The sequence below is a fragment of the Rutidosis leptorrhynchoides genome, chromosome 5 (assembly GCF_046630445.1).
Source record: "Rutidosis leptorrhynchoides isolate AG116_Rl617_1_P2 chromosome 5, CSIRO_AGI_Rlap_v1, whole genome shotgun sequence".
In the NCBI taxonomy this organism is placed as follows: domain Eukaryota; kingdom Viridiplantae; phylum Streptophyta; class Magnoliopsida; order Asterales; family Asteraceae; genus Rutidosis; species Rutidosis leptorrhynchoides.
Genome location: NC_092337.1, coordinates 58,487,217 through 58,559,305, shown reverse-complemented (window position 1 = coordinate 58,559,305; position 72,089 = coordinate 58,487,217). Strand labels below are relative to the sequence as shown.

At 34.6% G+C, this 72,089-nt stretch overlaps 2 protein-coding genes, 1 long non-coding RNA gene and 2 pseudogenes across 4 annotated transcripts; 2 read left to right on the top strand and 3 right to left on the bottom strand.

The window, feature by feature from the left end:
- Positions 1 to 10,265: 10,265 nt before the first annotated feature.
- On the top strand, positions 10,266 to 11,077 carry LOC139850383 (uncharacterized; annotated as a pseudogene).
- Positions 11,078 to 17,834: 6,757 nt separating this feature from the next.
- On the bottom strand, positions 17,835 to 23,337 carry LOC139848651 (coronatine-insensitive protein 1-like). The gene is made up of 3 exons (XM_071838367.1): positions 23,307 to 23,337; positions 22,119 to 22,230; positions 17,835 to 19,415 (listed from the first exon to the last, which is right to left on the bottom strand). Exon 3 carries the CDS (start codon positions 19,320 to 19,322, stop codon positions 17,835 to 17,837), a length of 1,488 nt encoding a protein of 495 aa, XP_071694468.1. The 5' UTR covers positions 19,323 to 19,415; positions 22,119 to 22,230; positions 23,307 to 23,337.
- Positions 23,338 to 54,567: 31,230 nt separating this feature from the next.
- LOC139850399 (uncharacterized) lies at positions 54,568 to 55,379 on the top strand (annotated as a pseudogene).
- Positions 55,380 to 56,517: 1,138 nt separating this feature from the next.
- LOC139848650 (coronatine-insensitive protein 1-like) lies at positions 56,518 to 57,333 on the bottom strand. The gene has a single exon (XM_071838366.1). It carries the CDS (start codon positions 57,331 to 57,333, stop codon positions 56,518 to 56,520), a length of 816 nt encoding a protein of 271 aa, XP_071694467.1.
- On the bottom strand, positions 57,334 to 62,260 carry LOC139850283 (uncharacterized). Of its 2 annotated transcripts, none has more exons than XR_011759983.1 (3): positions 62,108 to 62,260; positions 60,832 to 60,943; positions 57,334 to 58,147 (listed from the first exon to the last, which is right to left on the bottom strand). It is a non-coding gene; the product is annotated as an uncharacterized lncRNA (long non-coding RNA). The 2 variants fall into 2 exon arrangements; XR_011759982.1 differs by lacking the exon at positions 62,108 to 62,260 and adding an exon at positions 62,024 to 62,054.
- Between the last annotated feature and the right edge of the window lie 9,829 nt (positions 62,261 to 72,089).

Sequence of the window (72,089 nt, the reverse complement as noted above, 5' to 3'; positions counted from 1 at the left end):
TTTGAATGATTGGTGGTTCCGGAGGAAAGATTAATGGCTCAGGATCGCGGAATCGTCCCTGAATATTCTCCGGATTCTCAATTGTGAGGTCGGGTTCAAAAAATGGATTATCGGAAATTTGAATTGGAGTACTTGGTCGACTGGATGACGATTCTAAAGAAAAATCAACGGTGACAATATTTGCTAGATGTCTTGATCGAGTTAAAAGGTGGTGAACGTTTTGCTCGGCGCATTCACTGAATATCCTATTAGTTATAAAAATAAGAAAAATTATATAAGTTATCAAATTAATAGACTTTTCTGAATTTGCTCACGTTTCGAATAGCCAAAAGATGCAGCAGAGGGGCAGGATTCATTTGGTCTCAATATAATTGAGTACTGTTTGGCTCCAATAACCCGGTCCACGTACAAATCCAACTATTACTACGAACCAGAAAATTTTGATGTCTATCAATTTAACCACTTAAAAATAATTTTTCGTTGAATTTTAAAGAAATTTAGAGAAGAAATAGAAAATAAATCTAAGTCCTAAAAACTAGATTGGCGAGAAATAAGAAAGAAAAAGAGTGCGTCGAAAAACGTCGAAAAATAAAAATAAGAAAGTAGCGCGTCGGAACTTAAAAAGGAACTAAAAACTAAGAATTAAAAGTTGCGTCTAAAAATATTAAAGCTTAAAAAGAATACTATATCCCAAATGACAATAACTTAAAAAGGTACTAAAATCTTAGAACAGCGTCGCAAAATTCTAAAGCACCTAAATCTTAGTTTAAAGAAAAAGCACTTAAGGAATTTTACGGCAAAGCCTAAAAATCTAGAAATAAAAATAACTATGGCAAAAACTATGAATTAAAACTAAATACGAGCGAAAAATACAAATATTACGAATAAACGAATAAAAAGATACAAAATATAAAAATAAACTTAAAGTTGTAAAAAGTACAATTTTTATAAAAATATTATTTTTATATTATTTATTTTATAAAACTATTAATTTTGTAATTTAAATAAACTAATTAAACTTAATAAAACAAATTAAATAAAAACTAAACTAAATAATTAAATAATCTAAACCCTAATTAGGGTTATAATTAATAATAATTAATAATTATACTCCGTAATGATTGCTGTACGAGAATCAATTAGGGCGTGTCAGACAGGGCCATGCGATCGCATGGTCCTCACGTTCAAAATCCATGCGATCGCATGGAGTATGGTTTTGGGCCAGGTTCTAGGCTGCAACAGTACCGGGCCTCGAGTTTTTTTTTTTTTCTGTTTTATGATTTATATTTAATAAAATATAAATAACTTAAATAAAAATTTAATTTTAAAAACTAAAAAAAATACTTTTATAAATTTTTAACAACTCTTAACAACAAAAATATAGATTTTGTTTTTTTTTATTTTCGAATATTTAAAACGTATTTTTACAAAAGAGTATTTTTATAAAAGTAAACTAAAAATTAATAAAAATCCTTTTTTTTATAGCGTTGCGCTTCCGGCGTTTAAGCAAGAATGTCTCCGGCAGCGGCGCCAAAAATATTTGATGTGTGCTAGGTGTACTAGGAAATAGTATTATTTTTACAACGAAATAATATTAAATACGATACAATTTTACACAAGATATTTATTTATTTATAGAATGGATATACCTAAACCTTGCTACAACACTTATAGGCAGTGTACCTAATCGTACAGTAGTGTAGTTTTTAGTAAGTCCGGTTCGTTCCACAGGGAAAATTAAACAAGCTTAACGCTATATTAGTTTTAACTTATAAAAATACAAATATATATAAGTAATATTATTATTATAAAAGGGGGGTTTTACCGTTTAATGACCGGTTTGTCGATTTTAAAACTTTAGTCGCAGTTAAAACCTAATGTAAAATATTAATTATATAAAAGACTTAATTTAAAACGTAAATTAAATAACGATAATGAAATTGCGATAATAAAAGTGCGAGAAAAGAAAATTGCGATAATTAAAAAGTACGATAATTAAAAGTGCAATTAAATACAATGACAATAAATAAAAGTGGAACCACTTTGATTGTATTTTGTACTTTTGAGCTTTTTGGTCGTTTGCATCTTCAATTCGTCGAATCTGTCTTTTGTCTTCACCTTTTATTATTTAAACGAATATCACTTGTAAATAGAACAATTGCAACTAAAATCTTGTCTTTCTTGAGGGATAATGCTATGAAATATATGTTCGTTTTTAGCATTATCACTACGCAACCCCAAACAAAGGAGGATTGAAAGCTACACAAAGCAAACACACCACTTAACGCTAAACAAACACCACAACGGAAAGTAAATTTGTTTAAGTTTAATTCATTCTCAATTTTCATGAAGTTTGGTTACATAGCAACATTATTTGCCAAATAATTGAACTTGATTGAACTTTTACTTCATGGGCCGTGCATCATGCACGACGATATATATATATATATATATATATATATATATATATATATATATATATATATATATATATATATATATATATATATATATTCAACTTCACCATTTGACATGTGTTAAGTTTTTAGTGGATAACTAGCAACTAAGCTCATTTGTTACTCTTCGTTTTTGTCTTTAGTGTATTCATTTGAACTTTAGTTTTTTTTAACTTGGGCTTTTTGACTTTATGGGCTTCATTTTAACTGGTAATAAGATTTCTATTAATTCATTACATTACATGAGGTTAGTTTATTGAATATTAAAGTTTACAGGGATCCAATAAGAACTTTTTCCTGAGAGAGAAACCTGAGAACTAGTCAAATTCGAGCAAAAAAACGACATGATCGAACAAAAATTGTTGCATTAGAACAAAAAAAAGGCGGGCGAACATTTTTTTTGTATTAGAAGAAAAATTGTTGCATTAGAAGAAAAAAAATGCGGGCGAACATTTTTTTTTGTATTAGAACAAAAATTGTTGCATTAGAACAAAAAAAAGGCGGTCGAACAAAAATTGTTGCATTAAAACAAAAAAAAAAAGAAGGGAGAACAAGTATCAGCTTTGTTCTACATTTTATGTAGAACATGAGAATGTAGAAAATGATGTTCTACACTAGTTATAGATCAATTTTTAACAAATTGAGTTTAGGGTTTAGATTTAGAATTTAGATTTTAGGTTTAGGGTTTATATTTTAGGGTTTAGGGTTTAGATTTTGGGGTTTAGGGTTTAGATATAGGGTTTAGAATGAGTTTTTTATACGAACGGTTTAGTGTAAGACCCGAAACATCCAAGGTGTTTATCGTATAAACTTTATGTTTAAATGTCGTGTATAATATATATACATATATATATGTGTGTGTGTGTGTGTGTATGTATAACGTACATGGTATATGTAGATTTCGGTTAACACATAAAGATCATGTGCATGACATATATATATATATATATATATATATATATATATATATATATATATATATAGTATTTAGTACGTATATATAGTGTATAAATATATGATGAAGGTCGTGCATGGAGTTGATAGGTGGTATGTAACGTACGTGTAACATATGCGTCGTATGCATGGCGTGTTTATAGTGTATATGTTTATATATAAGTGTATGTAAGTCGTACGTGACCTCGAGTGGACGTTAGCTGAAAGGACCCGTCCTAATCCATCCGGACGAAGTCCATATCGATTACAAACGATTCACAACAGTTGATTACATCGCGAGGTAATTAACCTCTATATGATAAATTTTACAAACATTGCATTCGTTTTTAAAAGACAAACTTTCGTTACATCGACAGTTGACAGGCATGTAAAGCATTTCATAATATATCCAAATATAATTGACTTAATAATAATCTTGATGAACTCAACGACTCGAATGCAACATCTTTTGAAATATGTCATGAATGACTCCAAGTAATATCTCTAATATGAGCAAATGCACAGCGGAAGATTTCTTTCGTACCTGAGAATAAACATGCTTTAAAGTGTCAACCAAAAGGTTGGTGAGTTCATTAGTTTATCATAAAGAATCATTTCATAATTTTAATAGACCACAAGATTTCATACTTTCATTTCCCATAATCATACGTCCCATGCATAGAGACAAAAATATCATTCATATGGATTGAACACCTGGTAACCGACATTCACAATATGCATATAAGAATATCCCCATCATTCCGGGATCCTCCTTCGGACATGATATAAATTTCGAAGTACTAAAGCATCCGGTACTTTGGATGGGGCTTGTTGGGCCCGATAGATCTATCTTTAGAGTTCGCGTCAATTAGGGTGTCTGTTCCCAAATTCTTAGATTACCAGACTTAATAAAAAGGGGCATATTCAGTTTCGATCATTCAACCATAGAACGTAATTTCGATTACTTGTGTCTATTTCGTAAAACAGTTATAAAAGTTGCGCATGTATTCTCAGCCCAAAAATATAAAGGGTAAAAATGTAAATGAAACTCACCATACTGTATTTTGTAGTAAAAATACATATAACATCATTGAACAAGTGTAAGGTTGGTCTCGGATTCACGAACCTAAATTAATTATATATATTTATGTGTTGGTCAATATTTGTCTAACAAATTAAGTCAAGTCATAGTGTACCACAATCCTAATGCTCGAGACTAATATGCAATAGTCAACAAAAGTTTATTTGTCTCAAAAAAAAGATTTCCAAAATGATTATTATATAGATTAAATGTCATCGTTTTATATTTTAAAGATTTTTAAAAGATTTATTAGCGTAGATAATAAATACAATTTTATATTAGAATTAATATAATCCAATGTACTTTTATATATTTAAGTAATAAAATTTATAGAGTTTATTTAATATCATAAAGATAATATGTTGGGTATTGTTAATGTAAATTTATTACATGTAGTAAAATACGTTTGTATCACATATTTAATTGATAAAATAATGTTGGTAAAAAAAATAATAAGTAAAAGTCGTATTATTTTGTAATAGTAAATCAATATTTATATTTATTAAATTGATATTATGATAAAGTGATAATTCTAATTATAATTTCTTTAATATTTACGACACTTTTTAATATTAATAATAATTTTTATTTAAAAAAAATAATAATAATGCTATTTTATAATAACAATAACATTTCTTATTAAAATGATAATTTTGGTAAAATGCTATTTTTAATATTAACGATACCTTTAATAATATTAGTGGTGATAAAAAATAATAAGAACGATAATTTTATCAAAATCACCATCGTACAATAATTAAATTTCATCATGATACTCATACTCATTATTTCCTAATCAATTTGTTAATAGTTTTTAAATCGTCTTTTATATCATGTTCATTTTAATGATAATAATAGTAATTATAATAATTAAGGATTACTAATATTAGTTTTTAATTATAATAATACTAATAATAATAAATATTATGATGATAATACTAATAACTATTTTAAATGATAAAAATACTAATAATAATTATAACATTAACAATAATAACAATAGTAAAAATAACAATCTTTAATGATAATACATTTTATTGATAATAATAATAATAATAATAATAATAATAATAATAATAATAATAATAATAATAATAATAATAATAATAATAATAATAATAATAATAATAATAATAATAATAATAATAATAATAATAATAATAATAATAATAATAATGATAATTATAATTATGATCATATTTAGATGAAAACTAGAACGACGATAATAACGACAATAATACTAACCATTTTTAATAATAATGCGAAAATTCATTTGACGATAACTTCTAATCCATCCTTCAAAACCATTCGGTATCTAAAGAAAAAGTTCATAATTTTTCGATAGCTTTCTAAGGACATGCATATCTTATATCTTATTTCATCCCTAGTAATACAACCTTTAAGATTTAACATAACCTATCTACGGGCAATATCAAATATACAAGCATGCATAATCCTATTTTCTCGAGCACTAGTCAAGGATACACTATTAATAAATAAAAGTTAAGTTATGAGTGCTCACGTATCAATATTGGGATTCAATATTGCAGGAAAGGTACGTAAACGCAACGGAGATGATAAACACTAGTTTGACCTTACGAGCATACCCCCGAACATTACCCATAACCTCCTTAGCTATAACCCATAATTTCCTTATCCCCATCCTGCTCCCAAAACGTGTTTTAAATAACTCGCGCGTACCCTTGTCGTAGTATTTTATGTAATATACTACTAATAATAATACCACTCATAATATTAATAATAATAATATTAATCTTTATTATTAATAATAATAATAATAATAATAATAATAATAATAATAATAATAATAATAATAATAATAATAATAATAATAATAATAATAATAATAATATAAATATGTAATACCTACGGAGTAATATTTTTGTGTTGTAAAAATGCAGAGTGCTCGAGCCTTTTGTAGCCAGTTTCTGAAACGGGGCCTCTGCGACTTGCGGCACCTCCCCCTTTGTTTCACCGCGACTCGCGGAGAGTGGCTTCCAGCCCACTCTTTGGCTCTATCTTGCTGACACAATTCTTTTATTTATTTATTTATTTAATTTAAATAATTAATTAAATATTATATTATATTTACGTTAATGGTAAAAATATAATTTTTACAAAAATTACTTTTACGTCGTCACTCAGCTAATGTCCCGGTTCCGGTTTTCTAACCCAAGTTTCGTACGTTAAGAAAACTAACACTTTACGTTTTGTGACTCGTACCTTTATTAAAAATTAAACTTAAACTAATGGAAAACTAACCCACTCAAAATGTAACTTAATCTTTTGAGCATTGTGGTCATTTATTTTTATAAATCAAAGTCCCGTTGTCTGTCCAAGTATATTTTAAATCAAAACGTTTTATAACTAAGTTATATATTTAGAATTATAAATTTATATACAATATATATGTTTGAAATATTTATCTCATAAAATAATATTTATCTTTTCAAAACTAAATATATTTCAAAGTATAATTCAAGATCGTTTACATAATCGAAATATTATATCATGTAACGTTTTATACTGTAAACTTAATTTGATAAAATCCTTTTATGCACCAACGTTCATTTTAATTTCCTTAAACTTTCTAACTAATATAACTTAATATCAATTGAATCAATTAACAAGTGTTACTATCGTTTACATATCAAATTTGCAATCATATATACCTAAACACATTTTAATTACACGTTGCACGTTATTTATATATAACAACCAATAATCCAACTTACGTTAATTAAATAAAGACATTTTGATAACCAAGTTATGTTATATCGAAAATCGTTTTCGTACGTTTGAAAATAGATCAATCCAGTATTATGATATTCAATTATCCATTAACCTTTGTCTAATCTTCAATGATAACACTTTTGTCCTTATATGTAATTCACTTTACTAAATTTCCGAATACCGTTAAAAGAAATAATTTCTCAAACCAACGTGGGTCTCATAACAGAGACTCATAATCATAACTCAATGTATCTGATAAATCAATCATTTGATATTATCTTTTAATCTCGTTGATAAACTTACATCGAACAAATACGTTTAAGTAAAGTATTATTCATTCGATACCTTGATAGCATTTCTATGTTTATAAAATAGATCTCATAGCTTATATTCATATCAACTAATCCGTTCAAAGTTTTCAAGTCACCTAATAATCTCATAACTTATTTTTTTTTTTGTATCACCAAACTCCTAAATGTTTTATCAATATTTCTTAGATTAATAATTACACATATGTACATACACATACATTTCTATTTACACAATTTTTTTCGTGAATCGTCAGACATGGTCAAAGGGTAATTGATTACATGAATATAGTTTTCGAACTTTTCGAGACTCATCATTACAGATTTTGCTTATTGTGTTGGAACATATAAAGATTAAGTTTTAATTTGGTCGGAAATTTCCGGGTCGTCACATTAGCGAACTAGAACACGAAATCCCACAAAACTAGTTATACATCGCGCCATGAGGGGTAGGAATCACGACACGATGTTGCTCATGAATTGAGATCAGCGAACTCGTTATCTTGGACTTTTGATGGCCGAAAATTGTGCACAAACCCGCGGCGCGGGTGGGTTGATCGCGGTGCAGCATTTGCCGTGAGCTGGCAAATTTTCAGCAACTTTAAAAGGTTTTAATGAAGGGCATATTTGTCTTTTCGCATGGTGACGGGTTTTTGGACTTATAACTGATCAAACCCTATCTCTTAACCTCATTTCTTTCTTTTCTTCACACACACACGGTATCAAACCCTAGTGAGAGGAAATGGGTTATAGAGTGAGAAAGAGCCAAATTGTGAAGAAGGAGGTTGAATCGATCAAAGTCACGAGTGTTAACGTTGTTCTTCTCGTTCACGGCTACATTTTGGTTGTAATGATAAGCTTTGAATCCGAATTTCGTTTGTTTGATTTGTTGTTCATGATTAGGGTTTTGAACTAGTTAGTGTTATAAACCCCACTAGTTGATGGATTTGGGGGTTTTGGGTGTTGTATGTATAGACCAAATTAATGTGGGTTAGATGACGAAATTGGAAGTATTTGTCATGATTTGGGTGTTTAATCACTAGATGGTAAGTGTGTTAGTGATTTGGAAGTTCATAAGAACATGTGTACTAGTTAAAATGTGTGTTGACTTTGATTGTTGTCAAATTATGTTTTGGGTCAAGATTTGATGAACCGAGTGTTTAAATGTTTGATTTAAGTGTTAAAATATGTTTTGAAAAGTTAATCACTAGTCGTTGATGATTAATGGTGTTTTTGGGACTTATGTCAAAATGGGTGAATTGAAATAGGTCAAAATTGGCAATGACGCGAGTTTAGGTCAAATGAATATTTAAACACTAGTGTCGTGTGTTAAATGACGTATTTAGAGGTAATAAATCGTTGGAAGTGATTTCGGGTTAAAATTGATATTTTTAACAATGAGTCAAACTTGGTCAACCACGAAACTTTTTGGTTCCGATTTTTTCAAATGAGAAATCCACTAATCCACTCAACCGCTTGCCACAATTTACCTCCCAATTCGGAACAATTTGGAGGAACATTACCACAAAGGAGATTGTCAAAAGATAGATTAGCCGAATCAAAACCCCACCAATCACGAACTTTTCCCCAAATTTCACGAACATGTACACACGAAAAGAGAGAATGTTTCACCATTTCAACATCGCTATCGCAAAGAGGGCAAAGTGAGAATGTAACCTGATGCCAGTTAGTAAATTGGATTCCTACAGTATGTGCAGTGTATAATAATTCAAGTTAGATGCTTGATGAAGACATTAATTGTTTAAAACTGAGGAGTTTAAATGGAGGTAATAATAGTTCTGCCGAAAATAATTTAGATAGCAGGTTGTTTTGAATATACTACTATATGATACGGTATATGATTATATACGCATTTGATAGGACCTCGTGGTTCCGTCGGGAAATCGAGAATTTGCATCCTTTTAGGTCAATACTTGTTAAGAAGTTGACACTATTTTTTCATGTGTGTACCCTGTAAATCTGTAATTTTGAGTTGCAGGTTACTTTCATATTTTTGCAAAATGCAAATGGTCTATTGGTTAAAGGTAACATGATGCCTGTAACTTCAAACTATTAGTAGATGTATTTAATACTAGCCTCAAGAGGTAGATAAAACTTAAAAACAAACATTACTTCTGTTGTAAAAATGTTTTATTTCATCAACTTTGTGGTGGCCTGTTCAAAGTTTTAAATATGTGTTCTTAGAAACATGTTACAACATGTACTAGCAGACTTATTGTTCTTCTTGGCCGCTGCATGTGTAGCCGGGCACTTATGAAGTAGAGGATGTCTTTTTTTTTTTTTTTTTTGACCAACTGAGCTGCCATGTTATGTCTTCAGTTTTTGCATACATACACTTTTATGATGAATTGGTATTTAATAATTGTGCTCATGTGAACACTAGCAATTGCTATCTTTGAACAAATTTAGTCTAATTAGTTTTTTTCCTTTATATCAATTGGTTTATTACTAGTAACTTACAATGAATGTGTGTTGTGCTTGGAAAGAAAAAAAGAAATTGACTCATGAAGAGGAGTTGGAAGTGTTTGACGATTTCATCAAAGATGGTTATGTTTATAACGGTTTGACTAGAGCTGATCTATCCTGTTGATGTACATATCATACCTATTTTATTCCTTATTTATAACTTCAATTTATGTTGATATATGCTATTCTATTGACGACCGTACTGATTAGTGATTAATTTAGATATATTGACCAATTCATTGTAGATTATTGTACTGTTATTATATTAATTATTGATTATTGATTGATATTAATTAGTGTAAATTAATTGTTTATTTGTGTAATCTAATAGATGATCAAGGATGCAATTGTTACGTTGAAGGAGAAGACCGGATCTAGTCAGTATGCGATCACGAAGTTTATTGAAGAGAAGCAAAAGAATCTTCGGGCGAATTTCAAGAAAGTTTTGTTGACTCAATTGAAAAAATTCGTTGCTGGTGGTAAATTAGTTAAAGTCAAGGCATCCTACAAGCTACCGGCCGCAAAAGCTCCGGCTACATCTGCTCCGGCGAAGAAGAAATAAGCCAAAAAAAGCCACCAAGCCAAAGACAGTGGCTAAAAAGGCTCCTGCTAAGAAAGCGGTCGCCAAGCCTAAGTCTGCTCCAAAAGCCAAAGCTGTAGCCAAGACAAAAGCTGCTGCTAAACCTAAGCCAGATGTGAAAGCCAAGCCGAAGAAAGCTGTAGCTAAGCCAGCTGCAAAGCCGAAAGCTGCAGCTGCAAAGGCTAAGCCAAAGCCTAAGACGCCAACGAAACCGGCTAAAGTTGCACGGACGTCTACAAGATCTACACCTGGGAAGAAAGTAGCGGCTGCAAAGCCTGCACCGAAGAAAGCGCCGGTGAAGAAGGCGGCTGTTAAGAGTTTGAAACCTAAAGCTGTTAAACCTAAAGCTGAGATGAGGGTGAGGGATATTAGTACATTGTTATGTTTTTCTAGGGTTAATCTTGTGTAAAATGTGGTTATCCTTGTATGGCTAGTAATGGTTTATAGAATTTTCTAGTTTTTCAATCAGTTTTTTACTTTAGTGCCTTATATATTTCTTTTATCTTCAATCAATTGTTCTTACTTATGATATTGTGTTCTTCATCTTCATTGTGATTGAATATTTTTTGTAACTTTTGTTGGTTAATGGTGGCTTAAGTTACATAGGTGAATGATGTACTAATGGATTAGGGGCTCTAACATCCACATAACTTGTTTATATTCTGCAGGAGAGTGCTACCTAAGAGAATCTGAAATAATATTGAGCTATTGGCTGGTAAATTTGTCACTTTTATCAATTAAAAGTTTGACACTAGATACTGATAATAAATTGCATAATCTGAATCTGAATGTAACTAATCTGGTTTTTTTAGACAAAGACCATTGGCTACCATGTTATGTCTTCAGTTTTTGCATACTTACATTTTTATGAAGGATGTACTAATGGATTGTTTATACATTATATATACCAATTTACTGATTTTTATTTTATGGTTTCAAAACTAAGTTGAGCTCTAACATCTGCATAACTTGTATGTATTCTGCAAGTGTGTGCAACCTAAGAGAATCTGAAATAGTACAGTTGTGTGAACCGATTTATGTTTAACCATCGATCCTTATCCATTACCTTCGAGTATAAATATTTAGCTATTAGTTAACTTGTTGTCATATACAGTACAAGTTATCAGAATCAAAGATTGATTTACATTAATGCTCATACACGTATATGTGTTTAATATTGTTTGAATAAGTTTAAACTGAAGATTAAATGCAATTTATATCAACAGATGACAAATGATTAATTGGGCAGCAGCTCATATGTTACAATTTGGGTGACTTTTGGATCCATTTCTTTTGAAAGTTATATTTTGGCCAGTTTTAACCTATTTATTTATATATATATTTGACAGTTATCCTAAATACTGAGTCAAGATTTAAGCTGTAACTGGAAATAAAAACAATTATATATTGCAATATTTGTCTTAGCATGCACACAATCAATTTGGAATTAACAATATTCGAGCTCAATAAGAGGAAAAAAAAAAAAAAAAACAAAGTTAAAACCATTGAGAATATGAAAAGTTAATTAAAACCACAAGGTAAACATGAAAAAACCAATAGTTTTTTTAGGCGATATAACAATTGTTCACCGAAGATAAAAGAACGGCCTATTAATTAAAAAATCATGGCAAACATATCTTCAATATTCCAAAAAGCAGAGGCCATGGTGCCGTCTACACTCAAGTACCTCAATGAGGTTACATTAGACCTAAAGATATCAAACTGTCACGGACTTATCTCGATAAGCTCACGTGCGGCACTTAGTCTCTACTAAGTCAGCCTTTCTCGGACCTTATAACGATTCAAGTAACCAAAAGAGAAAATATTATAGAAAAAGTGGAATTGAAGAAAATACTTATATTGCTTGAGAATGCTTTACAAGAGAGAATGTTTGAGATTTGAGGTGTGGTGTGCCAAATGAGACCACCCCTATTTATACTACTCATATCACAAAATGGATGGCTAGGATTAAATACAATGGATAGCTAAGATCTAAGAACTAGAAGCTTCATGTATCTAGATATTTCCATGGACATTCTATACCATTCCATGGAAGAACTCATGGGAAAGTTCTAGTGAACTTCCATGAGGTTCTTGGGCCTTCTTTGATTTTCACATATTGGGCCATAAACTTAGTGGGTTGGGCCATAAAATTGTTGGATTGTGACATTCTCCCCCACCTAAGCTCACGACGTCCTCGTCGTGTGATCCTCGTGATACTTCTTGATTTTGTCTGTGAACTGCCACAATAGGTCTTCGGCCTCCCAGCTTGCTTCACTATCGGGTAAGTTACGCCACTTAACTAGGTATTCTCTATAGCTCGGCACACCTCGTCTTCGTACCGTTCGATGTAACAAGATATCTTCCACCTCACGATCAAACGAAGTCGCAACTGCCATTGGTGCTCGTTTGGAAACTCCTCGTTCTGGTTCTTCCTCGTCCCCATGATAAGGTTTTAGAAAACTTACGTGGAAGACTGGATGAATCTTTAACTTGGGCGGTAGTTGGACTCGATAAGATACGTTCCCAACACGTCCAATTACTGGGAATGGGCCTTCATATCTCCGGATCAATCCTTTGTGCACCTTCCTAAATGTTTTGAATTGTTGAGGTAAAAGCTTCACCATCACTTGGTCCCCAACTTTGAACTCAACATGTCGCCTTTTCTCATCCGCCCATTTCTTCATTTTCTTGGCCGCCTTATCTAGTGATGCTCGGGCCAAGTCGGCTTGTTCGTGCCACTCCTTCATCGTTCTATAAGCGGATGGGCTGCTTCCATCATATGAAGCGGCCAAAGCATTTGGGGTCAAAGGTTGGCGTCCTGTCACCAACTCAAAAGGACTCTTCCCCGTGGACTCACTCCTTTGCATGTTATAAGAGAACTGAGCAATATCAAGGAGCTTAGCCCAATCATGTTGATTTGCACTTACATAGTGTCGAAGATAGAGCTCCAATAGTGCATTCACCCTTTCTGTTTGTCCGTCCGTTTGGGGATGAAAACTCGTGGAGAAATTCAAGTCCGTCCCCATGATCTTGAACAACTCTGTCCAAAAACGCCCTGTGAACCTCGGATCTCGATCACTTACTATCACATGTGGTATCCCCCAATACTTCACCACATTCTTGAAAAATAGTTTTGCGGTTTCATCCGCGGTAACTTCGGATGATGCGGCTATGAAGGTACCATACTTAGAAAACCGGTCTACCACGACTATAATACTCCCACACCCTTCCGACTTGGGTAAGCAAGTAATGAAGTCCATGGAAACACTCTCCCATGGTCCTTTCGGTGTAGGTAGCGGCTGTAATAGTCCTCCTGGTTGGCGTTGCTCTATCTTGTCTTGTTGGCATATTAGGCATGTCCGCACGTACGTCTCTACGTCGTCTTCCATCCTTGGCCAATAATAAGTGCCTTCTACTAATGCCAGTGTCCTCTTGATACCTGGATGACCAGCCCACTTTGAATCATGACACTCCTTCAAGATTGTCCGTCTAAGATCACCCCACCTAGGCACATATAACCGGTCTCCTTTGGTGAATAATAGATCACCCTTGAGCCAAAACCTTCGCGTTTTCCCATCTCGAGCCAATCCAACAAGGTTTTTGGCTATAGAATCATGCTCTAATCCCTCCTTTATACGATCTTGAAGGAAGAATTGTGGTTTTGTGATCGCTGCAAACTCCGCCTTACGACTTAGGGCATCAGCTACCACATTGGCTTTCCCAGGCTTATACTCCAACACATAGTCAAATTCGGCTAAGAAGTCTTGCCAACGAGCTTGTTTGGGACTCAACTTCTTTTGGGTTTGAAAATAACTCGTTGCCACATTATCCGTCTTGATCACGAACCTTGATCCCAAAAGATAATGCCTCCATGTCCTCAAACAATGAATAATCGCTGTCATCTCTTTCTCTTGCACAGTGTACTTCCTTTCCGCCTCGTTAAGTTTTCGACTTTCGAACGCGATTGGGTGACCTTCTTGCATTAGAACTCCTCCAATAGCAAAGTCCGATGCGTCTGTGTGTAACTCGAACGGAATGGTCACATCCGGAAGTCTCAACACCGGTTCTTCCATGACAGCTCCTTTTAACTCCTCGAATGCTGCTTGACATTTCTCATCCCACAACCAAGCTTTATTCTTCTTTAACAATTCTGTCAATGGAGCCGCTTTCGCCGAGTATCCCTTGATAAAACGACGATAGTAGTTTACTAAACCAAGGAAAGATCGTAAATCAGTCACCTTCGTTGGTGCCTCCCACTCTTGAATTGCCTTGACCTTAGCCCCATCCATGAGTAACTTCCCATTTTTAATTCTATGTCCAAGAAAATCCACCTCCTCTAATCCGAATGAACATTTCTCTAGCTTCACATACAACTCGTTGTCCCTTAGTACTTGAAATACTTGCTTCAAGTGCCTCACATGACCTTCCATGGTGTCGCTATACATGACTATGTCATCCAAGTACACCACGACAAACTTGTCGAGGAACGGGTGGAATAATTTGTTCATCAAAGTACAAAATGTGGCAGGGGCATTGGTTAAACCAAAGGGCATGACTAGAAATTCATAAGCGCCATACCTCGTCACGCATGTGGTCTTAGCCTCATCTCCTTCGGCAATTCGGACTTGATAATATCCCGATCTCAAGTCTAACTTGGAGAAGTATCTCGCCTTCCCAAGTTGATCGAACAAATCAGCAATAAGTGGGATTGGGTATTTGTTCTTGATAGTTACCTTGTTGAGTGCCCGGTAATCTATACACATCCGCAAGGACCCATCCTTCTTTCTTTGAAATAGCACCGGAGCACCATACGGGGATTTTGACGGTCGGATGTATCCCGCATCCAGCAACTCCTTGAGTTGTCTTCGCAACTCCTCTAACTCGGGTGGTGGCATTCGGTATGGGACTTTGGAAGGTGGTTTTGATCCCGGCTCCAACTCAATCACATGGTCAACCTCCCTTCTAGGTGGTAACTTCTTTGGTAACTCCTTGGGCATGACATCCTTGAACTCATCAAGGACCTTCTCAATTTCCTTGGGTACCTCTAGTTTTCCCTTATCTTCAACCGTCTCTTGCTTTGCTACCGCTAAATAGCATGTCTCATTCTTGTTGTACCCCTTCTTGAATTGCATGGCCGAAAGTGACTTGGATGCACTCTTGCTTCCACGTTCGGTTGACACCATACAAGTCTTCTCACCATCCAAGATACACAGTGAATTAGCAAACGGCATAGGAAAACCGCGTACCTTATCTAGGAACTCCATCCCAAGTACCAACTTGAAGTCGTCCATAGGCACGACTGAGAGATCAATCATTCCTTCCCATTCTCCAATCTTCACATATACGTCTTTAGCCACCCCACTAATCGGCCTGGCACTCGTGTTCACCGTCTTCATCATGCCACTCTCTTTTGTTTCCTTAAGTCCTAGCCTTTTGGCTTCATTGGTGGAGATAAAGTTATGAGTTGCTCCTGTATCCACCAAAGCTCGTACCCGATCTCCACAAATGTTAATATCTACGAATTGGAGTCCTTTAGCCACTACCTTGGGTATCTCCGTCTTGGCCTTGATTGCGTTGAGGATATGCATTGATCCTATGCACCGCTCCTCATCCTGACAACCCGCCTTTTGAGCTTCCATAGCATGAAGGCTAGCTTTCTTCGGACAATCTCGGGCTCTATGCGGTCCATCACATATGAAACATCCATCATTCTTGTAAGAAGTTTTTATGCTCTTGTTATTCCCGGTTGGTGGCTTACGTGTATTATCATTCCTTGATTGGGCGGGCTTATCTCCCCCACCTTTCTCATGGCTCACCTTCTTATCTTTTGACTTGAACGAATCTTTCCTATTAGCATGGTCGACTAATGCCTCCGCTTGAGCAATTGCGGTGGCAAGGTCTTGGACTCCTCGTCTCTCCAACTCCGTTTTAGCCCAAGGTTGCAAACCATCGAGAAAATAGAAGAGAAGAATATCATCGGGAATATCTGGGACCTCCAGGCTAAGGTTCGTGAATTCTTTAATATACTCCCGAATCGTCCCGGAATGATGTAATTTACGTAGACGACTCATCGCATCCTTTTGAGCATTCTTGGGGTAGAATTGATTCTTAAGTTCAGTAAGGAAATCATCCCAAGTATCAATAGTAACCGTACCTTTCTCGATATCTCCATATCGACGACGCCACCATAATGCTGCGGTATCCTTCAGGTAACGAGTTGCCGTCTTGATCTTCATTGCATCATCCACTATGTTGACTCCCTCCAAGTATTGTTCCATCTCCCATATAAAATCATCAACCGCTCGGGCTTCCCGCTTCCCCACGAACGGTGACGGCTTGGGAATGTCCACCTTCAGAGCATTGCATCCAGTGTTGCCACCCCCACTAGCCATGAATCTCAAACAAGAGTTCATGTTGGTTTGTAAATCCACGAGGCGTTGGTGAATAGTGGAGACCTCCCCCTCCATTTCGCCTCGCAACTTCGTAATCTCACCCATGAGCATACCCCTTAAGTCATGGATCTCACGTCGCATGTCAACGCCTAGCACGTTGATTGCACTCTTGCAATCATCTTTCAATTCGTCAAAGTCCCCGTCCAAACCATCCAAACGTTGGTGGACGTCTTCGACCTTTGCTTTCACGTCGTCCATGGATGTCTCTACATCCATGATCCTCTTATCCAAGTTTGCGACAAAGTCTTTGGACGTACCTCGGTTCTTCTTGGCTCCTTGGCGAGTCTCTACCCGACCACGAGTCTCATCACCCATCACACCACTTGTTGCGCTCACATTCTTCTCGGTCTCGGTTGCCATCTCCTTGAATCGACCTTGCTCTGATACCAAATGTCACGGACTTATCTCGATAAGCTCACGTGCGGCACTTAGTCTCTACTAAGTCAGCCTTTCTCGGACCTTATAACGATTCAAGTAACCAAAAGAGAAAATATTATAGAAAAAGTGGAATTGAAGAAAATACTTATATTGCTTGAGAATGCTTTACAAGAGAGAATGTTTGAGATTTGAGGTGTGGTGTGCCAAATGAGACCACCCCTATTTATACTACTCATATCACAAAATGGATGGCTAGGATTAAATACAATGGATGGCTAAGATCTAAGAACTAGAAGCTTCATGTATCTAGATATTTCCATGGACATTCTATACCATTCCATGGAAGAACTCATGGGAAAGTTCTAGTGAACTTCCATGAGGTTCTTGGGCCTTCTTTGATTTTCACATATTGGGCCATAAACTTAGTGGGTTGGGCCATAAAATTGTTGGATTGTGACAAAACGCTTCCTTGCTAAAATCACAACCTACGGTCTCAAAATATTGCAATTTTGGGCACCCCTTTGCTAGCTCCACAAGTCCTTCATCTGATTCTCCCACATTAAGGCCAAGTGTAAGATGCCTCAAATTACAACCGTACTTCCCGATATACCCCAATCCCTCGTTACTCAACCCTACTCCACGCGTCTCAAAATATACATCCAACTTTTCAAGTTTATCGCAACCAATAAATAAAGAACGGAACCCAATGTCTAGTGGGAAATCATCCGTATATAGCAAAAGCATTTTAAATTCTTTAAGCTTTTTCATATGCTTTCCAATATTGCTCAAGACCTCATTCGTCATCTCAACGGTATCAGTATGTAAACATTCTAATTCAACACATTGTTCCGCAAGATAATTAACCCCAACATGTGACACCATGCCACCTGGTTTACCAACGTAAAGTTTGCGCAACTTCTTGCAATAAATACTTATGTCTCGCAATCCTTGATCCATGATTTGAGCAGTTGTATATAGTACTTTTAAGTTACAACAACTCTTAATCAACTCACGAAAGTCGTCACTTCCAATAAGAAATCCATCTTCACAATTCAATTCGGTTATCAAATGTGCAAACGGAACAACAATTTTTACATCACAACGAGGACTGATCCTCATCATCAAATGCTTCAAACTATCAGGAAGCTTGAAACTATAATTATATTCATCCTTATGATCATCACTAAATTCACCACCACCAAATTCTTCTAAATTAACCGCGTACCAAAAAAATTCCACAAGATGGATAAAATCACAGCAGTCTATCTTAACAGAAACCAACCGACTGCAATTTTTTGCAACATTAACAAGATCTTTTATATCAAAGTTTACACCTTGAAAATTTAACTTTTCAATTACCGTGTTACGTGAACCCAATTCACGTAACCAATTTTCACCATTCTCGTCGATTTTGTTATGAAACAAACACAAATCTCTCAAATTATTACAATATTTTCCTATATGAAATAACCCTAACGTGGAAAAACCAGCACACTGCGATAGCTCAATTACGCGAAGCTGTTTGCCACGTGTTTGAGCCAATAACTGAATATCAGAATCACTTAGAAACAAAGTTTGGAAACATACCGAATTTAAGAGATATAAAGATGAAGTGATTTGTTGAACCCATGGAGTGATGAACACGACATGATGATCATCCACCTCGGGTGTTCCATGCAGGGTTAGTGATCGAATTAGAGGAAAACGTTGACAAAAGCGTGATGGTGACGTGGCATAATGAGTATCGACGGTGACATGCTGGCGTGTCTTGCCCTCTATATCACAGGATTTTCGACAGATTAAAGATAAACTGTTGCGGTCGTTTATGAAGGGTATAACACAGTCGAAAACTACGTGGATATTACGATTATAAATCTCTTCCATGGCCATATCAATTAGGATGATGAAGCTGATGATTTTCTTTGACGAAGCAGATTCTTAACGATGGTTAGGGTTTTGTTATATGTTGTACTCCCTCCGTATCTGCTTATATTTATAGAGTTGTCAAAAGATTAATTCTAAATAAATAAATATACGGAATAAATAAATATTAGAAAAAATATCATGATTGGTTCCCAAAGTTTGTACTAAAAATCAAGATGAGACCTAAACTTTAAATTGATCATAGTTGGTCCCAAAATTTTAACATTGTACACGGTTGGTCCCACGATTTGACAAACGTTAATACCATCCAGTTAAATGAAATATGTGCCAAACATGTGATGTGCCTTTTCGTTTTTTTACATGTTGATTTTTGGTACAAACTTTGAGGACTAACCATGATTTTTTTTTATTTTTATTTTTGATAAAAACATCGTGATTCAATTTGCAACCCTACAAAGAGCTACAATTTCTAACAAAACCACAACTGCCATTAATTTAATCATGTATGTTCATCTTAATGTTTTCTTTTTCCCTAATGTCAGATAAATTCCATTGCCCCTAGTCATCTTTAATTATGATCCACTATCCTCAGCTTTAATAAATCAAATCATCAAAAGTTACTTTAGTATAATACACATACATACCACTTTTTTTTTTCTTTTTTTCTTTTTTTGGCAAATAAACAAAAACTTTATTAACAACTAGTCTCTAACTAGGAGACAAGGAAATCGAGAAACATAAGGAAACGCCACAACAAAAGGCTCGATGACACTAAACAACTAACCAAGACGCTAACTAAAATCGAGCTTAATCGTGGGCAATGGAATGGCAAAATGACCCGTACCCGATGGAAAAACCCGAAACCCGACAGTTTTGGGCCGGATTCGGGTCGGATTTCCAGGTCCACGGGCCGGGTATGGGAATAGTTTTTAAAATTTATCCGGGTTCGGGTATGGTTTTAGACACAAACCCGGTTACCCGGCCCGTATACCCGAAAAGGGACCGAATCCATATACCCGACCCGTTTAAATTTCAATATCTATTCCTTATAAGATATTATATATATATATATATATATATATATATATATATATATATATATATATATATATATATATATATATATATTATGACTTTGTTTATTTACGAGTTAGTAATAGTGGACAATCACTTCACTTTAATGGTATACAAATACAAATGGATCCAAGACAGTGCCTTCGAATATGTGATGGATCACTTGTTGTATTACTGTATCTTTTTTAGTTGCAAGTGATGATTAATTTGTTACTACATTTATTATTACGAATTTATAATGCTGGACTATGAGACTCATTGACTCAAAATATCCCCGCTTAAGGTTAATGTTTTGTTTAACCAACTCGAGTATATTATATATATTAGACTAAAACTTCAAATTTTCATATAATACCAAGAATCCCAAAGAGTTAGTGTAACTATATATGGGACCCGAATACCCGTGGGGAAACCCGAAACCCGATAGTTAGTAAGTAAATGGGGACCCGCCGGGTTTGGGACTGGGTTTTCTAATCGAGTTTGGGACTGGGATTACCTAGACCCGGCCCGATGTCATCGCTACGTGGGCAACACCAAAACAAAGAAAAGACAACCACCTAATCCTGACACAAACTAAACCAAACCAAGAACAAGCAATAATCAAATCAAGATCCGCCCTAATTTGCCTCGAACGTGAATGTAAACTCGATTCCAACCCCGTCCGAATTGGGACCTCCACTCCTAAATTCGTCAAAGAACCCAACATCCTCTAACACTTCACCCGCACCCACACCAATATGCGTTCCTTTTACACTCACGAAAGGATGATCACCTTTTTCCCTCCCGACATCCTCTTCGTCGCTAGAATCACGCAAACAAAAACGTCCACCCTTTAACCTCTTATCCTTAACTTTACCTTTCATATTTAACTTACTTTTCGAATCAAGCTTTTTCACCCCATTAATCCACAACTTGCTAGAGTGCACGTACCACCCCCCTACAGTGACCTTTGCACAATTTATTCGCACAAATACAAAATTTACGACCTTTACTATTCCCCGTAGCAACTTTAGCCAAGTTATCAAGAAGTTTAATATTAACCTTGTCACCCACCACCGGTTTCATAACCTCCACACGTCTTATTTTAGTTGATAAAAGACCCGCACTAAACTCATCAAGCTTTATATCAACCATCTCGAGCAAATACGAACAACTCTTAGCCACGACTTTATCACGAGACAAATTGTCCTTAACAACCCCCGACATCTTAACCACGCCACTTCCCGAACCCAATCCCTCCCTATTCTTCTCGTTTCCAATACCCGAATCCATACTCTTATTCCCAACGACAGCCTCCTCATTGCCATCGAAACAACCCGACGCAAACATACAAACCACTTACTGGCGATTGAGACAAACTAGAAATTAATCGATTAAGTAAATTAGATATGTGTACCGTAATAGCTTCCGATTATACCTCCACCACCATTTAATTGTTAACGAATCCTCTTAACAAGAAAATCAACATGTAAAAAGACGGAAAAGCCCATCACATGTTTGGCACGTATTTCCTTAAATGGATGATATTAACGTTTGTTAGATCGTGGGACCAACCGTGTACAATATTAAGAACTTGGGATCAATCATGATCGATCTAAATTTTATGTCCCATCATGATTGTTGGTACAAACTTTGAGGACCAACCGTGATATTTTTTCTAAAGATTATCTAGAATCTAGAATAAGTATAAGAAAATATGTAGAGTTTTAAAAAAGTTAACGAACGTACGTTACTCCGCATATTTAGAAACTAGTGTTGTAGCCCGCGCTTCGCGACGAATATTTGTAGGCGTTCGTGCTCTAAAAGCCTACACTTCGGTTGAAAATTTGGTTGTACCATTCTGCAGGAAGACAACAAAGTAAGGAGTCAGTTTATATGCATGAAAAGGTTGGTTGGTTTAGATAGTATGATTTCACAATTATTATATATTTAACAAATGAATCCAAAATACATTAATACAATTTCTCAAATTGTATAGGAAAATACCAAATAACAGTTAGGTTGTAGCATGTAAATGCTACGGTACTAAGTACTAACATCGTCAGTTTTACAATAACTGAAAGTCGTATTTTCAGTTAAAATAATGTGAAAATGTAAAAAAACCACAATAATTGGATCCTTAACCCAAACTAACATAATTGATCACATTAACAACTATATTTATAATCCAATTGATATGATATTTTTCAAGACCCAATTGACCCGAAAGCTTGACCCATTTGACCCAAGTTTGAGAGTTTGGGTCTCAATTGCCAGGTATAACATAAAGTAGAACATGATTAGGATAAACCAAATAACATTAGTTGTGGCATGCTGAATGCTACCAACATCAGTAATTTTGAAAATTTTGGAAGTCGTATCTTCATTCAAATAATGTCAATTTAAAAAACTGAAACATTGAGTTGTAGCTCGGCGGGTAGTGGCATGCCTCTCTTAGCGAGAGGTCAGGAGTTCGACTCCGCTGAGGTGCAACATTGCACTCAATGTTATCCCTTGACCTGAAGTATCCACCTAGGTCGCCTTTCGCTTCGTGCGGGGGCAGCAGGGGAGGGGGGTTTTACTTGGCCGTGCCCTTGGATCGGTTTCAAGGTTTCCTCCCGGGCAGCGATGGGGGCAGGGTTTATCGCTGCATCGGCATAATCGAAACGGGAGATGATCGCAACGGGTGGTTAAATCCCCCTCGGGTGATCCCAATCACTGTTAAAAAAAAAAAAAAAAAAAAATTAAAAAACTGAAATCACAACCTCCTGTAAGACATGTTCGTGTAACTCATGGGACCTATACGGCAAATCGAAAATCGCACGGAACTGAAAGGCACAAAATTAAGAAAATCATATCTATAGATTCACCAACTTTCAAAACTAAAATAAAATTCCTAAAATCAATAGGAGATTTGAAGTGAGATGCTTAAACAACCTTAAAAGAAAGAAAGCACATCAACGAAAACAATTGCTACCAATTAAGAAAAATAAAAAATAAAAAAATAGAAAATGTAAATACCTGCGAGTGCCAAAAACCTAATGCAATTTTTGAACGTGGTGACGGTACTGGCGAGCGATTGCACCGACAATCTGGCGATGGTGGATGGTGACGGAAGGTGAGCGCGTGGAGGTAGGGGTGCCGTACTTAAAGTCCAAATGAAGATGCAAACTGTTTTTAGGTTGAATGGATAATCGAAAGCATAGTACACCAGTCGGTTAAAATTTGTTTAATGGGTCGGGTCACAACCTAAACGGTTTCTACACCATTCACCTCCTTTTTATCCGATCAAATGAGATTTTAACGTACTTAAATTTAAAATTAAAATTACCTTCCTTACGATCCAATCAAATGAGATTTTAACGTACTTAAATTAAAGGTGCCGTTTGTTTGTCTCTTAATAGAATGATTTAACGTTGAATGCTTTACCATTCAGCAGCATTCAGTGCGTTTATTTCTAGCCTCCGACAGTGGTGATTCTCTGATCCGGGGTCCCAAAATATTGAATATGTCGGGTCAAATCGGGTCGAGTCGGGTCGCACCCAAAACAGAAACATAAAATTGAAAAAGACTCGCAAAATATAAGATGGTAGTGTTCCATGTTCGGACGCTCTCCCAGATAAGTCGGAAGTTCATTCAAATCAATTTTTGTATTAATTTCTAAAAGGCGTTTAATGTTCATCCTCTTCAAGTACTATTTCACGAACATATGGCTGTTTTTTGGTGTTTACCGAAAATCTACTAGACTCTGAATTTTTGAAGTATCTTAACATTTTGTTAATATCTGTCAAATTTAAAGCAAAAGTTAATTTTATCGATATACCAATACCAAAAATTACAGTACTAAAAGGCAATTTTATTGATACAACGATATAAAAAAAATAATCAATCATTTTAGTAAACTGATTATAAACATATATACATGATATATCAATAAAATTAAAATATATATATGATACATCAGTACCAAAAAACTATAATTATAAACCTACTCACTTAAATGAAAGATCAATCATTTATATATATATATATATATATATATATATATATATATATATATAAATATATATATAGTAGAGGGATCAAATGAGAACTTTTTTGTGTGAGAACCCTGAAAACTCTAAAATACACTGAAATTCGAGCAAAAAAATTGGCGGGCGAGCAAAAACAACGAATTCGAGCAAAAATTGTGAAATTCGAGCAAAAAAAAAGGCAGACGAGCAAAAAAACAACGAATTCGAGCAAAAATGGGGAAATTCGAGCAAAAAAAAAGGCGGGCGAGCAAAAAAAATTGTAGTCGAACAAAAATGTGTTCTACATTTTTGGTAGTCGAGCAAAAAAAATGTAGATTCGAGCAAAAAAGTTGGTAGTCGAGCAAAAATGTGTTCTACATTTTAAAAAAAAAAATTTTTTTTTTGCTCGACTATGAATTTTTGTTCGTCTGTGTTTTTTATTTTTGCTCGAATTCTCTTTTTTTTGCTCGAATTCCCCTTTTTTGCTCGAATTTCAGTGTATTTGGGAGTATTTTGGAGTTCTTAAAGTTCTCACACTAAAAAAGTTATCTCTGGATCCTCTCCATATATATATATATATATATATATATATATATATATATATATATATATATATATATATATATATATATATATATATATACTATTGATATGGCCGAAACGGACGGTTTTATTTGCGCGGTGTCGTCAGGCCGCGGCTCGCCAGGATCAGCCACTCGTGGGAGAGGGTACTGTTTTAAATTTATATTTAGCGGGGCCTAAATCTTACTACTCCTTATAAGTAAGGGAAGTATGACCTAGAGTCGTATTTTTGAGATATCAGTAACATCGAACCTATATTTTAGCCTAAGATAGTTAGGGAGTAGTGAATGTTTATTTTGTGATTTTCTAGTTTATAAGATAGATAAAGTAAATACGATAAAATTTGCAATTCAGATAAGGTTAAAGTAAGTGCATACTATGACTTCATCAGTTATTCTGCCGAGATTATGGAATGCTGGCTCATGAATAGGCAGAGGCTTTGTATTCATTACACTGGTCCTAAACGCCCCTGTCATAAGACATGTCACTGGGTACTGCGTTAGGCTTGAAGATTCTGAATAGACAGCAACGTCCCTTACCCCCGACGCCCGTGCAGTCTGACTACAGGCATACAAGTTCAGACGGCTCATCTAATTGAGCGACTCGGTTGGGTGACGTATTAACATTCCAAAATGGTCTAAACTTTCTTAAGCATAATAGAATACTTGGTTTACCATATCCGAGAGACGTGATGTGTTTCAATGCTTTCGTTAATGATTGGTAAAAGATAGTTAGACCTTAAAAAGAGTTCAACCATAAAGAACACCATGGTTAAGTCAAGTCTGACTTCCATGAACACGTTCTGTTATCCTAACGGTCCAATCCTTTATGTGTCTAAACAAACAGTTCCTTAATTAACTAAGAATTCCTCAAGCTGGGTGCAATGCTTGAGACCGCGTTATGGTGCAGTGTACTGGTCAACACTAACTGTGTTCTATGGCCTTACTTAGCAGAGGTACAGCTTACAACAACCGCTGTGCTTCAGCGTGTACGTACGAATTTTATATGCTGGGTGACTACACTAGCATGGTCTGGGACCGACAATGTACTAGGGGTCTAGTCAGATGTTTCACTACGAAAGAGTCCTCAGTCGGAATCCAAAGCTTGATAGACTTACTACAACCGGTGTGCCTCAGTCGATCTTACGTTGTATCTGATAGACTTCTCTTACCAAGGGATGACACAGATAGTGTACTCTGAATCAGGGCTCGCGACTTCCCAATAACAGAGCCTATAACTACGTTCTATTAGTTGAAAAAGCGATTGAGTTTAAAGCATAATCGGAAAGCATTTCAACAACATACACAAGCCATAATATTATTTCGGCATTATAACTGCTTACATCATAGCATACACTAAAGATAACTACTCGCTAATCATGGCAACAATATCATAAAACATTATATAAGATAAAGGATAGAAGTACCAGTTGATTAAACGAGTTCTGAATACAAAAGTGACAACTTCAAGACTCCAGACCGCTCCTAATACAATCTTCAGCGTTCTTCTCCGGGCACTAGGTTTCCTGCACGGAGTCGAAGGCCTTGAGAGTATGACTAATATTGTACAAGAGAGAGAAAGAAGTGAATTGAAGTGTGTTGGAATGAATGACAAAGACCCATTAAATAGACTTGAAATTTGCCCGCATACGCCTGACAGGGCGTATGGCAGGCCGTTTTTGGCAGGCCGTATGGCTGGCAGGCCGTGTGGTGGCACGTTTCTGGCAGGCCGTTTCCATACAGGCAGGCCGTATGGCTTGCTGGTCAGCCTGGATTCCCTGGATCTTAACTTGATTTCTTGTCTTTCACCGTTTTTGCTCTAGAATCTTCGTTTTAGCTCCGATACTCTAGATTCTTTTTGCACCGCCTTCGTAATTACTTGTTCTTCAATTCTAACCGACGAAGTGGGTATTTTGCTGACAAAGTTCGAATCTTTCTTGTTTTTGGGCCTTAATACCGGGGTGAAAACGTGACTTTTTAGCCGATATCAAATATCCCACACTTTGACTTTGCTTGTCCTCAAGCAAACTCTTATTCTTAAGAATCTTTTCGGCGTTTCTTTTCTAATAGCCTAAGCGTTTTGCTTTTATTATAAGAGCAAAAGATAAGGTGAGTTATCTATGTTAGGATTGAAATTATCTCCGCAAGCATGCGAGGAGGTTACATGACATAGGCTAGCTTTCACGGGTCACTCAAATCACTCAAGTGTTTAGGGTTCCCTATAGATCTAAGAAATGAGTACGCTCATAGCCAGTCATGCTGCACCCATCGTCATAGGCTTGATAAAGACTCAAATCCTTGCTGCTAACGTGAGAACGGTAGTAATCTCAGCTTTATAGGTCATTTGTCAATGATGGAGAAGGAATTTTGAAGTTATTTTTGAGGGGTGAGATAAAAGGGTAGTGTAGTCTTTATACAGACTTTTATTCGGATAGATAGGAGTGCTGAAGTATTTCGAGAAGCACTTTTGAACTTTTCTTCATTTGATAATCATTTTCGGTCGAGTTCTCTTCGGCATTTCTCTTTAGTTCTGCTTCTTTTCTCAGAACTCTGTAAATTTTTTTTTTTTTTTGAGACTTCATCTCGAGAAACTTTTAGCCGGTAAACTTTTTCAAGACCTTTGCCATGATACTTGAGAGGTTTATAACATCGGGTCTTCGGAAGAAATCTCTTTTTCTGATTTTTCGGATAAATAGTAAAGGTAATGTGGATGTGGTGGTGGAGTAGAAGTGGAGGTGCGGAAGGCTTATGTATGACAAATGGGTAGCTATTTTGATTACAACCGAATCACGCTTTGCTGCTTGGAGATATAGATCTAAAGCAAGTTCTGATTCTGAGCACAGACATCGGCACTCTCAACGAAAAATAGTGAAGCATTAAGGATGAATGCTGGTCTTTTTGGGGTACCTCACCATAATCAATTTAGGTCGATCATGCCTTAGTCATGCAATGCTCTATTAGAGATTTCAATCTAACAAGAATTTCACCTTACTTAAGCCTTATTTTTATTGACAAACGTTTTAGGTTTTCAAAAATACTTTTTCGAAAAGGGTTTCTTGTGAAGAATTTTGAAATTTAGCTTAAGGACTTGGAATCTTTGTAATGGTTCATTATGATACAGCATAAAAAGTACCAACATCCCACACTTAGACGAACATTGTCCTCAATGTTCCTAGTTTATCCCACACTTAGAAATTTTAGTTGAAGATTTGGGAGTATTTGTCTAGTGTTTTGTTTTGGGTGTTATCCCACACTTAGTGATAAGCTAGGATGTGGCATAGTTTGAATCTTGAGCTAGTAGCGAAAAGAAAGAAATACCCTTAGCAGATGCGGCTGGTTTCCTTGCTTCTTTATCGGCTCATTTGTCATCCTTTATTCTTCTACTCTACTTTATTGCACGGGTTGCCTCCCGAGAAGCGCTTTTGTTTAAGGTCGTTGGCTCGACCTTAGTGATGCTTCAAAAAGCAAACATTCCCCACTGGTGGTTGTGATCTTGGTCTTCTCGAGGGAATGTGAGTCTTGGCGGATAAATTCTGAGAAAGTGTCGGACCAATAGTGGTAGAAGATCCGGTACTTTCCGTGAAGATCTTCTGAACGATAAGTAGTGTGCAGTTTCGGCTCTTGATAAGTCTTGAAGTCCGATGAGAATTTGGTCCACAGCTCTGCTGGTTGACCCATGAATGTCAATCATAGAAGCAGTGCTGGTATTGATGATTTCTCTGATGGGGTGCTCATTTCGGAGATCTTCAAATAATGTCAGAAATTGTATCTTTAAAATCTCGAAGTCTTCGGAACGGTGGTCTCCACAGTAAGAGTCAGTAGCTTTGCACAGATTTACTAAGAGGCGAAGCTGAAAAGAAGAGAAGAGCAATCTCGATCCAAGCATTAATGTCACCGTCTTTGAGTATATCTCCCGACATCCAGCTTTAAATGTGAAACTAGGATCTATGGATTCTTGGAAGATACGTGTTATCTGCTTAGTAACGTAGGTGGCAATGTTGACTCGATCTGGTTCCAGATGAGAGAACGGATTGTTTCTCCTTGCTTCTTCTATAACACGTCTTGTAGCTCTTTGATAATCAGATCAGCGTGGTGATCAATTGTTACGTAAATCACTAGTCTGTCTGGTGTGCTTTCGAAATTATCTCTATCCAAAAGAGCGAAAAAACTGTGAATATCCTCGATCATTTGCAAATCAGAGTGATAAGTCGGGCGCCCGGTGGAATGATCCATATGCTTCCGGATGAGAGTCAGTAGTGCTCGTTGGTTTCGTGAGAACGGAAGTGCAGATCCGGCTAAGCCTTTATACACCCTAAAGTAAATGATCTTCTGATCTCGACAGAATCTTGTTTCGAGAATTGTGCGAACTACTGAATTGTGCTCTCGTTGCCTTTCTTCGTGATAGATATGATCGTGAAGAGAATTGATAAAGTCTTGAATGCGTTCTTCTAGGATTTCAACATCATCGTCTTCTCTTCTGAGATAGAGGTGGTGCTCTTCTCTGATAGCCATGATTCGTTCTGTTAAGCGTGGTAAAAAATCAATGGTTGACTTTCGGATGGCTTCGAGAATGTCTTCAAATTCATCAGTATCATTGATAAAGGTTATCATGTCTGCATGTGTGGATATAACCGGAATTCGACCTGAAGAAGAGTTCGGCTCCCTTTGATCTGGTTCGGTTGGAGAGTGTGAGTTAGTCAGAATGTCTTCATGTTGCTCTTCCTCGTCATCATCGGTATCTGGCGCGTCTGATGAACGGGTTTCTTCAGTATTCTGATTCTCCACTTTGATACTTACGGGATCAATTTCTATATCCTTCACCTCAGCCTTGTCGGTCTTCTTCTTGAAGCGAATAATTAAACTGTGATCTGTCGTCTCAAGCCTCATTATTTCTTCATGACGCTCAGTGGTTGGAACGGGTGTTGTCGTAGTTTCTTTTACATCTTCCATTTCCTCTCCCTCTTCAGATTCCTCTTCTTCCTCTACTTCTTCGATGGGACCCTCTTCTTCCATTTCTGGGTCATCTACAAACTCTGATTCGACACCCATCTCGATATCATTTACTGGTGGTGAAGACTCGTCATCGGAAGTGATCCGTCTGGTGGAAATAGCAAACATCTCTGCCTGTCCAGAAAGATCGGTTGGTCGGTCAATTTTGAAGGTAACGCTCTCCCCATGTGATCACAAGATCATGGTTTGATTGTACACATCAATGACAGTCCTAGCCGTATTCATGAAAGGTCTTCCTAACACTACTGGGGTGTGTAGGTCTTCCTTAATATCCATTACTACGAAATCCGTGGGATACAAGAATTTGTCAACTTTCACCAAGACGTTCTCAACTATGCCCTTAGGATATCGAATTGTATGATCGGCAAGTTGGATTGTCATTTTGGTTGGTGACAAGTCTCCTAACTCTAATCTCTTGTAGAGAGAGTGGGGGATTAGGTTGATACTTGCTCCTAAATCTGCTAGCGCATGAATGGTTCCAGATTGGTAGATTGAACACGGGAATACGAATCGGCCCGTATCTCCTAGATTTGGTGGTAGAGAGTTTCTGAGTAATGCAGAGCATTCTTCACTTAGTGAAATTTTGTTAGAGTATGGTATCCTCTCCTTTGTAGAAAGAAGCCTTCGGATGTATCTCCTCTGGTTGGGAACTTTGGACATGGTCCAGGAATCTTCCATCAAGTTTGAAAGAATCAAGCTTGGATGGTTCTTCTTGTAACCTTCCAGGATAGGGTATGCGAACTGGAGTTTCAGGGGTCAGCTTCTGAGTATATGTTGATTTGTTCTTGAGCCTAGCTGACCTTCTCCTTGGTTCTTCCTCTGAGATTACGGAATCCATTTGCTTTGCTTCTTCTATGTGGGGATTTTGGATAGTATTACTTGGCAATCTTCCCGGCGGTCGGGTTTCAAGGCGTTGTGATAACTGTCCGAGCTGCGTTTCCAAACTTTTGAGCAGAGCCAATTAATTTCTCATTAGTATCTTCGTCTGATCTTGTCTGGCTGCAATTCTCTGATTTAGCTGTTGTTGTCCTTGAATGAACTGAGTCAACTGATCATCAGCTCCGAGAGTAGGGTTAGCTGCTTTTGTAATCTGGGTGGTAGGGGAATTTTCCTCAATTGGGGGACCAGTGTGTGGAAGTGGTTGATCGTAGGTCAATTGAGATTGTTGGGCTAGATAAGGTGGATAGCGATAGCGAAAAGGTTGATTGCTTCGCTGAAATTGATTAACCCTTGGTGGTTGATTGAATCCGGGATTTGGTGGATGAGCTGGGTATTGAACGTAACAAACTGAACCGTCAGGATTTTCGTACTCAACTTGATATTCTTCAGTAGGTTGCGGGTTGGTACAATTAACACAAGCATGGGCTTGGTTAACCTGCTGCGGCTGCGTCTTCAATTCTCCGAGTTGTTTGGCAAGAGATTCCATCTTATCTGTGAGGGATTTGATGGCCTCCGTTTGATTGTTAAGTGCAGAGAGTGGGGCAGATGATGAAGTTGTTTCACCACTGTTCCAGTCATGATGATGCATTGTCATGTTCTCGAGCAATTCTCATGCTTCGTCTGCGGTTTGATTCATCAGATTCCCTTGAGCTGCTGCATCGATCGTCCTATGATTTACCATAAGACCATTGTAGAAGGTACAGATTTGGGCTGACCGTTCTAACTGGTGGTTAGGGCATTTCTTCAGTAGGGTTTTGAAACGCTCCCATGCAGTGTAAAGAGATTCATCATAACTTTGTTTGAAGTTAATGATGTCATTCTTTAGTTTGGTTTGTTTAGAAGGAGGGAAATATTTGGTTAGGAATTTAGTGGCCATCTCCGTCCATGACGTGATGGAATCTTTTTCCAGTCCATCAAACCAAGTTTAAGCATAATGAGTGAGAGAATAGGGGAACAAGTATAGCCGGACTATATCTTGTCCTATCCCTGACTGTTTGTAGGAGTTCGAAAGAGATATGAATTTATCAAGGTGAGAATTAGGATCGCCATTTGATAGTCCGTGAAACTGACAGCTATTTTGAATGAGCTGAATGATGTGATGTTCTAACTCGAACGAGTGTCCTTGAATCTCTGGAAATCTGATTGGTCCTCCTCGACCTTCAATCGAGGGTTTGGTATTTTCTGCCAAAGTAACGCGTAACCCCATTTGGTTTCTGATTCTTGCTTCTTTGCGCGCTTTAGAGATTATTGAGTCTGGATCAGGTACGAATAACAACGTCCCTGGTCTAGATCGGGTTTGTGTAACGACTCGGCTTTTTCGACTTGCTTTTGTGCTTTGTGCTTTCACGAAACTGCGTATATGTGCGTACTGAGCTAGTTTATGCTCTGGGATCTTATTTAATGATTAATTACTTTCACTAATATCTTACAACATGCTATTAAGTGTGTAATCACTTAACTTGATCCTCGAATGCTTTTACGACCGTTGGTGTCACTTGACGTTACGAATAAACTGCGTACTGCGTACACGTTTAACTTTTGTCGTAATCGAAATATTATGACTACGAAATATTAATTATTATTTTATAATAATAATTACTTGGGTTTTTGGATGCTTAATTACGCGTAGTAATTTACTTATGCTTACTAGTTAGTCTTGTTGGACTTTCTACCTTGTTGGACCTTAGCCCACTCTACACTAGTTAGTGGACTATTTAATTAGCCCAATTATTAATAGCTAGTGACCCATTAATAAGTAAGACAAATGCCCATTTATTAGAGGGAACATGCTAGCATTTATGTCAAGTATTATCCTTAATGTTGCATGAGATCCTAACATAAGCACCAACTTTAGACAACCATTAACCAAAAAGCAAAAGTGTGTCCCCCTTGTCACCTCCCAAACTTTACGGCCACATCACCCTCCCCATCACCTGACCACCTATAAATACAAGCCTTATTCCATCCATTTAACACTTGCTCTCATTTGCATTTCACACACACTTACTCTCTAATTCTTTCTCTAGTCTTTCTCTCTCTAAAAAGTGTAAGTATTTTGAATTTCTCTTCTTCTTCTTCTCCTTCTCATCATCACGAATTCATCATCATCATCATGGGTCTAGCTTTTTAGCTTTTGATCTTGATTACATCTTGTAGATTCAAACATGGATTTGAATCCTTCAAGAACATGGAAGATTCAAGCTTTCTAGCTTTGAATCTTCACCTACTTTGTAGATCTAAATCTTTTTTAGCTTTAATCTTGTTATTTGTTTATAAAGATTCAAACTTGTGTTTGTAATCTTCATGAATCTTAAAGATCCAAGCCTTATGCTTCAAGATCTTCAAGAACAACCAAGATGCAAGCTTTCTAGCTTGAATCTTCATATCTTTTGTTGGATCTAAGTTTTCTAAATTATGATCTCATTATTTTGTTATAAAGATCAAAACTTGTGTTTATGGTCTTCATGTAACTTAAAGATCTAAGCTTTATGCTTCAAGGTCTTCAAGAACACTAAAGGTTCAAGCTTTCTAGCTTTGTGACCTTATAACTTGTGTGAAAAGGATCCAAGCTCTTTAGCTTAGGGTTCCATCACTTCATTTGATTTATATTGTGTTAATACTTGCTTGATTGAAGTAAAGTTTGTAACTTTGTTTGTAAATAGGACTTGTATCTGCGTTAAGACTAAGTATATGATGTAACCTTGGTTCATCATCCATCTAAGACTCTTAAATGAGTTGTGTTCTTACTTGGTCTTAACATATTGTGTGTTGATGGTAGAATCTTGGTCAAGGTGATGCTAACCCATCAATGAGTTGTACACTTGAAGCTACAAGCATCAAGGATGAGAACCGTGATGAGCATCAAGCACCAAGAACCCCACCGGAGCATTTGTTTACTGTTTTTCGGGATCTGATCAGATTCCTGGACTTCTGGAAAATTGATTTTCAGTTATTTCTTTTCGAGTAGATGACTTTTTATTTAGGCCTCATCTTAATCCGATATACGGTTTAGGATTTATGGCCCTCCGAAAGTCACTACGCCCTTGTAACGTTGTGCTGAAATTTCTGACCTACTCGCACTTAAACCGTCGCCACGGTTAAACGAAGACGAGTTAGGTTATGAAAATTGGTCAGCGGTTAGAGGACTCACATACGGAGCCATAGCCACTGACTACGCGTCTTTTGAATTAGGTAGAGGTCGTAGAAGCTGATCCAAGTCAGCCTATTGTTTCGATCTCTATACTTGTTAAACTTACTTAGCCTTTACGATGATGAATGATGATGATGATGACACTTAAACTTAATTTATGCACTTTTAAACTCATTGGGACAACATACTGACCTAGTAACCTTTGACTTAGGTTGACGACCTTTCGGACCGACTTACTACTTGCATACTTTCCGTATCAACTTTTACTGCTTATACACTGTGAGTTATAGCTTCCCTTTTTACTTTACTATTTTTGGGACTGAGAATACATGCGCTTTTTATGTTTTACTTACTTGACACGAGTACTTAAACTTTACATATGTGTGGGTTATATAACGGCATAAACTTTCCCCTTAGCACGGTAACGTTTAACTATTGGTTTTTGAACCGGTAGACGCGAATCTTAGATATGGATCCATAGGGTTTGACATCCCCACTCGGGCTAGTCGCGCTAGCATTTAACGTGTGACGACCCGGGAATTTCCGACTAAATTTAAACTTAATCTTTATATGATTTCGATACGATAAGCAAAATATGTAATGTTGAGTCTAGAAAAATTTTGAAACGATGTTCATATATTCAATTGACCTTCGACTGCTCCCGATGTTTCACGAACCATTGTTGGTAAACGTGAGGATATATATAAATATGTGTATATATAAATATATGTATAATATATATAATAACATGAACATTAATAAACTATAATATACATTTATTGTTATAAATAAATATGTACAATAAAATACCTTGTAATAAAAACTATTATTTTATATGTATATTTCTTGTATATATATATATATTGTAATATTTAATTTAATTATTTAATATATATATATATATATATATATATATATATATATATATATATATATATATATATATATATATGTGCGTAGTAAATTTTGTTATTTAAAACTGTTTATATATATACATAGCGTACATTGAATATAATTAATTATGAGTTTAAATGGTAAATGTCTGTAGTTTTCGGTTGACGTTTAATTATTTTTAAAATAGGTCTAATATATATATATATGAAGTTTTAAAATAAAAGTTGTTCCAAAATTTGAATAAAAATATAATAGTTTTGATAAATATTTTTTTTACCGTTTCGAACTAAGTTTTTGTACTCCGTACATATAAATTGGAACAGAAAATAAATAATTTTCGAATCTTTTTGATCAGGTTTCAAACAGGTACTGAGTGAAATAATTAAATATGTTTAATCTAAAAATTTAGGATTTTTAGGAACACTTTTATACGTTGACTGTTTAGCAATGGACACGCCCCGTGTAAACTGTCGGTAGAAGAGGACAATAAGCAGGCTGCTTAACTATGTAAATGATTAATTCAATTGGATTACTATTCGGTTACTATTAAGTACTGTTTCCTTTTTATGATTCCTTCTTAAACTAAATCTCATATTCTATATATTCTATATATATGTATATAACATAACATATAGTTTACAGAGATATATAGATATATATAAGTAGATATATACTTGCACGATCAACCACCTATAGTTCTGTTTTTCTTTTGAGCTCCATCACCAACTTCATACAACCACCACCGCCACCAATACCTTCGGCAACCACTACCCTAATCACTTCCACCACCTCTTCTACGGCTTTATCATCACCACCTTAAAAACTATCACAAACACCCTACAACTAGATACCACCATCGATCAAAACATCACCACCATCCCGGGGTTTATATTTCATGTTTCTTTCTCTTCTTGTCGAGCTCCACTACCATCTAACATCATTCTTCACACTGCATCTTTCTGTTTATTTTTCATATTCGATAACGTCCATACACGATCACTGGTTTGGCCGGAGATAACCATCAAACCGTCACCACCATCATGAGAAACAATCATCACCTTCCTTACTTCCTTTCTGTTTTATGTTTTCAGCCGATAACAACAACTGCTACAACAGTTTCTATTGTTTTCCATCATCAAACACCTTCAGTTTTCATCATAACCACTTCAAACCGCCACCCAACACTGTTGCAATCCTCGACTCCTGTTGGAGCTACTGCAGATGTTTTCTGGGGTGTTTAAACCGTAGCAAATCAACCTATTTAATCGAACAACCTGCTGCATCTAATCTACCCTTTATTTCTGTTTTGAAAACGAAGATGAACCCACCACTATTCATCATCACCTTCACACCACTTCATTTTCGATCACTCTCTCTCATCCTCTTTCTCACTTATAATATTTGTTTCTGTTTTCGATTACGATCAAGCACATTAACCCACCTCCCATCACCTGCAATCTTCATCACCATTGCACCACCGGTCAACCACCATTATCAAACCCATAACGAGTTGTATCAGTTTCCTTTCGAACCATCAAGATCACCATTTACGGACCTACCGATGCATTTCTCTTTTCTTCCTTTTTGTTATATTTTTTTTTTCTAACCTCAAACCACACTATCAATAAAGTCGCTGCTACTAGTTCCTTATATATATTCGTAATTTTTTTACAATAAAGATAATGATATATAATTGGTAGTGGAGATTATTTTAATGGTGATGTACAAGATGGAAGGGTGAAAGTGATAGCCACTTTTTTTTTCCTACCGAACGTTCAAAAATGGGAACCAAATTAAAAACCCCAAAGTCATTTCATGGACCACACCTTGTTAGGCTTAATGATGTTAATACTTGGGCCGGAATTTAGCAAGATGGGCCGATAGTTTACTGATGGCTGCCCTCTCTGTTGGGCCGAAATATGGAATGTTATTGGGTTGGAACAGGACTAATAAACGGGATAAATATATTGGGTTTGCAAGCAACTTCAGAAGAGCAAGATTGGATGAGGGGTTAGAGTTGTTTGGGTGAGTGTGAGGTCTTGGGTTCGAGTCTCGTCTGAAGCATTCTTTTTAGATAAAGCTTTAAGGGTATACACAATTACTTTTTATTGTTATTATTATTATTATTATATTATTATTTGAATTAGAATTATGTGTATTATTAATTATTGTTATGAGTATGATTATTATTATGATTGTTAGAATTATAATTATTATTACTAATGGCATATTTATATTTATAAATATTAAAGACGTTATTAACATTAAAATAGGTATTATGAATATTAGTTTTTATTGTTATTACCGTTATTGTAAGTAGTAGTTACCAACTATTATTATCGTTATCATAACTCTAGAACAATTATAATAATAATAATAATAATAATAATAATAATAATAATAATAATAATAATAATAATAATAATAATAATAATAATAATAATAATAATAATTATTATTATTATTATTATTATTATTATTATTATTATTATTATTGTTATTAATAATATTATTATCATAATAAGTATTACTATTAAATAATATGATTATTAATATTATCTTTATTAATCTCAAAAACTATCTTTTTAAACAGATAAATATTTCGTACATAAAATATACTTATTACGTATACTATAATTATATTAAAATTTCACATAACGATATATATATCAAAATTACTAATATAAATATTTACAAATAACAAACTATCGATTTTTAAATATAACATTAAACACGTATGGATATATTAATATAACTATATAAATCATAACCATTTTGAATATAAACACAAATTAAATATATAATATATAAACTAAGATATAATAAATTGTTCGACCACGATTATACGTTTTAACATATATACATACCAATGTTATAGGTTCGTGAATCTGAGGCCAACCCTGCATTGTTCAATATCGTCATATGTATTTTTACTACAAAATACATTAGTGTGAGTTTCATTTGCTCCCTTTTTACTCATTACATTTTTGGGCTGAGAATACATGCAAATGCTTTATTAACTGTTTTACAATATTTATATGCGCGAGTTTCATTTGATCCCTTTTACTCTTTAAATTTTTGGGACTGAGAATACATGCGCTGTTTTTACAACTGCTTTATTAAATGCTTTTGAAATATATTTTGAACTGCGAATACATGAAATGCTTTTATAAATGTTTGACGAGATAGACACAAGCAAAACATTCCTCGAATGAATTATTATGCAGACAGAAGTTCTGCGGATTATTATTGAATTATGTGAACATGATAATTGCCACCATTGAATTATGTGGACATGATAATTGCCACCATTGAATTATGTGGACATGATAATTGCCACCAGTTGATGTGAATGTTATATATCGAGAGAATGATTTTTACACAGATTATGTGTATGTTATTTTTGTGCACAAGATATGTGTATGGTTACTATAATTTATGAAAATGGTTTCGTACATGAGAAATATGTACTGTATTTAAAAGATATAGCATGTACATTACAGGTGGGTATAGGATTCGGGCCCATTTGTACCATGCAGCATTTAAATTTTGTGGTCTATCAAAATGATGAATTTTATTGTTTTATGATAAACCTATGAACTCACCAACCTTTTGGTTGACACTTGAAAGCATGTTTATTCTCAGGTATGAAAGAAATCTTCCGCTGTGCATTTGCTCATTGTAAAGACATTATTTGGAGTCGATCATCGCAATGGAACCAGATGTTAGTGACTACGTCCGGACGGATTAGGACAGGGTATGACATGTGGTATCAGAGCGGTGGTCTTAGCGAACCAGGTCTTGCATTAGTGTGTCTAACTGATAGTTGTTTAGATACATCAGTGAGTCTGGATTTCGACCGTGTCTGCATGTCAAAAGTTCTGCTTATCATTTAGTGTCGAAAATTATTTGCTTATCATCTTAAAAGTCTAGACACGTCTTACTGCCTCTATTGCATAGACAGTGTATAGATAAATTCATATCTTAGCGTATCTGTTACTATAGAATTTGCCTGCCAGCTTCCGTAGATTCTTCCGTAACTTATGGGATTTTAGCATTATATATGCATATGTAAATTATGTATTGCAGGGTACTAATCTACATCCTATAATCTATTTCTTATCAAAAATCCTTCATCTAATCGTACGAGATGAATCCCTCAACCAGTTCAAATTCCTCGGATTCCGACAACTATTCCGATATGGAGTTTCACCTAAGCTCCGAAAGCAGCATCACCAGAATGAATCAACCAATTCATCTGATGGGTTTGTAGCCTACTTAATCATTGGAGACAAGAAGAAGGTGATCCCTTCCACCAACCGAATTCACCTCTTGGCGAAGAACCTGAAGCACTTACCAACGAACCAATCCGAAACACCATTTTCACCCTCATTTCCCGAATATCTTGCCACGATTATATTCTATCTAAAATTCTAAACCTTATTCATTCGCTCGTTCTTACCGACAATCATCCCGGAGTAATCGAAGAAGTCAACGAACTTCGTGCTCGAGTAATCAACTTGAAAAATATGGTGCAAAGCATACCAGCTTCAGCAACATTAACGGCACCAACAGTACCACCAACATCCATACCAGTACCATCAACAACACACGCTTCAACATCACAATCTGTACCTCGAGCATGATCATCATTCTACATGACGTTATACATCCTTTATATTCATTCGACATGACGATTATGTAATCTCTAATGTTTTAGAGATTATATATTCTTGTTCTAACGGTCAATCAAATGAGTTTAATATCACATTGACTCATTAAATCCATGATTACGTCTGAAGAAAATATATATGTATATATATATTGTTTCATAAAGATTGTAATTAAAAATTCTTTCGTACAAAGTGTTAATGGTGAAAATATTTTAACGGGTAGGTAATACTCGAGGAATGTTTAGATTTCACATTAATAAGTACACTGTACATTTTTTTCAAATCTAATTCAACAGTCATTTACTATCCTACTTACATCCACCGATATACAAATCCGTTCACCACAGAATAACCATATTCATCCAATTTCATATTTGGATTTTGATTTATCAGAATCCAACAAGTGGCATAATGAAGAAAACATTTGACAAAATAAAATTTGTTAGAAACAAACAAATTAACTATGAGAAATTTTGTTAAGAATCCACGCTAACTGTTCCTAGCTAATTGTTCCTAGCTAACTGATTACATTTTATTTATCGCAATTTAATTATCGCAATTTACATTCTCGCAATTTTATTTATCGTCATTTAATTTCTGTTATTTATTTATTTATTTATTTATTTATTTTTATTTTATTTTTTTTACGCACTTTAAATATCGGGACACGTATACAAGGTTTTGACATATCATATCGACGCATCTATATATATTATTTGGAATAACCATAGACACTCTATATGCAGTAATGCTGGAGTTAGCTATACAGGGTTGAGGTTGATTCTACAATAATATATATAGTTTGAGTTGTGATCGAGTCTGAGACATGTACACGGGTCACGATACATTTTAATTAATTCGAATATTATATATTAAACTATATATGAATGATTGGACTGTTAACTGTAGACTATCGACTGTAGACTGCCAATATTGGACAATTAAAATGAATTAAAATATTGATTATAACATATGAAACTAAACAATTCTTCAAGTTTGCCACTTGATTTCATCTTAAACCTCGTTTGTATTTTGAAGATTACAATCTGCGTTCAACCCTTTCATGATTCTTGAAAACACCTCAATCGAGAGGATGAATCAACCGAACTTCATCTACGAAAGAAAAGATTGATACATATAGTTATACACCTAAAAAACTCTCGGAACCTTAGTAAACGTTTAACACGTATCTGTGCTAGCTCCTTTGGCATTGTTATTACCAAAAATCACTTTGCAACCCCTTTCCAAATTAGCCAATTTTGTCACAGCTTCAGCAAGTCAACTTCGACTTTTCATTCGGATTAACTTTATTATAACCTTGATGTTTATGCGTGCTCTTTTATTGTTTTCGGAGAACCTTTTATGTCCCACCATAGTACCATCAGCGTTTAATCATCTAAAAACACAATTCTCCTGAAAACCCCTCGGATTGATAACTGATGATTCAGATATCGTAGCATTAAATGCAGAGAAAACAGAAAAATGGTAGATGGTCTAAAACGGCCAAAAGTTTGATAGTAAAGAATGAAATGTTGGGAACGCTCGATAGAAAATTTGGTACTGAAAAATGGATTGAGCTAACCATGAAGGAGACCAAGGACAAATACAAGGATCATACCCTATATTCAGAGAATCCAGGTAATTATGGATCCGCCGAAATCTTTAGAGAATATCTTGCTCCGAAGTCATGTTAAAATCTTGCGGGAAAATATTTCTTCATCAACTTTCGAACTTAGAAATTCCAAAATATCTTCGATATTTCTGAGGATATTTTCATAAATATTCTTGCCCGAAATTATATAACTCTTCGTGCTTTCTGTATTGCATTACATTGGAAACTTCTATAAAATCTAAATATAAATTATGAATGAATTCTAGAGAAGTGTTGGGAATTGAAGCATGAGTTAGTATAATATAATGGCGCTTGGCCAACGTGATTATATTACAGTAAGTCATGCTGAGTTTTTAATGGAACATGATGATTCACAGATCATAACGTCATCATGTGCCATGTTACATAACTCTTTCATTCTATTTAACCTCTAAGCATATCAAGAACATAATTACTTGATAGTTCTATTTTTTTCGGATATTCTGGTAATATAACAAATCAAATCGTGCTATTACGTTCCTTCCTGCTTAGAACATCATGATCAATCGAAACTTCATACCTACAAATTCTGGATCATTATTCGCTTGACTTGGAGTCGGGAAGAGAAAACAAAAACATGGAACTTCTAAATATAAGGGAAAATATAAAGCCCAACAACACCACAGGAATTACAAACCGTGTATATCAATGCGTATAGCAACATAAAGACACTGTAGAATTAAGAATAGTATCATCACAAGGTAATAGTAGAAGTAACAGATTTTTCTGGTGGAAGATTCAAAAGAAGGATGACAGAAATGATAATTAAGAAAATATCAAGGATTAGAACTGGATTAAGCATTTTCATAATCTTTTGGATGTATGAACTAGGAAAGAAAGTATAGTAATGGTAGGAATAATGGAACGGAAGAGTTTAATTTATAATGAAAATATCAGACAGAGTAATCGAGGCAGATCACCGTATTTAATTATAGAGATCTTAATCTCCTTATTCGCCGAAGAACCAAATCTCTCAGATTTCGAAGATTTTTTTTAAATCCCTTAAATTCCGGAATTCAATCGAGACTACGTCAAAAGTTTTTGTGATAGCTTCATTCGTACGCTTCAATTAATCGAATCATTTTATCCATATTACTCAATGATGATAAAACTCTATTTGTCAACTCCTATTTGTCATGAAAACATTTTTATTGTTAACCATGACCACCTTACTCAAATTTCGGGACGAAATTTCTTTAACGGGTAGGTACTGTGACGACCCGGGAATTTCCGACTAAATTTAAGCTTAATCTTTATATGATTTCGATACGATAAGCAAAATATGTAATGTTGAGTCTAGAAAATTTTTGAAACGATGTTCATATATTCAATTGACCTTCGACTGCTCCCGATATTTCACGAACCATTGTTGGTAAACGTGTGGATATATATAAATATGTGTATATATAAATATATGTATAATATATATAATAATATGAACATTAATAAACTATAATATACATTTATTGTTATAAATAAATATGTACAATAAAATACCTTGTAATAAAAACTATTATTTTATATGTATATTTCTTGTATATATATATTGTAATATTTAATTTAATTATTTAATATATATATATATATATATATATATATATATATATATATATATATATATATATATATATGTGCGTAGTAAATTTTATTATTTAAAACTGTTTATATATATATATATATATATATATATATATATATATATATATATATGAAGTTTTAAAATAAAAGTTATTCCAAAATTTGAATAAAAAGATAATAGTTTTGATAAATATTTTTTTTACCTTTTCGAACTAAGTTTTTGTACTCCGTACATATAAATTGGAACAGAAAATAAATAATTTTCGAATCTTTTTGATCAGGTTTCAAACAGGTACTGAGTGAAATAATTAAATATGTTTAATCTAAAAATTTGAGATTTTTAGGAACACTTTTATACGTTGACTATTTAGCAATGGACACGCCCCGTGTAAACTGTCGGTAGAAGAGGACAATAAGCAGGCTGATTAACTATGTAAATGATTAATTCAATTGGATTACTATTCGGTTACTATTAAGTACGGTTTCCTTTTTATGATTCCTTCTTAAACTAAATCTCATATTCTATATATTCTATATATATGTATATAACATAACATATAGTTTACAGAGATATATAGATATATATAAGTAGATATATACTTGCACGATCAACCACCTATAGTTCTATTTTTCTTTTGAGCTCCATCACCAACTTCATACAACCACCACCGCCACCAATACCTTCGGCAACCACCACCCTAATCACTTCCACCACATCTTCTACGGCTTTATCATCACCACCTTGCAAACTATCACAAACACCCTACAACTAGATACCACCATCGATCAAAACATCACCACCATCCCGGGGTTTATTTTTCATGTTTCTTTCTCTTCTTGTCGAGCTCCACTACCATCTAACATCATTCTTCACACTGCATCTTTCTGTTTATTCTTCATATTCGATAACGTCCATACACGATCACTGGTTTGGCCGGAGATAACCATCAAACCGTCACCACCATCATGAGAAACAATCATCACCTTTCTTACTTCCTTCCTGTTTTATGTTTTCAGCCGATAACAACAACTGCTACAACAGTTTCTATTGTTTTCCATCATCAAACACCTTCGGTTTTCATCACAACCACTTCAAACTGCCACCCAACACTGTTGCAATCCTTGACTCCTGTTGGAGCTACTGCAGATGTTTTCTGGGGTGTTTAAACCGTAGCAAATCAACCTATTTAATCGAATAACCTGCTGCATCTAATCTGCCCTTTATTTCTGTTTTGAAAACGAACATGAACCCACCACTGTTCATCATCACCTTCACACCACTTCATTTTCGATCACTCTCTCTCATCCTCTTTCTCACTTATAATATTTGTTTCTGTTTTCGGTTACGATCAAGCACATTAACCCACCTCCCATCACCTGCAATCTTCATCACCATTGCACCACCGGTCAACCACCATTATCAAACCCATAACGAGTTGTATCAGTTTCCTTTCGAACCATCAAGATCACCATTTACGGACCTACCGATGCATTTCTCTTTTCTTCCTTTCTGTTATATTTTTTTTTCTAACCTCAAACCACACTATCAATAAAGTCGCTGCTACTAGTTCCTTATATATATTCGTATTTTTTTTAAATAAAGATAATGATATATAATTGGTAGTGGAGATTATTTTAATGGTGATGTACAAGATGGAAGGGTGAAAGTGATAGCCACTTTTTTTTTTTTTCCTACTGAACGTTCAAAAATGGGAACCAAATTAAAAACCTCAAAGTCATTTCATGGACCACACCTTGTTAGGCTTAATGATGTTAATACTTGGGCCGAAATTTAGCTAGATGGGTCGATAGTTTACTGATGGGCTGCCCTCTCTATTGGGCCGAAATATGGAATGTTATTGGGTTGGAACAGGACTAATAAACGGGATAAATATATTGGGTTTGCAAGCTACTTCAGAAGAGCAAGATTGGATGAGGGGTTAGAGTTGTTTGGGTGAGCGTGAGGTCTTGGGTTCGAGTCTCGTCTGAAGCATTCTTTTTAGATAAAGCTTTAAGGGTATACACAATTACTTTTTATTGTTATTATTATTATTATTATTATATTATTATTTGAATTAGAATTATGTGTATTATTAATTATTGTTATGATTATGATTATTATTATGATTGTTAGAATTATAATTATTATTACTAATGGCATATTTATATTTATAAATATTAAAGACGTTATTAACATTAAAATAGGTATTATGAATATTAGTTATTATTGTTATTACCGTTATTGTAAGTAGTAGTTACCAACTATTATTATCGTTATCATAACTCTAGAACAATTATTATTATTATTATTATTATTATTATTATTATTATTATTATTATTATTATTATTATTATTATTATTATTATTGTTATTAATAATATTATTATCATAATAAGTATTACTATTAAATAATATGATTATTAATATTATCTTTATTAATCTCAAAAACTATCTTTTTAAACAGATAAATATTTCGTACATAAAATATACTTATTACGTATACTATAATTATATTAAAATTTCACATAACGATATATATATCAAACTTACTAATATAAATATTTACAAAAAATTCAAACTATCGATTTTTAAATATAACATTAAACAAGTATGGATATATTAATATAACTATATAAATCATAACCATTTTGAATATAAACACAAATTAAATATATAATATATAAACTAAGATATAATAAATTGTTCGACCACAATTATACGTTTTAACATATATACATACCAATGTTATAGGTTCGTGAATCCGAGGCCAACCCTGCATTGTTCAATATCGTCATATGTATTTTTACTACAAAATACATTAGTGTGAGTTTCATTTGCTCCCTTTTTACTCATTACATTTTTGGGCTGAGAATACATGCAAATGCTTTATTAACTGTTTTACAATATTTATATGCGTGAGTTTCATTTGATCCCTTTTACTCTTTACATTTTTGGGACTGAGAATACATGCGCTGTTTTTACAACTGCTTTATTAAATGCTTTTGAAATATATTTTGAACTGCGAATACATGAAATGCTTTTATAAATGTTTGACGAGATAGACACAAGCAAAACATTCCTCGAATGAATTATTATGCAGACAGAAGTTCTGCGGATTATTATTGAATTATGTGGACATGATAATTGCCAGCATTGAATTATGTGGACATGATAATTGCCACCATTGAATTATGTGGACATGATAATTGCCACCAGTTGATGTGAATGTTATATATCGAGAGAATGATTTTTACACAGGTTATGTGTATGTTATTTTTGTGCACAAGATATGTGTACGGTTACTATAATTTATGAAAATGGTTTCGTACATGAGAAATATGTGCTGTATTTAAAAGATATAGCATGTACATTACAGGTGGATATAGGATTCGAGCCCATTTGTACCATGCAGCATTTAAATTTTGTGGTCTATCAAAATGATGAATTTTATTGTTTTATGATAAACCTATGAACTCACCAACCTTTTGGTTGACAATTGAAAGCATGTTTATTCTCAGGTATGAAAGAAATCTTCCGCTGTGCATTTGCTCATTGTAAAGACATTATTTGGAGTCGATCATCGCAATGGAACCAGATGTTGGTGACTTCGTCCGGACGGATTAGGACGGGGTATGACATAACGGGTGTTTAATACTTCTAGGACAAACGCACTCGCCAAGTGCACTTTTAGGGGGTGATATACATACGTTAAGTCTAGTTACCGGATTCCCACGGATAAGCATATACTTTTCATACTGATTTAAACTGCTGGTTGAAGCACTGAAAACTCGTGGTTTACATTACATTACTGTTAACAAATAAACTATAGCTCACCAACATTCGTGTTGACTTTTTAAGCATGTATTTCTCAGGTGCTTAGACGTTATTGCTTCCGCTGTTAGACTTGTTGTCTTGATGTTATAGACTTGCCGTTATGGACCTGCTATGTTAGATTTCCGCTACATTACTTAGAGATGTCTCAGTCATGAAACTTTTATTTTACATTCGTAACTTATGTTATTTTCAAATCAATGGCTTTGTAATGACCTCTGTGTCACGTTATCTTTTGTAAAACGTTATCTTTTTATGAATGCAAACTGGTTTTCAAACAGCATATAGTGTTTGACCTTGTAAAGATCCTGTTGTTGATGAACCGTACACGATGGTTTGTACGGGGCGTCACATTTGGTATCAGAGCATTGGTTGTAGGGAATTAGGTTGCATTAGTGAGTCTTGACCGAGTCGAGTAGGATTCGCTAATAGGACTAATATACAACTTGCTCGTTTACTTGTTTCTGTGAAACTGCTGCATGCTATTGATAGATATTACTGCATATTACTGCTTATTACTGCTGCATGCTACTGCTTACTTTTACTGCTGTATGAACTTACTGCATGCTATCGCTTCCTTTTACTACTATGTGAACTTGTTGTAAGCTATTGCTATTCTCACTACTGCATGCTACTACCTGCTTTTGATTGCATGTTACTTCTGCTTAGTACTGTTATTATTGCCATGCTATGTATTGCGGTAGACGCTCTAGGATGCTGTAGTTATTATGCTCGATTACGTTCTTGCTACATGCCTGCTATTCGCTGTACCGACTTGGAGAACTTATCTTTCCTAGTTCAGATGTTTTTCTGAACCCTTTTCCCACTCGTCTAACCCTGAGGACTAGTATCGTAATCCACCTATTACTACCGTTCCACCGTTCCAGAGATCGAAACATTACTTCACGCAATCTAGGAGGAGTACCCCTCGGATTACACGCCCGCTGAAGTTGATCCTCGGAGGAGGAGATATGTGAGGACTTGTCGGAGTAACCGCACCCCGAGCTTACTCTAATTAGCCATGTACAACGTATGAACATTAGAAGGTTGTTCAGTTCTCGCAAGTTGGCTCGTATCCCGTACGCTTTCATGACCGTCGCTTATCTCTTTCATTCTTCCCTACTACGCGATGATCTAACGACACTTCTGGACTTAGGTCCCTAACACTCTTAGGCATTGGAGAAGTCAGGAAGGCATCTCCTTTCACAAGGTCATAGTATCTTCCACTGATGCTCAGCCATACCCAGGGACTTAGGAGTCGCCTCAAGACATATCGTATTACTACTTGCTACACGTACAACTCGACACGAGGCCCAGTTTGAACTTCTAGAAAGGAATCTAACGACGTTACTTGAACCCGAACATTTTGAAGAAATTTCGGGACATTTAGGCATTGATGCATGACCTACGGAACCTACGCACCCACACTGAGAAACCGTGAGATTAATTCGTAGATTTTGTTTTGAGATAGCATAGATAAAGCATTGTTAGATGGAATTGAGTAGAACTCAAAGTGATCACGTTACATTAACCATATGGAGTGATATTGGAATGAACGTACGATTTAGTACAATATAATGACGCCAGGCCAGCGTAATTATGTTGAAGTAAATCATGCAGAAGTCCCAATGTCACTATATAAGGAAGATGAAGCGATTCAAAGGAAATTTTGGTAGGAACCACTTGAGTTTACGCATTATGGTCTGTTAGAGGTAGGAATAACCACTAAGCCCAACTACTGTACAAGAAGGGCCTTGATTGCAGAATTGATAACCCAAAAATTCGTTGTAGATATAGACACCCTGGACACTTAAGGAAAAAGTTCTCAAATAGAAAAAACTTTGGACTTACTTGCGGTAGAGCAATCGTTATCTTAGCTATGGAAACTCGTATGGATCCTGATTTTAGATAGGGTACGTTTCGTCACAACGTTTTATTTTCTCGAGGTTGTTTATTACTAGAGCGATAGAAACCTTATATCTAAGGACCTTAGTGTTATGACTAATAAGCCATTAACAACCATGAGGGTTAAGTATTCTATAGGACAAGCAAATGGTAAGCTGGCAGAGATAGAGGAATAATTTAAGGTAGTACCTTAAAATTAACAGGTGGGTCATTTGGAGATGACCTCATGTCAACAAAACTTGGAAGTTTTAAGGTAGTAGTTGGAAAGGATTAGTTACCTACGCACAAGCAGATGTTATTTGAGAAGATTGATAGAATTTTTCACGGTAGAATAATAAGATGTGGTTGGAATAAACCTTAAGATTTACCTAACACCCATCAATTTGAGAAGCTTGATGTAATGGTTGGAATGAACTTTAAGATTAACCTAATACTCATCAAGTTAGGAAGCTTTGATGAAATAGTTGGAACGGACTGGCTTTCAAGGATGAAAGCGAAAGTTATTTATAGTAGGAAGATTATTCGTATACCTCGAGAGAATGGCGAACCATTAATAGTTTACGAGGAGAGAAGTAGCCGAAACTAAACCTTATTAGTTGCATGAAGGCACAAAAGGTCAAAGCCGAATACCAAAAGCCATCTGGGTTACTTCAACAGCCCGAAACCCCACAATGGAAATGGGAATGAATAACAATGTAATTCATCACGAAGCTACCGAAAACGAAAGGCGGTTAGGACACTATCTGGGTTATTATTGACCATCTCACCAAATCTGCTCACTTTCTAGCCATAGAAGAAACCGATACAATGGACAAACTGGCACAACGATACATAAAGGAAATTGTATCCCGTCACTTCAGCGATTCAGATTCTATATTAAGAGAATCTTATTTGATACTCATTCTTACGCGACTCTGAATCCTAACTCATTTCGAGAAATTTCTTATTTGATGATAATCACACCATCATCCTTCTTACTTCGATATTAGTCATACCAATTCGAAATTTTCCAAAATCAATGGTAATTAATTCACATCCTCATACTCTCCCGTTCGTATCTCACTTATAAGCAACAACTTCACACTTAAAGCATTTTTGGTTAAAGGACTTATGCCCTACTAATAGTCATCAACCACATTTAAAGTCAACAGTTTTCATTACCTCGAAACATTTTTGCTCAAATATCACCCGATATTTTCAAAAGTCTTTTACTCGATTTTCATCAATCTTTTTCCAACTTGTAACCTCCGAAATATGAAAATTTTGTTTGCCAAACTTTTACTTACACCATTTTATGGTGCGATCCTTTCAAAGTTTTATGAAAATGAATTTATTTTATCGCCATCCGTGCAAATTTCAGAAACCGTATATGGTATATATAGTAAAGTAAACGATTACTTATTTTTGACAAATACAAATGAAATTTTACTTTCACTTGTACAAATCGAATCTTTTATTCAAAAGATATTTTACCTTGAATGGTACGTGTTGTACATAACCCTGGTTTACTAAGAACTTCGTTTCTTTTCTTACATCGTCACCTTAAATGAATTCTATAAAATTTTTGTTGCTTGTTATATAAAAATTTTTCGTTGCTTATTCGCATCCAAATTGTCAAGAAGACTTTACAACCATCGAAATCGAGAGGTTCATGTGTGTTTATGTGATGAAGGCACATACTATCACGCCATGCAGAGCCTTTGGGCATCTACTAACTCATAAACTATTCAAAATTTCAGCGTTACCCCAGGAATCTTATTTGCCACACCTGTCGGAGCGATGCTCTTTCTTACATAACTCTAAGTCCTGACCTATTCCAAGGGATTCTCATCTAGCGATATTAACACCATCAGTATTCCGACTATAGTATTAGTCATAACCTGTTTGGCATTTTTCAAAGTCAAGAAGCGATTAACTTCTCATCCTCATGCTCTATCCTTCATACCCCACTTTTTAACAACAACTTCGCACATGAACATTTTTGGGCCAAAGACTTAAGTCCTGATAATCATCAAAACTACATTTAATTCATTAGTTTTCATTACCTAGTAACATGTCACCCGATGATTCAAAGATTTTCACTCAATACTCATAACCTCTGAAATACGAAAAACTATGTTCATCAAAATTTTTACACGTTGTTTATTTGTACGGTCCTCACGAGACTTATGGAAAAATAATTTTTTTTTCTTTCTGTCACTTATGCGATTTATAAAACCATATTCGTATGTATATAATTAAGTTAATAAATTTACCCTTACTCATTTTGGGTTAGCACATACTAAGTTATACATTCAAATTATTTAAAAATCGCTCCTTTATTGAGTTGTTTAACTAAAGTCAAATAGTTTTGTACAAAATGGTACACGTTGTACATACTTCTAAATTTACTAAGAACTTCGTTCCGTTTATATTGTCACATCAAACGTTTAAAGGTTTTCAAAACTTCCTTGGTCGATTTTACTAAAGGTTTTCATATTAGACTACACCATGTAAGGATCACACATTTTCTCGTCCTCCGTTTAGGGATGAAGCTTACGATTAAGATCTTTGTTAAAAACTCTTGAGCCACTTTGGGTGGCAGTTTTATAAAATTTGTTAGGAAGTCTTTGCGCTCGTAAAATGTTCCTTTTAAGGTTAGACTTGGCAAAAACGAGAGCTGATGAATCAGTTTTCCAAGGAACACTCAGTGGTCACCCTATCGTAGGAAAGACATTAGGCGGGTTTCTACTCTCAATATTTCACGACTAATCGCAACACTCTCGTAAACATCATCTATATGAATCAGTATGTTGAGGTACAAGGATCATTTTTTGAAATTCTTTCCACTCGGAGAAAACCATTCTTTATGACCTAGAGTTCACATATCTTCTCATCCGCGCATCCCCTTAAGTATAAGGACAAATTCAGGACGAACCACTCGGAGAGTTCACTCTCGTTCAACGACCACACCTTTCGTGTGATTTTCTTTCAGAATTGTAGTGTAAGATACTTTAGGAATCTATGAATCTTGTTATCCTCTTGGAGGGGACTGCTTAAAACATCTACGACACTGATGTGGTTACTCTACATATTCCTTCCTTCGTGGGTTACAACTATATTTTGTTCTAGATTAATGTTTACCCTAACTTCAACAAGTAACTGAAAGGATAAAGTTACATTAAGGAAATGTGCTTCCATTCCATCCAAGGATAAGTTCACACGCAGTATGTTGTGATCGCCATGTTTTTCATTCTACCTGTCAGTATATATTGCGACATAAGCGCTCAATGTTTTAGATGAGTTTGGTAACATTCATGATGTATTTCATGCATCCGGCTTATTGAAGATGCCTGTAGGGCTAAAAACAATATCTTTCCTTTTGTGGGTATATATTCAGATGATATACACATGTTAACCAGAAACGAAATCAATTTGTTGGTCTCTTAGGACAAGAGACTTAATCAATGGCATATACCTGTTCTTACTTTTATACGCCCAAGTACCTTCCAAGGTAAATAGTTCACTTCTAAACCCACGAGTCTCACGGAACTTTGATACGCTCCTTCTTATTCAAACACGGCACCATTGTTGGTCACTCCTCAAATTTTGGGACGAAATTTTCTTTAACAGGTGGGTAATGTAACGACCCGGCTTTTTCGACTTACTTTTATGCTTTGTGCTTTCACGAAACTGCGTATATGTGCATACTGAGCTAGTTTATGCTCTGGGATCTTATTTAATGATTAATTACTTTCACTAATATCTTACAACATGCTATTAAGTGTGTAATCACTTAACTTGATCCTCGAATGCTTTTACGACCATTGGTGTCACTTGACGTTACGAATAAACTGCGTACTGCGTACACGTTTAACTTTTGTCATAATCGGAATATTATGACTACGAAATATTAATTATTATTTTATAATAATAATTACTTGGGTTTTTGGATGCTTAATTACGCGTAGTAATTTACTTATGCTTACTAGTTAGTCTTGTTGGACTTTCTACCTTGTTGGACCTTAGCCCACCCTACACTAGTTAGTGGACTATTTAATTAGCCCAATTATTAATAGCTAGTGACCCATTAATAAGTAAGACAAATACTCATTTATTAGAGGGAATATGCTAGCATTTATGTCAAGTATTATCCTTAATGTTGCATGGGATCCTAACATAAGCACCAACTTTAGACAACCATTAACCAAAAAGCAAAAGTGTGTCCCCCTTGTCCCCTCCCAAACCCTACGGCCACATCACCCTCCCCATCACCTCACCACCTATAAATACAAGCCTTATTCCATCCATTTAACACTTGCTCTCATTTGCATTTCACACACACTTACTCTCTAATTCTTTTTCTAGTCTTTCTATCTCTAAAAAGTGTAAGTATTTTGAACTTCTCTTCTTCTTCTCCTTCTCATCATCACGAATTCATCATCATCATCATCATCATGGGTCTAGCTTTTTAGCTTTTGATCTTGATTACATCTTGTAGATTCAAACATGGATTTGAATCCTTCAAGAACATGGAAGATTCAAGCTTTCTAGCTTTGAATCTTCACCTACTTTGTAGATCTAAATCTTTTTTAGCTTTAATCTTGTTATTTGTTTATAAAGATTCAAACTTGTGTTTGTAATCTTCATGAATCTTAAAGATCCAAGCCTTATGCTTCAAGATCTTCAAGAACAACCAAGATGCAAGCTTTCTAGTTTGAATCTTCATATCTTTTGTTGGATCTAAGTTTTCTAACTTATGATCTGGGCTCTAACATCTACTTAACTTATTTGTATTCTGCAGGTGGTGCAACCTAAGAGAATCTGAAAATATATTGGCTGGTAAGGCCTGCCTCTAAATTTGTCACTTTTATTTATCAATTGAAGTTTGACATTAGATACATGTTTGATAGAATAGGAATAATAGGATGTGTAGTTACACTCAAACTCCTGCTTGCTTGGCTTTCTTTGTAGAATGATGCAGTATTGCTAATATTATGTTCTTAAACTATATGGTATCTAATAATTTATCTGTAAGGTTGTAGATGGTACTAACTTAACTTTTATAATTATGGTGCTTTCATTGTGGTTGGATACATTATTGTGCTGTCCTCTAACTTTATATGAATTCTGAAAGCATTCAAGTTCTTGTGTGTTTCAATGTATTTGAGTTACTATTATAACTTATATTTCCCTTTATCCCATATTTGTATCGTGGTCCTTAATTTGAGTTTTTCAACGATAAGTTTGGTGGAATTACTATTAGTTAAAGGTAACATGTTGCAAATGGTCTATTGGTTAAAGGTAACATGATGCCTGTAACTTCAAACTATTAGTAGATGTATTTAATACTAGCCTCAAGAGGTAGATAAAACTTAAAAACAAACATTACTTCTGTTGTAAAAATGTTTTATTTCATCAACTTTGTGGTGGCCTGTTCAAAGTTTTAAATATGTGTTCTTAGAAACATGTTACAACATGTACTAGCAGACTTATTGTTCTTCTTGGCCGCTGCATGTGTAGCCGGGCACTTATGAAGTAGAGGATGTCTTTTTTTTTTTTTTTTTGGACCAACTGAGCTGCCATGTTATGTCTTCAGTTTTTGCATACATACACTTTTATGATGAATTGGTATTTAATAATTGTACTCATGTGAACACTAGCAATTGCTATCTTTGAACAAATTTAGTCTAATTAGTTTTTTTCCTTTATATCAATTGGTTTATTACTAGTAACTTACAATGAATGTGTGTTGTGCTTGGAAAGAAAAAAAGAAATTGACTCATGAAGAGGAGTTGGAAGTGTTTGACGATTTCATCAAAGATGGTTATGTTTATAACGGTTTGACTAGAGCTGATCTATCCTGTTGATGTACATATCATACCTATTTTATTCCTTATTTATAACTTCAATTTATGTTGATATATGCTATTCTATTGACGACCGTACTGATTAGTGATTAATTTAGATATATTGACCAATTCATTGTAGATTATTGTACTGTTATTATATTAATTATTGATTATTGATTGATATTAATTAGTGTAAATTAATTGTTTATTTGTGTAATCTAATAGATGATCAAGGATGCAATTGTTACGTTGAAGGAGAAGACCGGATCTAGTCAGTATGCGATCACGAAGTTTATTGAAGAGAAGCAAAAGAATCTTCGGGCGAATTTCAAGAAAGTTTTGTTGACTCAATTGAAAAAATTCGTTGCTGGTGGTAAATTAGTTAAAGTCAAGGCATCCTACAAGCTACCGGCCGCAAAAGCTCCGGCTACATCTGCTCCGGCGAAGAAGAAATAAGCCAAAAAAAGCCACCAAGCCAAAGACAGTGGCTAAAAAGGCTCCTGCTAAGAAAGCGGTCGCCAAGCCTAAGTCTGCTCCAAAAGCCAAAGCTGTAGCCAAGACAAAAGCTGCTGCTAAACCTAAGCCAGATGTGAAAGCCAAGCCGAAGAAAGCTGTAGCTAAGCCAGCTGCAAAGCCGAAAGCTGCAGCTGCAAAGGCTAAGCCAAAGCCTAAGACGCCAACGAAACCGGCTAAAGTTGCACGGACGTCTACAAGATCTACACCTGGGAAGAAAGTAGCGGCTGCAAAGCCTGCACCGAAGAAAGCGCCGGTGAAGAAGGCGGCTGTTAAGAGTTTGAAACCTAAAGCTGTTAAACCTAAAGCTGAGATGAGGGTGAGGGATATTAGTACATTGTTATGTTTTTCTAGGGTTAATCTTGTGTAAAATGTGGTTATCCTTGTATGGCTAGTAATGGTTTATAGAATTTTCTAGTTTTTCAATCAGTTTTTTACTTTAGTGCCTTATATATTTCTTTTATCTTCAATCAATTGTTCTTACTTATGATATTGTGTTCTTCATCTTCATTGTGATTGAATATTTTTTGTAACTTTTGTTGGTTAATGGTGGCTTAAGTTACATAGGTGAATGATGTACTAATGGATTAGGGGCTCTAACATCCACATAACTTGTTTATATTCTGCAGGAGAGTGCTACCTAAGAGAATCTGAAATAATATTGAGCTATTGGCTGGTAAATTTGTCACTTTTATCAATTAAAAGTTTGACACTAGATACTGATAATAAATTGCATAATCTGAATCTGAATGTAACTAATCTGGTTTTTTTAGACAAAGACCATTGGCTACCATGTTATGTCTTCAGTTTTTGCATACTTACATTTTTATGAAGGATGTACTAATGGATTGTTTATACATTATATATACCAATTTACTGATTTTTATTTTATGGTTTCAAAACTAAGTTGAGCTCTAACATCTGCATAACTTGTATGTATTCTGCAAGTGTGTGCAACCTAAGAGAATCTGAAATAGTACAGTTGTGTGAACCGATTTATGTTTAACCATCGATCCTTATCCATTACCTTCGAGTATAAATATTTAGCTATTAGTTAACTTGTTGTCATATACAGTACAAGTTATCAGAATCAAAGATTGATTTACATTAATGCTCATACACGTATATGTGTTTAATATTGTTTGAATAAGTTTAAACTGAAGATTAAATGCAATTTATATCAACAGATGACAAATGATTAATTGGGCAGCAGCTCATATGTTACAATTTGGGTGACTTTTGGATCCATTTCTTTTGAAAGTTATATTTTGGCCAGTTTTAACCTATTTATTTATATATATATTTGACAGTTATCCTAAATACTGAGTCAAGATTTAAGCTGTAACTGGAAATAAAAACAATTATATATTGCAATATTTGTCTTAGCATGCACACAATCAATTTGGAATTAACAATATTCGAGCTCAATAAGAGAAAAAAAAAAAAAAAAAAAACAAAGTTAAAACCATTGAGAATATGAAAAGTTAATTAAAACCACAAGGTAAACATGAAAAAACCAATAGTTTTTTTAGGCGATATAACAATTGTTCACCGAAGATAAAAGAACGGCCTATTAATTAAAAAATCATGGCAAACATATCTTCAATATTCCAAAAAGCAGAGGCCATGGTGCCGTCTACACTCAAGTACCTCAATGAGGTTACATTAGACCTAAAGATATCAAACACTTCCTTGCTAAAATCACAACCTACGGTCTCAAAATATTGCAATTTTGGGCACCCCTTTGCTAGCTCCACAAGTCCTTCATCTGATTCTCCCACATTAAGGCCAAGTGTAAGATGCCTCAAATTACAACCGTACTTCCCGATATACCCCAATCCCTCGTTACTCAACCCTACTCCACGCGTCTCAAAATATACATCCAACTTTTCAAGTTTATCGCAACCAATAAATAAAGAACGGAACCCAATGTCTAGTGGGAAATCATCCGTATATAGCAAAAGCATTTTAAATTCTTTAAGCTTTTTCATATGCTTTCCAATATTGCTCAAGACCTCATTCGTCATCTCAACGGTATCAGTATGTAAACATTCTAATTCAACACATTGTTCCGCAAGATAATTAACCCCAACATGTGACACCATGCCACCTGGTTTACCAACGTAAAGTTTGCGCAACTTCTTGCAATAAATACTTATGTCTCGCAATCCTTGATCCATGATTTGAGCAGTTGTATATAGTACTTTTAAGTTACAACAACTCTTAATCAACTCACGAAAGTCGTCACTTCCAATAAGAAATCCATCTTCACAATTCAATTCGGTTATCAAATGTGCAAACGGAACAACAATTTTTACATCACAACGAGGACTGATCCTCATCATCAAATGCTTCAAACTATCAGGAAAGCTTGAAACTATAATTATATTCATCCTTATGATCATCACTAAATTCACCACCACCAAATTCTTCTAAATTAACCGCGTACCAAAAAAATTCCACAAGATGGATAAAATCACAGCAGTCTATCTTAACAGAAACCAACCGACTGCAACTTTTTGCAACATTAACAAGATCTTTTATATCAAAGTTTACACCTTGAAAATTTAACTTTTCAATTACCGTGTTACGTGAACCCAATTCACGTAACCAATTTTCACCATTCTCGTCGATTTTGTTATGAAACAAACACAAATCTCTCAAATTATTACAATATTTTCCTATATGAAATAACCCTAACGTGGAAAAACCAGCACACTGCGATAGCTCAATTACGCGAAGCTGTTTGCCACGTGTTTGAGCCAATAACTGAATATCAGAATCACTTAGAAACAAAGTTTGGAAACATACCGAATTTAAGAGATATAAAGATGAAGTGATTTGTTGAACCCATGGAGTGATGAACACGACATGATGATCATCCACCTCGGGTGTTCCATGCAGGGTTAGTGATCGAATTAGAGGAAAACGTTGACAAAAGCGTGATGGTGACGTGGCATAATGAGTATCGACGGTGACATGCTGGCGTGTCTTGCCCTCTATATCACAGGATTTTCGACAGATTAAAGATAAACTGTTGCGGTCGTTTATGAAGGGTATAACACAGTCGAAAACTACGTGGATATTACGATTATAAATCTCTTCCATGGCCATATCAATTAGGATGATGAAGCTGATGATTTTCTTTGACGAAGCAGATTCTTAACGATGGTTAGGGTTTTGTTATATGTTGTACTCCCTCCGTATCTGCTTATATTTATAGAGTTGTCAAAAGATTAATTCTAAATAAATAAATATACGGAATAAATAAATATTAGAAAAAATATCATGATTGGTTCCCAAAGTTTGTACTATTGATCATAGTTGGTCCCAAAATTTTAACATTGTACACGGTTGGTCCCACGATTTGACAAACGTTAATACCATCCAGTTAAATGAAATATGTGCCAAACATGCGATGTGCCTTTTCGTTTTTTTTTACATGTTGATTTTTGGTACAAACTTTGAGGACTAACCATGATTTTTTTTTTTTTTTTTTTTTTGATAAAAACATCGTGATTCAATTTGCAACCCTACCAAGAGCTACAATTTCTAACAAAACCACAACTGCCATTAATTTAATCATGTATGTTCATCTTAATGTTTTCTTTTTCCCTAATGTCAGATAAATTCCATTGCCCCTAGTCATCTTTAATTACGATCCACTATCCTCAGCTTTAATAAATCAAATCATCAAAAGTTACTTTAGTATAATACACATACATACCACTTTTTTTTTTATTTCTTTTTTTCTTTTTTTGGCAAATAAACAAAAACTTTATTAACAACTAGTCTCCAACTAGGAGACAAGGAAATCGAGAAACATAAGGAAACGCCACAACAAAAGGCTCGATGACACTAAACAACTAACCAAGAGGCTAACTAAAATCGAGCTTAATCGTGGGCATTGGAATGGCAAAATGACCCGTACCCGATGGAAAACCCCGAAACCCAACAGTTTTGGGCCGGATTCGGGTCGGATTTCCAGGTCCACGGGCCGGGTATGGGAATAGTTTTTAAAATTTATCCGGGTTCGGGTATGGTTTTAGACACAAACCCGGTTACCCGGCCCGTATACCCGAAAAGGGACCGAATCCATATACCCGACCCGTTTAAATTTCAATATCTATTCCTTATAAGATATTATATATATATATATATATATATATATATATATATATATATATATATATATATATATATATTATGACTTTGTTTATTTACGAGTTAGTAACAGTGGACAATCACTTCACTTTAATGGTATACAAATACAAATGGATCCAAGACAGTGCCTTCGAATATGTGATGGATCACTTGTTGTATTACTGTATCTTTTTTAGTTGCAAGTGATGATTAATTTGTTACTACATTTATTATTACGAATTTATAATGCTGGACTAAGAGACTCATTGACTCAAAATATCCCCGCTTAAGGTTAATGTTTTTGTTTAACCAACTCGAGTATATTATATATATTAGACTAAAACTTGAAATTTTCATATAATACCAAGAATCCCAAAGAGTTAGTGTAACTATATATGGGACCCGAATACCCGTGAGAAAACCCGAAACCCGATAGTTAGTAAGTAAATGGGGACCCGCCGGGTTTGGGACTGGGTTTTCTAATCGGGTTTGGGACTGGGATTACCTAGACCCGGCCCAAACCCGGCCCGATGTCATCCCTACGTGGGCAAAACCAAAACAAAGAAAAGACAACCACCTAATCCTGACACAAACTAAACCAAACCAAGAACAAGCAATAATCAAATCAAGATCCGCCCTAATTTGCCTTGAACGTGAATGTAAACTCGATTCCAACCCCGTCCGAATTGGGACCTTCACTCCTAAATTCGTCAAAGAACCCAACATCCTCTAACACTTCACCCGCACCCACACCAATATGCGTTCCTTTTACACTCACGAAAGGATGATCAGCTTTTTCCCTCCCGACATCCTCTTCGTCGCTAGAATCACGCAAACAAAAATGTCCACCCTTTAACCTCTTATCGTTAACTTTACCTTTCATATTTAACTTACTTTTCGAATCAAGCTTTTTCACCCCATTAATCCAAAACTTGCTAGAGTGCACGTACCACCCCCCTACAGTGACCTTTGCACAATTTATTCGCGAAAATACAAAATTTACGACCTTCACTATTCCCCGTAGCAACTTTAGCCAAGTTATCAAGAAGTTTAACATTAACCTTGTCACCCACCACCGGTTTCATAACCTCCACACGTCTTATTTTCGTTGATAAAAGACCCGCACTAAACTCATCAAGCTTTATATCAACCATCTCGAGCAAATACGGACAACTCTTAGCCACGACTTTATCACGAGACAAATTGTCCTTAACAACCCCCGACATCTTAACCACGCCACTTCCCGAACCCAATCCCTCCCTATCCTTATCGTTTCCAATACCCAAATCCATACTCTTATTCCCAACGACAGCCTCCTCATTGCCATCGAAACAACCCGACGCAAACATACAAACCACTTACTGGCCATTGAGACAAACTAGAAATTAATCGATTAAGTAAATTAGATATGTGTACCGTAATAGCTTCCGATTATACCTCCACCACCATTTAATTGTTAACGAATCCTCTTAACAAGAAAATCAACATGTAAAAAGACGGAAAAGCCCGTCACATGTTTGGCACGTATTTCACTTAAATGGATGATATTAACGTTTGTTAGATCGTGGGACCAACCGTGTACAATATTAAAAACTAGGGATCAATCATGATCGATTTAAAGTTTATGTCCCATCATGATTGTTGGTACAAACTTTGAGGACCAACCGTGATATTTTTCTAAAGATTATCTAGAATCTAGAATAAGTATAAGAAAATATGTAGAGTTTTAAAAAAGTTAACGAACGTACGTTACTCCGCATATTTAGAAACTAGTGTTGTAGCCCGCGCTTCGCGACGAATATTTGTAGGCGTTCGTGCTCTAAAAGCCTACACTTCGGTTGAAAATTTGGTTGTACCATTCTGCATGAAGACAACAAAGTAAGGAGTCAGTTTATATGTATGAAAAGGTTGGTTGGTTTAGATAGTATGACTTCACAATTATTATATATTTAACAAATGAATCCAAAATACATTAATACAATTTCTCAAATTGTATAGGAAAATACCAAATAACAGTTAGGTTGTAGCATGTAAATGCTACGGTACTAAGTACTAACATCGTCAGTTTTACAATAACTGAAAGTCGTATTTTCAGTTAAAATAATGTGAAAATGTAAAAAAACCACAATAATTGGATCCTTAACCCAAACTAACATAATTGATCACATTAACAACTATATTTATAATCCAATTGATATGATATTTTTCAAGACCCAATTGACCCGAAAGCTTGACCCATTTGACCCAAGTTTGAGAGTTTGGGTCTCAATTGCCAGGTATAACATAAAGTAGAACATGATTAGGATAAACCAAATAACATTAGTTGTGGCATGCTGAATGCTACCAACATCAGTAATTTTGAAAATTTTGGAAGTCGTATCTTCATTCAAATAATGTCAATTTAAAAAACTGAAACATTGAGTTGTAGCTCGGCGGGTAGTGGCATGCCTCTCTTAGCGAGAGGTCAGGAGTTCGACTCCGCTGAGGTGCAACATTGCACTCAATGTTATCCCTTGACCTGAAGTATCCACCTAGGTCGCCTTTCGCTTCGTGCGGGGGCAGCAGGGGAGGGGGGTTTTACTTGGCCGTGCCCTTGGATCGGTTTCAAGGTTTCCTCCCGGGCAGCGATGGGGGCAGGGTTTATCGCTGCATCGGCATAATCGAAACGGGAGATGATCGCAACGGGTGGTTAAATCCCCCTCGGGTGATCCCAATCACTGTTAAAAAAAAAAAAAAAAAAAAAAAAATTAAAAAACTGAAATCACAACCTCCTGTAAGACATGTTCGTGTAACTCATGGGACCTATACGGCAAATCGAAAATCGCACGGAACTGAAAGGCACAAAATTAAGAAAATCATATCTATAGATTCACCAACTTTCAAAACTAAAATAAAATTCCTAAAATCAATAGGAGATTTGAAGTGAGATGCTTAAACAACCTTAAAAGAAAGAAAGCACATCAACGAAAACAATTGCTACCAATTAAGAAAAATAAAAAATAAAAAAATAGAATATGTAAATACCTGCGAGTGCCAAAAACCTAATGCAATTTTTGAACGTGGTGACGGTACTGGCGAGCGATTGCACCGACAATCTGGCGATGGTGGATGGTGACGGAAGGTGAGCGCGTGGAGGTAGGGGTGCCGTACTTAAAGTCCAAATGAAGATGCAAACTGTTTTTAGGTTGAATGGATAATCGAAAGCATAGTACACCAGTCGGTTAAAATTTGTTTAATGGGTCGGGTCACAACCTAAACGGTTTCTACACCATTCACCTCCTTTTTATCCGATCAAATGAGATTTTAACGTACTTAAATTTAAAATTACCTTCCTTACGATCCAATCAAATGAGATTTTAACGTACTTAAATTAAAGGTGCCGTTTGTTTGTCTCTTAATAATAGAATGATTTAGCGTTGAATGTTTTACCATTCAGCAGCATTCAGTGCGTTTATTTCTAGCCTCCGACAGTGGTGATTCTAGGATCCGGGGTCCCAAAATATTGAATATGTCGGGTCAAATCGGGTCGCACCCAAAACAGAAACATAAAATTGAAAAAGACTCGCAAAATATAAGATGGTAGTGTTCCATGTTCGGACGCTCTCCCAGATAAGTCGGAAGTTCATTCAAATCAATTTTTGTATTAATTTCTAAAAGGCGTTTAATGTTCATCCTCTTCAAGTACTATTTCACGAACATATGGCTGTTTTTTGGTGTTTACCGAAAATCTACCAGACTCTGAATTTTTGAAGTATCTTAACATTTTGTTAATATCTGTCAAATTTAAAACAAAAGTTAATTTTATCGATATACCAATACCAAAAATTACAGTACTAAAAGGCAATTTTATTGATACAACGATATAAAAAAAATAATCAATCATTTTAGTAAACTGATTATAAACATATATACATGATATATCAATAAAATTAAAATATATACATGATACATCAGTACCAAAAAACTATAATTATAAACCTACTCACTTAAATGAAAGATCAATCATTTATATATATATATATATATATATATATATATATATATATATATATATATATATTTATATATATATATATATATTAGAGGGATCAAATGAGACCTTTTTTTGTGTGATAACCCTGAGAACTCTAAAATACACTGAAATTCGAGCAAAAAAAGTGGCGGGCGAGCAAAAAACAACGAATTCGAGCAAAAATGGTGAAATTCGAGCAAAAAAAAAGGTGGACGAGCAAAAAAACAACGAATTCGAGCAAAAATGGGGAAATTCGAGCAAAAAAAAAGGCGGGCGAGCAAAAAAAATGGTAGTCGAACAAAAATGTGTTCTACATTTTTGGTAGTCGAGCAAAAAAATGTAGATTCGAGCAAAAAAGTTGGTAGTCGAGCAAAAATGTGATCTACATTTTTGAAAAAAAAAAAAATTTTTTTTGCTCGACTATGAATTTTTGTTCGTCCGTGTTTTTTATTTTTGCTCGAATTCTCTTTTTTTTTTGCTCGAATTCCCCTTTTTTCTCGAATTTCAGTGTATTTGGGAGTATTTTGGAGTTCCTAGAGTTCTCACACTAAAAAAGTTCTCTCTGGATCCTCTCCCTATATATATATATATATACTATTGATATGGCCGAAACGGACGGTTTTATTTGCGCGGTGTCGTCAGGCCGCGGCTCGCCAGGATCAGCCACTCGTGGGAGAGGGTACTGTTTTAAATTTATATTTAGCGGAGCCTAAATCTTACTACTCCTTATAAGTAAGGGAAGTATGACCTAGAGTCGTATTTTTGAGATATCAGTAACATCGAACCTATATTTTAGCCTAAGATAGTTAGGGAGTAGTGAATGTTTATTTTGGGATTTTCTAGTTTATAAGATAGATAAAGTAAATACGATAAAATTTGCAATTCAGATAAGGTTAAAGTAAGTGCATACTATGACTTCATCAGTTATTCTGCCGAGATTATGGAATACTGGCTCATGAATAGGCAGAGGCCTTGTATTCATTACACTGGTCCTAAACGCCCCTGTCATAAGACATGTCACTGGGTACTGCGTTAGGCTTGAAGATTCTGAATAGACAGCAACGTCCCTTACCCCCGACGCCCGTGCAGTCTGACTACAGGCATACACGTTCAGACGGCTCATCCAATTGAGCGACTCGGTTGGGTGACGTATTAACATTCCAAAATGGTCTAAACTTTCTTAAGCATAATAGAATACTTGGTTTACCATATCCGAGAGACGTGATGTGTTTCAATGCTTTCGTTAATGATTGGTAAAAGATAGTTAGGCCCTTAAAAAGAGTTCAACCATAAAGAACACCATGGCCAAGTCAAGTCTGACTTCCATGAACACGTTCGGTTATCCTAACGGTCCAATCCTTTATGTGTCTAAACAAACAGTTCCTTAATTAACTAAGAATCCCTCAAGCAGGGTGCAATGCTTGAGACCGCGTTATGGTGCAGTGTATGTGATGACCCGTCCTAATCCATCCGGACGAAGTCCATATCGATTATAAACGATTCCCAACAGTTGATTACATCGCGAGGTACTTGACCTCTATATGATACATTTTACAAACATTGCATTCGTTTTGAAAAGACAATCTTTCATTACATCTGAAGTTGACAGACATGCATACCATTTCATAATATATCCAACTATAATTGACTTAATAATGATCTTGATAAACTCAACGACTCGAATGCAACGTCTTTTGAAATATGTCATGAATGACTCCAAGTAATATCTTTAAAATGATCAAATGCACAGCGAAAGATTTCTTTCGTACCTGAGAATAAACATGCTTTCAAGTGTCAACTAAAAGGTTGGTGAGTTCATTAGTTTAGCATAAATAATCATTTCATAATTTTAATAGACCACAAGATTTCATATTTCAATACACATCCCATACAAAGAGATAAAAATCATTCATATGGTGAACACCTGGTAACCGACATTAACAAGATGCATATATAAGAATATCCCCATCATTCCGGGATCCTCCTTCGGACATGATATAAATTTCGAAGTACTAAAGCATCCGGTACTTTGGATGGGGCTTGTTGGGCCCGATAGATCTATCTTTAGAATTCGCGTCAATTAGGGTGTCTGTTCCCTAATTCTTAGATTACCAGACTAAAAAGGGGCATATTCGATTTCGATCATTCAACCATATAATGTAGTTTCAATTACTTGTATCTATTTCGTAAAACAGTTATAAAAATTGCGCATGTATTCTCAGCCCAAAAATATAAAGGATAAAAAAGCAAACGAAACTCACCATTATGTATTTTGTAGTAAAAATACATATGACGACATTGAACAACAGAACAAAGCAGGGTTGGCCTAGGATTCACGAACCTATTTCATTCATATATATATATATATATTAATACCTATACTTGTAATCGAACAAAATATATAATTATGTAAATTATTAGAGATTTTAGTTGTTATTTTATATCATGTGTTTTATTAATAATTTAATTAGATATATTTATCTTTATATAAATAATTAACATCTATTACAAAAGTATTAATATGATTAGGTTATATATATATATATATATATATATATATATATATATATATATATATATATATATATATATATATATATATATATATATATATATTTATATTTATGTATAAAATCTTCATTTGATATATCAATAATAATAATAATGCTAAATATAATAATTTTTAATGTTAATAATAGAAATTTGATAAAAATAATAGTAATACACATAAATAATAGTAATAATGATAAAAATAATAAAAATAGTGATAACTCTAATAATAATAATAATAATAATAATAATAATAATAATAATAATAATAATAATAATAATAATAATTTTATTTATTTAAACCTAATAAAAGGGAATCACGCGAGTTATTATGGTTAAAAAAAAACAGATCGAGGTGCAGAGCAACAGGCAGAATAAATTAGGGTTCTTGGTCTTCGGTTCTTCGATCGGTTAATTGATCAATCGATCAATCAACCATCATCAGGGTATAACTGGCCATCCATTCATCATCATCATTGTTAACTCGTCACCATCTACCCTAATCGTCATCATCCTCATTCAATCGTCTTTATTAATCCGTTGATGATGTCTGTCGACAGGATGGGAGCAGGAGTGGATTGATTAAAGCATCAACCCAATAAATCGAGCTAGAAGATGTTGTTAATTGAAATAGAAGAATCGGCATAGCAGGTAATCGATTCTTTATCTTCATAACAAAAGTAGTAGTTTCAGGTTTTGTATTATATCGTTGTGTTGATTGTTGAATAGAAGTATATATGTAGCAATCGATGATGACAAGTGATATTTTAAATTGTTAGTTGTTAGTGGTGGTATGTGGTTGTTCGTATTTAAAACAGAATACAGCAGAAATTTGTAGAGGAAACGATTGTTAATATGTTGGTTTGTGTTGATTGCAGGTAGTTCCATCATGAAACAGTAACAAGGTAGTAGCAGGTAAAGTTTAAAGAATTAGTGTTTGTGATGGTTTTGAGGTTCACGAAGAAGAAACAATCAAAAAGATGTGGTGACGGTTTTGATTCCAGTTGAAACAGAACCAGGTAACATTAGCAGTCTAAGTGATGATGGAATGGTGATCGTGGTGGTATAAGGTGGTTGTGGAAGAGGTAATTTTTAATTTCTTTAGGTGTTTCTTATGTATATAATGTATATATGTAAATGAAAGATATAGATAGATGTGTATGATGGTGATTAAGGATAGTCTGCTGTTTTGTTCACCAGAAATAGGAAACGTACCATATTAGTTGCAGTGTGCTCGATTATGTTGCAGGTATAATGATGGTGAAGGTCTTCGAATGATAGTAGCTTGGTGATGATGGTGGCAGTACAGTGGGCTGTGGATGGTGTTGTGGTATTCGATGGTGGTTGAGTGAAGAGGATGATGGTGGCGAGTGATGGGTTCCTTTTATATTTGCTTTATTTCTTCATGTAATAGAACTGATTGCTGTCAATTGATAACGATGATGGAGTAATCGAAGGGTTACTCACCATGTTGACTGATTTTATTGTTTTATATTAAAGAGGGTCACAGAAATACCTCAGTCAGGTACAGAAAGAGAATAAAAAGCAGATAAGCATAATTAACCGATTTTGTTATCTAGTGATAAACATGGAATCCAATTGTACTACTTTTAGACAGAAAAATATATTGCTTTTAGTTTGAAAACGATTGCAACTGGATCCATTCTATTCTGTATTCATATACATATATAATGTGTTTATATATTTATATACTTGTATATGTATCTATATAAGTAATCTGTATGTATCTAAATTCTTGGATTGTAATGTCAAGATATTCGATTGGTTGTCACAATTTTCTACAGCATGAATGAGATAGGAAACCGAATTTTACCATTTAATTTCATATAAAATAGTATTAGTAATTAATAAATCTAGTAACAATAAATTTGGTAGTATTAATAATAATAAATGATAATAACAATAAGGATAATAGTAAATGTAACAAAAATAATGATATTAATAAATTAGGTGTAACAATTTTCAGTATTATAACTTTAATAATATTGATATTAATATCAATAATGAATGTAATAATAATAATCATATAATAATTACAATTAAACTTATAATTACATTTACTATATTTATATTATAATTTAGATCATATATTACATGAATACATCTATTGAATTTTTAAATCTTCATATGTTTTACAAATATTCCAACATAACAGTTATTAATAGAAATCCTTTATAGCTATAATTATATAGATTTATAATAATTTCCTATATCTATTTATATATATATTTATAACTACTTAATTATTTTGTTTATAACTCTACGCTTTTAATTCCAATTGATAAATGGGTATTTTATTTATTCAAAAATATTACATATAATTATATTTATATTTATATATACTTACATTTTTATTTACACACAATTGTTCGTGAATCGTCGAAAAAATTAAAGGTTAAATGAATCAATGTAACAGTTCCAAAATTTTAAGACTCAACATTACAGACTTTGCTTATCGTGTCGAAATATATAAAGATTCAAGTTTAAATTTGGTTGGAAATTCCCGGGTCACTACAGTACCTACCCGTTAAAGAAATTTCGTCCCGAAATTTGAGTGAGGTTGTCATGGCTAACAATAAAAATGTTTTCATGGCAAATATGAGTTGATAAATAGAATTTTATCACAGAGTGTAACCCGGATAGAATAATTCGATTATTCGAAGCGTACGAGTGAAGCTATCACCAAAGAGTGAAATAGGAAGTAAAGATTCATCTTAACTTTTGACGTAGGGGGCTGAATTTAGAAAAGAAAAAAAAAATAAGATGCGTCTTAGCTTTTGACGTTGTTTTGCTTGAATTCCGGAATTCAAGGAATTTGAAGAAAATCTTCGAAATCTAAAAGATTTGATTCTTCGGTGAGTAAGGAAATTATGATCTCTATAATAAATGCGGAAATCTGCCTTGATTTCTTTGTCTGGTATTTTCACTATAAATGAACTTCTTCCGTTCCATTACTTTCACCATTCTTATACTTTCTTCCTCTATTCCTACTTCTAAAATATTGTGGAAATGCTTCATCCAGTTCTGATTCTTGATATTTTCCTATCTATGTATCTGTCATCCTTATTTTCAATCTTCCACCAGAAAATCTGTTTACTTCTACTATTGCCTTGGGGAAATACTATTCTTAATTATACCGTGTCTTTATATTGCTATTCGTATTAATATCTACGGTTTGTAACTTCTGTGTTGTTATTGGGTTTTACATCTTCTCTTATATTTCAATGTCCCTGCTTCTGTCTCTTATAATTATTGTCATCCACAGTTAATGCACTCTCTTATTTGCTGTGATTTATACCCCCTTTCTATTTCGGAGCTTCATGCTTTTCTTTACTTTTCGCAAGTAACGGTCCAGAATTCATAGGTATGGAGTTTCGAATTATCATAATATACAAGATAGAAAGGGAAGGTAGTAGCACGATTTGTTTTGTCAAATTACCAGGAATTACGGAAAAGACAGAACCATCAAGAAGATATTTTCTTGATATGTTTAGAGGTTAAGTAGAATGAAAGAATCGTGTAACATGGCACATAATGATGGTACTGTGAATCATCACATTCCATTAGAAACTCAGCATGACTTACTGTAATATAATCACGTTGATCAAGTGTCATTATATTATCCTAACTCATGCATCAGTTTCCAACATTACTTCAATAACATTCATATTTTAAGCTCGAAAGTTTATAGAATATAGAAACTAACAATTTCTATATGATGTAACACTGATAGCACGAAGAGATTAATGATTTCAGATAAGAATAATTATAAAAATATCTTCCGAAATATGGAGAATATTTATAATGAAAGATATGATAATATCTTTGAATATCTAAGATCAGGGAATGATGGAGACTATTGTCTGCAGGGGTTTAGAGTAACGAGTAAGATATTCGCTAAAGACTTCAGCAGACATTGAATCATTTAGATTCTTTGAAGTCAAACTTATTCTTTGTGATTTGTCCACGGCTTTCTTCATAGTTTCGCATAATCTGCTTTTCGGTACTCAATTTTCTATTGAATGTTTCCAATATAATGATACACAGGAAATACGAAGAGGTATATAATTTCGGACGAGAATATTTTTGAAAATATCCTCAGAAATATCGAAGATATTGATGATGATATTTTGGAATTTCTAAGTTCGATGGTTGACGGAGAAAGCTTTTCCGCAAGATTTTAACATGACTTTGGAGCAAGATATTCTCTAAAGATTTCATCGGATTCAGAATTATCTGGATTCTTTGAATATAGGATTTTGTCCTTGTATTTGTCCTTGGTCTCCTTCGTGGTTAGCTCAACCCGTTTTCCAGTTCCAACTTTTCTGAGCTTTTCCAACATACTATTCTTTATCATCAAACTTCCGATGATTAAGGTCGTTTACGGTTGTCTATGATTTCTGCTGCTTCATTCAACTTTTTCAACATTCATAGTATTGATTTGTGACTGAGTGCTTTTCAGAATTTCAGGATGAGAGATCATAATTCTAAGAGATAAATGTCATACATATAATTGTTGATGTAGATATGATGTGAGTTTTCAAAGTACTGATTGCTGATTTCTGGTAATTGGTATGGCAGTTTTCGTTACAAGATACGGATGAGTATATGATAGGGTTTCAATGAATAAATATAATGATTTGTCAGAGAGATTTAAGCCAAGAAGCAACGAGGTTGGTGGTACGTCTGCTGGTAATATGGTGGAATATAAAAGAATTCACCGGTATCAAAAGGGTAATCGTATATATATCAGGTTTATAGTAAGGCTACTTCGAATGAAAAGTCGAAGTTGACTTGCTGGAGCTGTGACAAAATTGGCTATTTTGTAAAGGGATCGCAAAATTATTTTTGCTAATAAATGCCAAAGGATCTAACGCGGCTACGTGTTAAACTTTTACTCAGTTGCCGAGAGTTTCTCAGGTGTATAACTATATGCATAAATCTTTCCTTCCGTAGATAAAGTGCGGTTGATTCATCCTATCGATTGAGGTGTTTTCAAGAATCATGAAAGGTTTGAACGCAAATTGTAATCGTCAAGATACAAATGAGGTTTGAGATGAAATCAAGTGGCAAACTTGAAGAATTGTTTAGTTTCATATGTTATGATCAATATTTTAATTCATTTTAATTATCCAATGTTATTAGTCCACAGTTGATAGTCCACGGTTGACAGTCCAATAATTCTTATATAATTTAATATATAATAAATTAATTAATACGTATCGTGACCCGTGTACATGTCTCAGACTCGATCACAACTCAAAGTATATATATTATTATAGAATAAACATCAACCCCGTATAGAGAACTCGATCATTACTGCATATAAAGTGTCTATGGTTATTCCAAATAATATATTTAGATGTGTCTATATGATATGTCAAAAACTTGTATACGTGTCCCGATATTTAAAGTGCGTAAAAATAAATAACAGAAATTAAATGACACTAAATAAAATGCGTAAAGTAAATAACATAAATTAAATGACGATAAATAAAATTGCGATAATTAAATTGCGATAAATAAAATGTAATCAGTTAGCTAGGAACAGTTAGCGTGGATTCTTAACAAAATTTTCTCATAGTTAATTTGTTTGTTTCTAACAAGTTTTATTATTGTCCAATGTTTTCTTCATTATGCCACTTGTTGGATTCTGATAGGTCAAAATCCAAATATAAAACTGAATGAAAATGGTTATTTTGTGGTGAACGAATTCGTATATCGGTAAATGTAAATAGGATAGTAAATGGATGTTGAATCAGATTCGGAGTATAACCTATTAAAGTGAAATCTAAATATTCCTCGGGTATTACCTACCCGTTAAAATAATTTCACCATTAATAGTTTATACGAAAGAATTTTTAATTACTATCTTTATGAAAATATACTTACAGATATATTTTCTTCAGATGTAATCATAGGTTTAATGAGTTAATATAATATTAATCTCATTTGATTTACCGTTAGAACTAGAATATATAATCTCTAAAACATTGAAGATTACATAATCGTCATGTCGAACGAAGATAAATGATGTAGAACGATTCGCAGATTGATGATTATGCTCGAGGTACATAATTAGATGTTGAGGTGTATGATGTGAACTTGAGTTGTTGGTGGTACTGGTATTGATGTTGGTGCTGGTGATGTTGCTGAAGCTGGTACGTTTTGCACCATATTCTCCAAATTGATTACTAGAGTGCGAAGTTCATTGACTTCTTGTATTACTCTGGGATGATTGTCGGTCGGAACGAGCGGATGAATAAGGTTTAGAATCTGAGTTATAATATAGTCGTGGTGAGATATTCGAGAAGTGAAGGTGAAAATGGTGTTACAAACTGGTTCACCGGTAAGTGCTTCAGGTTCTTCGCCAAAAGGTGAATTCAGTTAGTGGATGGGATCGCCTTCTGCGTGTCTCCATTG

What these genes read in the sequence shown, in the direction of transcription:
- LOC139848651 (XM_071838367.1), bottom strand. Translation starts at nt 19,322, where the DNA reads ATGGCCATGGAAGAGATTTATAATCGTAATATCCACGTAGTTTTCGAC.
- LOC139848650 (XM_071838366.1), bottom strand. Translation starts at nt 57,333, where the DNA reads ATGAATATAATTATAGTTTCAAGCTTTCCTGATAGTTTGAAGCATTTG.